The sequence below is a fragment of the Pseudopipra pipra genome, chromosome 3 (assembly GCF_036250125.1).
Source record: "Pseudopipra pipra isolate bDixPip1 chromosome 3, bDixPip1.hap1, whole genome shotgun sequence".
NCBI classification, from domain to species: Eukaryota; Metazoa; Chordata; class Aves; order Passeriformes; family Pipridae; genus Pseudopipra; species Pseudopipra pipra.
In genome coordinates this window covers 11,716,878-11,786,518 of record NC_087551.1, presented here as the reverse complement: position 1 = coordinate 11,786,518, position 69,641 = coordinate 11,716,878, and the positions used below count along the sequence as shown (strand labels likewise).

The 69,641-nt window shown below is 45.0% G+C and overlaps 3 protein-coding genes across 4 annotated transcripts in view; 1 reads left to right on the top strand and 2 right to left on the bottom strand.

Moving 5' to 3' along the window:
• Window positions 1-34,737, top strand: part of ABHD12 (abhydrolase domain containing 12, lysophospholipase) — a 37,933-nt gene extending 3,196 nt beyond the window's left edge. Inside the window, exons 2-13 of the mRNA XM_064647806.1 lie at window positions 16,022-16,146; window positions 19,304-19,409; window positions 21,569-21,688; window positions 24,321-24,351; window positions 26,964-27,009; window positions 28,249-28,378; window positions 29,912-29,949; window positions 30,134-30,213; window positions 31,027-31,109; window positions 31,813-31,891; window positions 32,165-32,292; window positions 32,771-34,737. Of these exons, the coding sequence (XP_064503876.1) occupies window positions 16,022-16,146; window positions 19,304-19,409; window positions 21,569-21,688; window positions 24,321-24,351; window positions 26,964-27,009; window positions 28,249-28,378; window positions 29,912-29,949; window positions 30,134-30,213; window positions 31,027-31,109; window positions 31,813-31,891; window positions 32,165-32,292; window positions 32,771-32,810 (1,006 nt within the window). The 3' untranslated portion in view covers window positions 32,811-34,737. The remainder of the gene's footprint in view (window positions 1-16,021; window positions 16,147-19,303; window positions 19,410-21,568; window positions 21,689-24,320; window positions 24,352-26,963; window positions 27,010-28,248; window positions 28,379-29,911; window positions 29,950-30,133; window positions 30,214-31,026; window positions 31,110-31,812; window positions 31,892-32,164; window positions 32,293-32,770) is intronic.
• Window positions 34,738-35,359: 622 nt separating this feature from the next.
• PYGB (glycogen phosphorylase B) lies at window positions 35,360-53,221 on the bottom strand. Its single transcript, XM_064647805.1, has 20 exons — window positions 52,916-53,221; window positions 50,640-50,741; window positions 49,023-49,101; window positions 48,095-48,198; window positions 46,680-46,811; window positions 44,161-44,272; window positions 43,038-43,120; window positions 41,989-42,132; window positions 41,564-41,656; window positions 41,307-41,453; window positions 41,021-41,184; window positions 40,585-40,699; window positions 39,774-39,875; window positions 39,492-39,639; window positions 38,856-38,914; window positions 37,992-38,133; window positions 37,455-37,662; window positions 36,900-37,034; window positions 36,665-36,731; window positions 35,360-36,422 (listed from the first exon to the last, which is right to left on the bottom strand). Exons 1-20 carry the CDS (start codon window positions 53,156-53,158, stop codon window positions 36,270-36,272), a joined length of 2,532 nt encoding a protein of 843 aa, XP_064503875.1. The 5' UTR covers window positions 53,159-53,221; the 3' UTR covers window positions 35,360-36,269.
• Window positions 53,222-53,499: 278 nt separating this feature from the next.
• ENTPD6 (ectonucleoside triphosphate diphosphohydrolase 6) lies at window positions 53,500-68,170 on the bottom strand. 2 transcript variants are annotated; one of them, XM_064647807.1, is made up of 14 exons: window positions 68,085-68,170; window positions 66,419-66,736; window positions 64,983-65,059; window positions 64,420-64,563; window positions 63,237-63,312; window positions 61,956-61,991; window positions 60,701-60,789; window positions 59,264-59,343; window positions 58,244-58,308; window positions 57,823-57,921; window positions 57,189-57,329; window positions 56,246-56,302; window positions 55,134-55,246; window positions 53,500-54,887 (listed from the first exon to the last, which is right to left on the bottom strand). In XM_064647807.1, the coding sequence occupies exons 2-14, from the start codon at window positions 66,675-66,677 to the stop codon at window positions 54,798-54,800; spliced, it is 1,326 nt and encodes a 441-aa protein (XP_064503877.1). In that variant the 5' UTR covers window positions 66,678-66,736; window positions 68,085-68,170; the 3' UTR covers window positions 53,500-54,797. The 2 variants fall into 2 exon arrangements, with proteins under 2 accessions (XP_064503877.1, XP_064503878.1); XM_064647808.1 differs by lacking the exons at window positions 53,500-54,887; window positions 55,134-55,246 and adding an exon at window positions 55,257-55,369.
• Between the last annotated feature and the right edge of the window lie 1,471 nt (window positions 68,171-69,641).

The window sequence follows — 69,641 nt, the reverse complement described above, 5'->3', positions numbered from 1 at the left end:
CATGTGGCAGATCCCCTGAGTTGGGAGCACGGGGGGCTGCAGGGGCAGCTGTGTCTGTAACTGCAGCAGTGACCACGGCTGTGGAGCAGCAGCAGAGCTAGGGTCTGCGCTTTCCCAGTATGGCTCTTCCTGTTCACATCCAGCTTCTCAACAAAGGCTGAATAGCACCATAACTGTAAACGTAAGTGATGTTTACAGAATACACTATTGGTTTACCAGCAGCAGCAGCTTATTCTTGCAAAAGTATTTTTGAATTTTACCAGCGCTGTGTTTGCCCCTCAGTTTCAGTTCGGTCATACCATCACAATGTGCTCATTCATCCAGGAGCTGAAACTCATTCTGAAGAGGTGGCTGTGCGTTGTGACTGGCAACGACTCTGTAACAGAAAGTGTGTGCGCGTGCGCTTCTAAGTGTAACAGAGATGGATATCTGATAAATAACATTTATGTGGCTTTGGCTGGTGCACACTGTAGTCAATGTGGCTTTTCTTAAGTGGTTTACAAAAAGAAAGGAAAAAATATAGGTATTTCCATTTTTCTTCCATAGATAGCAGTAAAATCTAATATGATGGTTACCTAAGCACTTTACTAGTAGCTCCTTTAAAAGTCTGTGAATGATTTTTTTTTTAAAGGAGCTGTTTTATCTGAAATTATTAAATGCAATAATGCAGCACTATAGAAGCACCAGGCAGTGCCTGCTGTTCCTGCTATGTGTGTTTTATGTGGATGGCATTCCTCTAATATCTTTGTTATGAGGCATTTTCCAGGTGGCAGTGTTTAGGTGTTAGATGGTTATTAAGGTGTTTTGGGTACTTGCTGCGACTCATTTTTGTGGTTAGTGGCTGTGATGATCTGGGGAAATGTGTTTGAGCAGCTGTAGATATAGAAAACCTTTATATGGGAACACAGAGAATAATGGAAATAAGTGAGCTTAGTATTGGCATTGATACCAAAGCAAATTCTTCTATCTCATTTCTGCTGAACCCTGATCCTGGTGATAAATGGTCACATGCATGTTACCCTTCATTTCTGTGACCTAGGCCTTATGTGATCCTCATTAATCCCAGTCAATAGTCAAACTATAGATCTGAAGTATGAATTTTGCCATTCCCTATTCTCCTACAAATGCTTGCTACAGATGTTAAAACTTGTTTCTGTCTCTCTCTATGCTGTGAAGAAGTGGAGCGCTGCAAATCTCATGTGTGTAAGCTATGTTACTTGATACTTCTGTCTTCTGCCTTGCTAGAGAAGCCTGCTGTCCCTCAGGCTCTCTTCAGTTATCCCTGCTACCTTTGCTTCTAGAGGCCTCATGTTGCTGGCACAGGCCCCTGCAAGATGTGTTTTTGGGACCCTTCTGCTGGCTGTCCAGCCTGTGTATCCCACAAGCTAAATACTTTTTGACTGACAGTACAATTTGGTGTAGTTTCAGTTACACCATAGTCACCCTTGTTCTTGTTTGTTGTGTGCAGCTTTCTCAGTGCTTTCTCTTGAAAGGCAGAAGGTTGCTTTTACAGTACTGTTTCCTGGGTATTTTATGAAAATACAGGAGGTGCTGAAGACAAGAAGCTGCAGCATCATACTTGTGTTTTTCCCTCTGATGCAGCTGAATTTTACTGGAACAGTGAGTTGTGCCCAGGCATGTCAAATGCAATGTGTGGTGACCCTTGGTGCCATCCTGCCCCAGAAGCCAAAGTGCTCCATGTTTTCCCATGTCTCTTTGGCTTTAACCAGCAGTGTCTTTCCTCTGACAGAGAACTCAACCATCTCTGTTATGTGTCCCTGTGTCCCCCTGCCACCCCTGCCTTATATCTCTAGGCCTAACTTCCTTTTTCCTGATATTACTTTGTTTAGAAGCATTTGCATAGTCTTTTATGATTATTCCAGTCTGGTCATTGTAGCAGAGGTGACAAATATTTGAATTGATCTCCCGCAAATTTTCATCAATATGTTTCTTAAGATTTTTCTTTTTCTTAAGTGAGTTTTGTGCTATTGTCTCTTTTGATTGCCGTCTTCTGGTTGAACCAGTTACTTGTTAGTGCTCTCCAAGGAGGAAGGTGCTGCTTTTATAGAGACATTTAATCAGTCATGCAGCTTTTTCACCAATTCCACATTCCTACTGGGTAACTTCAGCTAATTCAGTCATTCTGGATAGTTGTTCTTGAGCAGAGTTCACAAAGGAGCTGTGAAAGTCACTTGCCTGTGCTTTCTTTCATAGTAACTACAGGTTGAATCACATCTCCTGTGGGTATTATATGTAAAAGCAGCTTGCTCTGTGTGGGGATTTTTTTTTTAGTGTGTAGGGTGGTGGGATTTTATTTTGGTTTGGTTTGGTTTTTGTTTTGTTTTTTTTCTTACAGTTCTCTTGAAGAAGATGCACAGTAATATTTTGCTCAGATATGTCAAAGTGGGTTGTGTAATTACTTCCACATGTATCTGTCTGCCTTTTTTTTTCTTTCTTCTTTATTCAAATAGTATCTCAGTAGCTGTGCATCCTGGTTTGTCTTGTGTGTTGTCAGCCATTTTGGCAGCTTATGGCTGAGCGTCTCTGAATTGCTCCCAGGTTATCAGTTTGGGGCATTAGATGTTCATTCTCTGCATCATCTTCCCGGTTTATTCAGCCTTTGCAGACATTATAATTCTCTAATTCTCTTTCCTTGTGCTCATCTTCTCCCCACTCTTTCTTAAAGACATATAATTCATTCAGCAAAAATAGTAATACTACCTGCAATGTGGGGAGTTTTAAGTTTTTCTTTATTTTGGATTATTTTTTTAGGACTTATGGATTTGTGAAGTCACTGTGTTGACATGTAGCAGTTCTGTGCCTCAGTGTCTTACTGTTAAAGCCTATCTTTTTTTCACCATTTTCATCACTGACTTTGGGGGTGAGGGTTTGGGTTAAACAGGCATGGTTTACTCTCTTAAGCATCTCTTGAAACTCCTAGCACCTGTTTGTATGATCTAAAATTTCTTTCCTTGGATCCAGTGTTCCCATGAGCCTCTCTAGATTTTCTGTAATAGAGCACAGCATTTTTCTGCTGCATCTGATCTATATTATGTCTTCTAGTTTCTGACCAGTTTTCTCATGGAGAACTCTGCTCAAGCAGGCTTGTTGAGGCTGAAGACAGTTTGCCCTCTAGTTTTGAGTTGATCTCCTTGAACTCCTAATTTCATTGCGGTGCTGTATTTCTGACATCATGCTTGCCCCTGGGTTCAGTTTCTCTGCTTTGATGGCTTATGTCTGAATTAATAATAACTCTGGTGTTACTGACTGCTACTACTTTGTAATTCTGTAAAGTCCTTTTCTATTTAGGAGCTGTATGAATTGCAGACCTTTGCTTGTTTGAGTATATTAACTCCTGAGACCAATGGGACTTCCTAGTCACATCTGGAGTGAAGATGTCTGTGGAGACGAGGGTCTTCTCAGTGTTGCCACATTCTTTTCTGTCCTTTCTGCTTAAATGGCCACCTCCTTTTACACTATAAATGACATGCAGTTGCTGAGCCAGGAATCTAGTTCTCTGCAAATGCAGTCACATGTCATCGCAGTGAGAGTGTGGGTTTTCTCTAGGATGCAATGTATATTCGTTTCTTTCTGGTGAAAACAACATTGTGGTGTTTTCATTAAAACTAATGAGTGGCATCATTTCCTCTCCAGAATCCACTTTTGCAGTATGTGCAAGAGGCCTGGAATACCCAAGCAGGACTTCCCTTGTAGATGAAGAGTACTGCCTGCTGAGTCTGGATTCCTTTGAAAGGAACCTGCTTAGGAGGCTACAGCTAAGTTACTTAATCTTCCCAGGCCAGAAGGGCAGGTCAGATTATTTTGGTAATCATGCCAGGATGTGAAATTAGCAAATAGGCTTCTACAGCAATTCCTCTACAAAACCTTCATTTTGGAAACTCACTGTGTCATGTTGTTGGTGTTACAGTAGTGGCCAGCTTCTGACATGAGGAGTGAGTTGACTGCAAGCAAGGGAAGATTCACTAAGGCTGTAATGTGAGACCAGTATGTTAATGTAGCTGTGACTGAATCAGTACCAGAAGAAGATTAAAAGAAAGTACTTCTGCTGTATTAAAAGGGTAACAGGAAACCTAGGGGACTTTAAAGGCATTAGCCTGAGGTGGAGTCTGTGCAGTTTAAATTGTACGAATTAATTTGAAATTCAGTGGAAGAAGATTTAGCAGCTAAATTTATACACTAATGAAAGTAGATCTGTCCTGTGGAAGGACAATGTAAAATGTGACAGGTTTGTCAAGATTACAGCCTGACTGATGAAAGTATCAGTGGTAAAATTGTTTCACCAAAGCACTTGACTTTATCCCGTAGTTTATTATGGTGAAAGGGCTTGTGTTGCTCATGGAGAGCATGTTATCTCTATTGAAAATTGGCTCGATGGAGAGAGAAACAACTGGGGAGTTATTGTGGGATTGATGCTTAGGTTCAAGGATGTATAATTTCGTATATCAACCATCCCAAGGATGAGACAGTTACTGTTGGTAAAACTGAGAGGAGGAGGGGGTCAGTGAGGGCTGATGAATAGGGCAGCCAGCAGTCTGAGGCAGCTAGTCAAATAGTGAAAAGGTCACCAGGACCCAGGTTAAATGTAGCTGGACATAAGGCAGGATGGTGGAGGAGAGGATAGGGGTTGTAACTGTGGGACAGGAATGGTGGCAAAGGTTTAAGCTGTTCTAGGTAAGTCACCTCTGCAAGCTGTCATGTGTCAGTGAGTATCCCCTACCCAAGGTAAGGCTGCCATCTAGGCTGTGCACTTTTGTTTTGCTGGTATGCATCTCTTTCTCTCAAAGCAGTTAAGTGTTGGTGAAACAGTGCAACACTTAGCTTCAGAAATCAGCCTTGTTCTTATTGAAGGCAATTTAGACGTGCAAGCAAAATCTCCTAGTTTTAGACTCTATTAAGTGCCTTGATCATTCACTGAGCTAACAGGAATCATGACTGTTTGTTTTCCAAATCAAAGTGTTTATTTAACCCAGATTTATTTCAACATTGTAACTCTTACTGAGTAGTAGATCTATAGAACAGATTGTTAGACTAGAAAATTGACTTCTGAAACACAAACACTTGAAAATATTTGAGATAAGTCCCACGACTGCCCTCTCCTTGTTCAAAAGAATCTATCAAAACACAGAAAGAGAATTTTAGGTATCAGAGGAGGAAAAGCCCAGCATCAAAGTTCCTTCTGAATCTAGCAAATAGCTAAAGCAAAACCTTCTAGTGGATGGCATGTTGAATGGAGTAGTGTAAGTAGTTCAGTCCTTCTGGGTTTTATTTAAAACATAAGAAGAAAAATCTTCCCTGCCAGTTGACAGGCCAGTTTAAATTTTTTTTTTTTTAATAACTCCCATGTCTGGATGCTGAATGGCCTTAAGCAGAGATAACAGAATACAGAATTGTTCTTTTAACATCTCTTAAGTCTGGAGTTTTTGCCTTATATCATGGCTGGGAAGAGATAGTGGTGTTCGGTTACCTCCCTCTTGTGTTTTAGTATGGGTGATGTGTGAACAGTGAGAACTGCTGTTCTTTCTCAGTCTCTGAAAAGAAGAACTGATGTGTAGGCCAAAATGTGGGCCCTGCCCTTCTCTTGTAGTATGCTTCTGGTACATCAGGCATAGAAAGGTAGCTAAGATTTTAAATATTCTTTCCTGTAGCACCTGTGCTGTTCTTCTGAACACGAATAGTTATATTGAAATCAAATTTGCACCCACTTAAAATGGTTGTTAATTCCTCTTGCAAAAGAGATTAGTGATGAATAATAAGGGAAATGAGGTTTTGTGGAGCCTCATCTCCCTTGCTACTAAAGGTGTGCAGAACACACTTCACTTCAGGTGAAGTCCTTTCAGCATAACTGAAAAAATACCCTCTTGGAAGGGTACTCTTCAGTGGGATTGTGCAAGCTCAGAGAAAAGAAAATGCATTTACCTTGTCTAGAGCCTGGTTTCCCTTCCCCTGACAGTAAAGCTTCCCCTGGGGTGACTTTTCTGAGACAGAGGAGCCTACACAAATGGGGATGATGTAACTGGAGCTTTGGAATCAGGGCCTCCAGGTTGCAGCATCCTTGCTCCTGGAGCAAAGTATGTTTAAGGTGCTTAAGAATTGAGTAGATTTTAAGACTTCCTTGACATCCTCAGGAAGGGAAGCCTGGCACTGTTTTCTCTCTTAAAGCAGTCCTATCTCACTTTTTGTAGAGTTTTGGTTTGTTTCAGAGCAGCTTGAGGAAGCAAGAATAAAGCTGACAATGCCAGTTTTATATTGCTGAATATGAAAACTCTGAATTGGACACAATCATTGGAAATAGCCCATTCTCTTGTTCTTGCAAATCCAGCAGAAATGCAGTGACTAACCTTTTCTTTCAGTGTCCCATAGCTTTGTGCTGTCCCTTGTAAAGCATTGTTTTCCTCTTTTGACTGACTAGGGACCACATTTCATGTCAAACTTTGTGACAGGCTGATGTACAGTCCTGGAAAATGTTTCGTTTCCCTGCAGTTAAGTAAAAACTCTAACACCTGCTTTTTGCCTTTTTGGAGTATGTGTTTTATGGCTTGACTCTTCAAGGTTTGTAGTATTAGCAAAGGCTTTGGTTTTAATTGTCATTAATTTTTTAAGCCTTTGTTATTTTGGAGTTCTTTCCTGAACAAAGTGATAGCTAAAGCTGGAATCCCAGAATAAATCACAGATGAATGCAGAAACAGATTCATCTGCCTGACTGTATGCAAAATAACCCCATGCTCAAGGTATGTCAGAGGCTGACAGTGGTTATTGTATCCGTTCGTACATCTGTTCTTTAACCACGACTGTTGCTTTATGGCCATACTCTGTTTGTTAAGGCTCCCTTTTTAAACGGGTCACAATTACAGGGGGCACTGTGACTGCCAACTGAACATAACTGTGCTGAGCTAACAGTCAGCATATATAATGTTTTGGCATTGTTTAATGTTCTTGTTTGCTTGTATGCTTCTAACAGAGAACTGTTGGTCTATTGTAATCAAAATGTATTGCTAACGATGTGTTCTGAATCTAAAAGGTGGCAGTATCGCTGCTAACACAAGAGCATTCTTTTTCTTCAGGCTTCCGAGAAGGAATGGCTTCTGATCTCTGCCAGCAAAAGTAGAGCTTTCTCAGCTGGAAAGTATAAGATGGCCATTTTCATATATTTAAAAGGAAAAAGGTCTACAATACACAAACGAGTCAGATGGTTTAGATGAAAGCCAGAGCCAGAGAGCCTGCTAGTATTGACAATTCTGAAGCTGTGTGGCTGGTGGCTGTCTCACAAAAACTGTTGGTGTGAAAAGATTTCGTGTTCACAGAGTTGTGCAGCTTGGAAATACGGACCTGTTCATACACGTGTATCCACAAGAACAAAGGCTGACTCTGGATTCTTCTTGTTGCTGCAAGGTTAACACATGCATGCAAATCTGTCAGATTTTCAGCATGTTAAGAAGTTGTAAGTGGTGGTAAGGGAACTGGCTCTGCCATACTGTGTGATGCCTCAATTATGGTATGCATTCAGCAGGCAAGTAGCTTTACTTCAAATGTGAGTTAGGAACTGTGGTGGAGTATTACATGTCTGGACTAGTTCTGCTCTTGAACCTTTGCTTGTGCACCTTCATACTGTTCCTCATGAAGGCAAGTGTGGTAGAAAGAAATGAGCTGTATCACTTCAATAAAAATCAGACTTGTCTGGTCTCAAGCTTTTGTTTTGCACTTCCGGTGCTGTTTCAGTCTTTTGGTGTTTATGTTCTGGTTTTTCCTCTTTCGTTTGCAGACAGCTTCGCATTCCCTGGCTCATGGAGTAGTGAGAGGGCTGTGCCTTTAATATAAACCAGCTGTCAGCTGTGAAATGAGTGGAAAACTTAAAATTTGGTAAACACTGTGGAGGGAGTGTACTTGCACCACAGTAGTATCTAATGCCAAGCTCGACTAAAATCTAGTGTGGGTGACTTCAGATTTGATTAGTGTCAGCAGTATTGCTGGAGAAAGTATGTTCTTAGAATTTAAACATGCAGTTCATACTGGAAGGGTTCTGGCACAAACTAGGCAGCTGTTGCAGAAGATATGTTCAAGAAAAGTCAACAACCTTAAAACCCTAATCCCCAAGCCTGCCCTTCTGTCTCAAAAGTCAATTGTTCAGTTGCCTAGGGTTTAATTATTCATTGTTTGCTACATACCTAAAATAACGGTAGCATCTGCTCCCTTCTTTTTAAAATGTAGCTTTCAGGTTAATCTTGTTAATCTTGTCACACACGATTCACACTAATGCTAATACCATTTTATCCAAGTGTTGAGAAGTAACAGTAGTTGCTGCTTAGACCTTGCTGCAAGTGTACATTTTAAATAAATCGATGCTGTGTTGCCAAATGTTCAGCCCATTCTTGTCTCCTGGTCTGTGACACGTATGTAGATTTCACGCAATTGGAATGTAAGTTATCAAGACTAATGTTCCAAGCTCCTGTCCTTCAAAGGAATTGCCAATGCTTACAGTTATTTAATCAGACAGATGACTTTATTACTGCCCTTTGGGGTAGTCAGCTTAGTTGATGGTTCTGTAGAGGAGAGCCCAAGCATTAGGAAGGTATGGGGTGCTTGATGGGGAAAAAGTTAGATGTCCCTGTCCTGTGGGGAGTGTAAATGCTTGTGTGAGCCTTTCCCTACCTTGTTTCACTTGCTCTGCTTTTTGCAGTGTTTCATTGACAAAGGCCCATACATTACCTGCAGGCTGCTCCATTATTTCTGCTCATTAATGCTGTACACTGACTTGCCTTTCCCTCACTTTATGGGCTTAATTTTTTTTCTTTTCCTGCTGTACTCTTAGTCCTGGCATGACCTTCACTGGCATTTCATTGCTAACGACTGACTGATCTGCAGTGCCTTCCACTTACTCTGAATGCTGATGTCACATTTCCCCCACTTGATGCACCACGGTCTTGATTCTTGCAGGTCCTACCCAAGACCTTTCCCTCTTCTGCAATCTGAAATGTGGTTATGAAGGTCTCAAAGCTGGAGCTTGATGGCCTCTCCTAAAAAACTCGATTAGCTGAGATGCCTTCCTTTACTTTACTCTCTCTCTTGGAGACAGACCTGAGTTCTTGCAAATGACTGGCTAGATGGCTTCCTTCTTGCTGTCTATTGTTTTAAGTTAATGGTTAATCCCTTGATATTAATCAGAAGGAGGCAGAGAAGCAGTCTGTGAGAGTCTGGGCTGTAAGAGAGCAACTAGGTAATGAAGTGGTAGACTGTGGGGGAATTTGGGAGCTTAAAGTTTCAAACCTCATCTGTATTCAGACAGTTGGAACAATACTGCCTGAAGCTCTTACCCCAGCCAAAAGGAGATGCTTTGTAGGCAACAGTGTGTTTTGGGGCTAAAATGAAGCCTCAGGAAGGATCTTGGGAATAGAGAGTTTGCAAAAAGGGAGGGAAAGGACATTGCTGAAGAGGAATATGTCTAAGGCAGTGGTTGTACAGTCTCTGTAAGCCAATGCCACGGCCAAAAGAAAAGGTCCTGGAGGCTCCTTCTTTTGACAGGCTTTTCTACCACAACTGCTAAGCCATCCCCACAAACTGATCTATTTGAAACCTGATTTTACATGTATTTGCATGTATCTGTTACGATGCAGATACAGGATCGGGTGTTTTCTAGGATGAACTTCCTTTTGTGGCCACATTAACCAGTTGCCAGCTTCAGGCTGCATAGACGTGGCATGTGGCAGTAACAATTTATTCTACTGCTGGGTGTCTGAAAAAATGGTGAAGTCCTTTATCCTTCTAAAAGTATGTTCTGCATGGCCCTGTGATATGTAGTATCTTCATTTGTTAGTCTGGAATATTCGGTATGGAATATCCCTTTGGTCAGTTGGAGTCAGCTGTTCCAGCTGTGTCCCCTCCCAGCTTCTTGTGCACCCTTGGCCTCCTCTGTGGTGGGGTAGAAAAGGCCTTGAGGCAGTGCAAGCTCAGCAATTACTGAAACATCCTTGTCAACACTCTTTCCAGCACAAATCCAGAATATAGCCCCATACTAGCTATTATGGAAAAAATGAACTCTACCCCAGACCAGCCCAGCACAATACTATACTGCAGTTTAGTTTTTGAGAGAGAGACTAGAATATTTTTTCAGAAAGAGCAAAGGTTCAATATTTTAAAGACCTTTTTGTAAGAGATGGCAAAGGAATCTGGGTAGAGCTAATTTTCTTATTTTCCAGATCTTTCCAAGAGTGAAAGTTTTTAGGAACTGGGTGAAACAAAAAGTCTCTGAGGATGCAGATTACCATGCAGCTTTTGTACATGATGTTTTAGTTGTTTTATGAAACAAATTTAGGAAAATAAAAAGAGCAATGCCTTCACATTTGTGTCTTGTTTCCAGGATTGTGGTTTATGACTTTTTTTCTTTAGATGTTTGCTTAATCCCTAGAATAGCAAGATGAGTTTGGGGGCTTTGATTTTTCTCTTTGTGTTGTTTTGCAGTGAACTCATCCTATTAAAGGAATCTTAGTGCCAAAGGGAGGGATCAACTGCTCAGATGCTAAGAGTTCTGGCAGATACTACTGTTCCCACTGGCTTTCATGGATCAAGATCTGTTTTCAGGATTGGATGAATTTTCTGTAATTCAACCTTCCTTCTCTATATAGTACCTCCAGTGAAGCAGAATTACGGCTTGGCTGCAGATTTTTTCATTGAGGTGAATTCTGTATAGAAGTGCCTGAAATAGCCCGAAATGAATCAAGTGATTGCTGGTTTGCCCGTGCAGCTTTGTTCACTGTGCATAAAAACCAAGAGGGGGGGCAAACCCTTGGACATTATCATCTTCTCAATTTGCATTTAACTGCACATAAAACAGGTTTTACAGCAAACCAGAAGAGTAAAGAACTCATATTAATCTTGTAGTGGAAAATTACATTGTTGGGTGGCACTGCACAAACTGTCCAAAAGCTGCTGGTAACAATTCTGAATGGAGAGGAGACACACTACCTATGAACTCCTGTTCAGGAGCTGAGAGTGCCTCTGTACATTCACACAGTTGGAAGGCTGATGGGTTTTTTCCCTTTGTCCAGGGAACAAATGAAATAAAATAAAAGATTAATTGGATTGGGTGGCTCAGGTAGCCTGTGTGGAGAAAAAAGAAAGATTGGGTGATCCTTTCACCCTTCAGGACCTGCAAGAAGGAGGAGCTCTGTGCAACACCACTGTCCAAGCTTTCTGTAGGAAGGGAAGATGAGTGCTCTTCAGGATCCTACCTGGGCTAGAAACCATCTCTTTTTTAAAAACAAAGCTAGTAAAGAAGGCTGAAGGGCTTGCCAGGGACTTGATGTGTGGACTGTCCTGCCCTTTGCATGGCTGCTGTGTTGTTTCTGCATGCCCCTGTGTGCCTTGAGGCTCAGTTGCAGTTTCCAGGTTGTAGAATAGGTTGTTTTGGGTACAACTCTGTTTACCGCCCAAAAATTGTCCCAGCCCTTTAAATTTCCTTTGACTCTCATTTTTTTTGAATCTTTTGTTTGTGTGTTTATCTACCTCCTGATTGTTACGCCCTTGATCTTTGTCTGAGGGGACAAATGTATTTATTTAGTTTTTTAAAATGTATTCTGTTAGAAAAGTGGTGGGATATGTTCTTGTTATGCCATTATTCACGCTCTTTTACTTTTTCCTCTACTGCTTTTAAAGTGACTTTTGTCACCTGATAATCATGAGGTACCTTGCTTGACCAAGAATGAAAATGGTCTTGGCTTTTCACATCCCATGCTCTGAATTCCTGTCAGGAGAGCATTGCCAGTTTGCAGTTTGAACAGCTGATGGGGCCACCAGAGCAAGCCAGAGTGACAGCATTTGCTGAACAAACATAGTTTCGTATGCTGCTGTCTGTGTGCATTTTAGTTTTACAGTTGCCCCAGGTAGATCATGTGAGCTATATGTGCATTTGTCTATAGATCCTTTTGGGACTGCAAGTGCAATGTATCTGTGTTTCTCAAATATTGTTCTTGATCGACTGCAGCTCTTGTTTCTCTTGTTTCACCCTTGGCCTGCCCTTTCACCCTTGTAGCACAGCCGATAAGGAGATCCTAATGGAAACTCTTCTGGTGTACTTCTGATGCAGAAATGATTTATATATTCTGCAGGGGAAATTATTTTAATCTGAACCTGGATGCAGAATGTGCCACAGGAGTGTGGTGGTTGGACACTTTTCATGAAACCTCCCGAGTTTGCTGGAGAGGAGGGGGGAACAGCAGCACCGTGATTTGAAAGATACCTATAGTAAATTTGCTTGACTCCGTTGCTTTTTGGAGATGGACTGTGATTATAGATCACAGATAGAAATCCCTGTTGTGTGATGGTGCAGTATTTGAATGTTAGCTTGTGAGTTGTTTTCCATGGTGAGGCAAAGGATGTTTGTACCTGCAGTTCCCTTAGTGCTGATAGACCAAAGACAGCGCACTCAGGAGAAGTGCTCATGAAAGGACTTCCAGCTCCTCATTGCCAGCCAGATACTCATACTGGGCCCAAATGCAAAATAGGCTTGCTCTGAGAGAATGTAGAACCTTCATCCAGGTGTAAGTTACCAGAAAAATTTTCTGTTTCTGATGTCACACTTACAGCAAAGACTTCCTTCTGTCAATTTAAGTATGTCTGGAGAGAGAATGTATTTTTCATGTCCACTTCAGAAACCTGTGTGAAGCAAAAACTACTTCAGATTTTGGCTGTATTTGGGCAGAACCCAGAAGCTGGGCAAAAGCCTTTGGTAAATGAAAGGAGGAAAATGTGATGTCAGGGAATTTTGTTTTATTTTGGGGTGACTTGGGGTTGGGTGTTCTGTGTTGTGTGAGGTTATTTGTTTGGTTTGGTTTTATTTAGACATTACTTTTATATCAATTTCTGATATTATAAATTAGCTTCAGTTTGCAGCTGCTTATTTTCTAACTTACTTGTATATCCTAACTAAGACCAGCTGAGTTTTCTGGTGAAAAGTGTGTTGCTTCTGCTTTTGCCTGAGCACACCAAAAGCTGCTTTTGCAGGGCATTTATTTCCTCAAATAGCTTTCCTACCAAGCAAAAGGAATTTAATTTAGCTAAATTACTCACTGAAGACTTACCTGATAATTTTATAATGTCTGTACTTCAGCACGTTGTCTTGGATTTATCAAGAGAAAAGAAGTTGTCTGATGGATAGAAGCTTTGCCCTGGTTACATTTTAAGTAGAAATCTCCCTGGAGATGAGGTGTAAATATCACGTTACCGATTAGCATTTGGCATGGAGCATGAGAGCAAAGAAAGATGTCTACGTTCAGTCTCCGAAAAAGAGAAACTGGAGTCATTCCTGGACTCTGACAGCATTACTTGCATAATGTCATCTTCAGTGTTTTCTGTTCCTGGTTCCGACTTGTGGCTGGGTCATGTGAAGTGCTTTGCAACCCAGATATCTGAAGAGCCTCTGTTTTGTTGTGCTCTGGTTGTGCCTGGAGGAGTTTAGATCTGGCTCTGGTATCTTTCTAAGCAAGTGGAGTTTTTATTCTGTAGAACTGAAATCCTGGCATATGCAAAAGTCCCCTGGGAGAGCTCTGTTTGGCTGCAGCAGGATCTAGGCCCCAGGCAGGAAAACTTCTGGAAAGCCCCATCCTGCCTGGCTGCTTACCTGTATTATGGTTCTTAGTGGGAAGGTGGTGATGGCAGCCACCTCAAGTGTGAGTTGAGGGGAAATGGCAAGATCGTGCTAATTCTGAGCAACTAGCCAAATGAGACAAAAAGTTTTAACAAAAAGACACACTCTTCTCATTGAAGATAGCTAAGTTATACACCAATTGCTCAGCAGCTAAATGTCAGCTACCCTTCGGTGATATCTCCACCCTCTGTCTTCCACAAACCTGTTCCAGCTATGGAAATAAGTGGTAGGTGCTAATGTTGGGGTGGTTGTGGAAAGCTGACTTTAATCTGAGAATAGAGAGCTGTGATCAGCTGTGGTTAGCCCAAACAAAATGCTGTGTGTTTTTTTCCCCCAAAGTTTTGGGGTTTGCATTTGTGTTTAGCTGACCTTACCTCATTTCATGGTGGATTGCTCTGCAGACCCTGGCTCTAGACCACGTCTGCTGGGCCCCTCTCAAACACTACAGCCGTAGACAGACTGGGTTGCTTATTACTCACTGCTCTGTACTTGGGACTCTGCCACTGCCTCCTCTATTTGCTGCTCTCCATGAAGCAGAGGTAGGTCAGTCTGAGGGTTTGGTACTCACTAACTTTCTTCGAAAGCCCCTGTTTTGTACTGTTTCTTCTGCAAGTCCTTTGCTGTTTCTGTTTTTATTACTACTTCAGGAAACTGGGCTTGAGGTATGGAAATGTCATTGGAAGTCTTGATGGCATTCTTTACCTCTTCGTTGTCAAATTTGCTGTGGCAGTTATTAAAATCTGTTGAACTTCTCAATGTGCACTTGTTGCAGCCACAGCTGGTTGACAGCATCTTAGTAATAAATTTTTTTTCCCCTCTTGGAGAATCACAGTTGCTTTAGCTTGTCAAGAAAAGGGTCTCAGTTTTGATAGTAGATGTTTCTGAAGTCCAGAATGTGGTTCCTGAGTGAGAAGAGGCAGACAGAATACTTGTAGGCAGATAGTAATGTGATGGAGGCAGGTTTTGGATGAATGAGAGGACAGCCTATTCCCTGTGAGTACCCTAGCAATCATGCCAAAAACTTAGCTGGGTGGGAGAGATTGGAATGTGTTCTTTTTTGCTGTGCTGGAAACCTGTTCCTGAGAGTCTTGGCTTTAGCGTAGGACTACAAAAGCTATAGAGATTTTGAAAATGTTGGTGCATGATTAAACTATTTCCATCCCAGTTCTTTCTGTAGGCTCACATTTCTTGTAAAAATGTATAAAAGGTCTTTAGGCTCTCTATTTGACGGTTTTAACCAGCTGACAGCATACAAACCCTCTTAGCTCTAGTGTGGAGCAAATTCAGCTGCCAGCAGTTCCTGATACTGAGAACTGGTTGCTCACTGCATGGAACATCATTCTTGCTCAAGACTGTCTGCTGAAAAGCAAAAGAAATTGTGTTGCCTGAAGGCTTTACATCAATTTTAGTTCTTCATCGCAAGGGTAGTTGAGAACCTCAATGTTTCTGCACGTGAAGTGCTAGTCCACTAGATCATTACAATTATACCTTTGTGTATACGTATGTGCATTTATAGACATATGAGTATGTATTTGATAGTTATTCTGAGGCAATAAAGTGTATTCTAAGATATATTGCTTTACTAGCTACTGTGTGATACTTGATTTTTTTTTTTCTTTTTTTAATGTTTGTTTGTGGTTTTTTTGTGGGTTTTTTGTTGGTTTTTTTTTTTTTCAGGGGGAAGGATATTTTGGTTTGTTTGGTTGGTTTTGGTAGCTTATTTTTCCCAACTCAAGAGAAAATAAAGTTTTGGGCAATTGTTCTGAACTTATTCTGGACTCGTAGAGAATAATGCTGTGGATTATGAAATTTATTATGTTCTATAGCTTAGAAAGGTTTGCTTTTCAGGGCTTTGAGAGGTACAAACCCTTTTAGCTAGACAAGGCAGAATGTCTGCTCCAGTCCATAGATGAAATCATGTGTAGTTTTATCAGTCTTACTGCACGTAGTTCCTCAAAATATGTGATAATCGAACTGAACAAAATCTTGCCGATAGTGATTTAAATGGGAAGCACATTGGAAACAGTCATGTGATATGCATTCTGGAGATCCTGAAATCTGTTAAAAGAGCAGAAAAAGAAAACGAAACCTCTTGTTACAGAGTCCTTTAAAATATAACCAGTACAGGGTTTCTGTTCCCTTTTTCTAAGCTGCATATCGTCAGCTGGTAGTTTGGTTACTTCTGCTTGTCTCAAACAACTGAGGCTACATAAACTATTTAAAATTAGGTTTTGTTTAAAGAGTAAATGACCAGATTTTCAAATACACCAAGCACACAGATAATTGTCAAAATTACTCCATAAAATTCCTACTATATTCAGGCCTGTCTTCCTCTCTTTTTTTTTTTTTTTCTCTTTTATACAGGCGATACGGATTATGGTTTCGATTGCGGAAGTTAATAATCTGGTTGCTGGGAATGTACATAGCCATCCCATTTCTAGTAAAACTTTGCCCTGCTATTCAGGCAAAGCTGGTCTTCCTAAACTTTGGTAAGTGACACAGTCTGCTGAGGTGGGTAAGGGGAGAAGGGGAGGAGTGTCTGTCTTCCATTTGTCTGCCTTCACTTTCACCCTGTATATGTACAGCTTGGGAAGGACATGAACTTTCACAAGTTGTAAGTTTTCCAGGCTGCGGTTTGGAAAGCATGCTCAGTGGCCCTGGTGGTTGTTGTAGCATGTCTTTGTATAAATATAGTGACCAAACTGAAGCCAACTTTCCAGCCAAAAGGGTATCCTTCAGGAAAACTGTGCAATATGTCAGATGCATGTTTCTGAAGGGTTCAACAAAGTTGCATGAATAGATAGCAAGCAAATGAAATGAAATCCAGTGAATTGTTTTCCAGGCAGTGAGTCTTCACCTGGAAGCATTTTAAGAGAATATTCTGATTGAAACAGAAGAGGTCTGTTGATGCAGTCAGATTGCATGTTTTCCTTATGTCTGTTTACCACTAATTTAACCAAATTCAAAGGCTATAGTGGGTCTGGCGAGCTGGCTCAGTTCCCAGGTCACGGAGACAGGCCTAAGCATCTACAGGGTGGACAATGATGGAACATTGCTGTATGAGAGATACTACTTTGCAACCTAAATCTGTCTTTAAACCTGAGTTATGTTGTAACGGAATTTTGAAAAATATCTTCCTTTGACTGTGGTAGCTAGAAGGAGACTAACTATAGATACATTGGTTTTGTATAATTTGTGTCATTTTGAGTGCATGCTTTGTATATTATAACACCTCGGATCATGGTTGCTGTGAAGTGTGCACACGTGTGGGCCAGCTCCTGTGCCTTGATGGTCAGAACTGACAGCTAGGTAACCTGAATAATGCAGGTTTCAGTGATGATTTTAATTTGCTCTTGCAGGGCTTTGTTAGATCTCCCTGAAGTTCCTGCCTCTATTCATTCCCAAGTGACTGAAACAATTGTCCTATAACTTTCTAGCAGTGGTATTAGTGCAAGTACTAGTGCAGTGTTGGTCCTGTTCCTTTTATTTGTGACAATAGTCCCATGAAAAACTATTTGCCTTAATACAAAGTGCATTCTAACACATGCATTAGAAATACCTTGACATATTGAGTAATTCTTCTGCATTGGAGAATGATGTTTCTCCTTCAGAGGAGTGGTGTAGGGTTTGGCCTGTCATATTTTAATCTTTTGAGTGTAAATTACTACTCTTCAACCATCTTTTTTCTCCTCCTGTGTAGTTCGGGATTTGCTTCCAAAACAGTATCACAGAGCTTCAGCAAAAAGTGCTTCCATTTGTTGAGGTACTAAAGATGAATTGGTAGCTGTGCTCCCACTGTTACCAACAAACCAATGTCTGGATTTGTTCCACTGCAGAGGAACACAGTTTGTCAGGTAGCTAGTGTGTAAGCAGGTAGCTGGTTATGCCCTGGGTGGGGGGAAATGTCAGGAGCCCCCAGCAAGTGGCCATGACCTGGTGTTGACCCTTTGCCTGACAAAGGGCACAGAGACCTATGGTGCCTGCCAGGGGGTGGCTGGTCACTGAGAGACTCTGCAGGAGCCAATGAATGAGAAGACCCCAGACTAAATATCACCACTGGAGCAAGTGTACAGACTGTGAAGGTACAGTATCCTGGGGATTCATTTTTTGGGTGTCCCTCCCTGGGTACACCAGCTCAAGGTGTTATGGTGTCACCACAGTTAAATTACTTTGAGGAACCAGACATGTGGGACTCTGCTACAAGAAACCTGGGGCTGAAGTGGTGAGGGGGACTCATCTGGCAGTGAGGTGAGAGTCAAACAGGGCGCCTGTGGGTTCACTGGAGCTGCCCACTGTGGGCTTTAGTCCCAATGGTGAAAGTCTGGAGTGGTGGAAGTGTGATTGCCAGAGTGGTCCTGAATGGTCAGACAGGAAAGTTTCCTCAACACTAGGTTATGAGATACATGGGCATGTGGGTAGAGATCTCAAGCTGTCTCCTAGAGGTCTTCAGAAAAATGAGATTTCTACAAGCATAAATACAGACTAGGTCAGATTTAGTGTATCAGTATGATTTATAAATCATGTGATTTTTATCATTTGATATGTTGTGACTGATGCCAAATACCTCTGCGACTAAAAACATCCTTGATGTGCTAAATCTCCATGGGATGTCTGACTCTGATGATGATCTGTTTGTCTGTGTATAGAATAGATGCCAGTGATAAGTGCCATACATAAAAATTGCCTGTCCCTCTATATTTTTCTCTTGCTTTGAGATAGATACTTCCCTGGCCCCTATGACTAACACTGGTATGTTCCTATTCGTGTCTTCGTCATACAAAATCTAGCAAGAAAGTCATAAGAGATTTTGCAAATGGGAAAATCCAGGCAACAGAGAAGTTGAATAGTTTTCCCAGAGCACTGCTAGAAGTGACTTGTGTGCCTGTCCAGACTTCAACTGCAGAACTTGCCGTCCTCCTGGAGCATCCACTGCCCTTGTGAGAGTGTTGTTGAGTTCTGTGGTGACAGCACAGTCGCCCAACAGGTCTCTGGTGGCATGCATGGTTTGTCTGGGACTCTTCCACATGCTTTTGCGTATGAGCAAACAGACTTGCATAGGTATAGATTTGCAGTCTGAGGGTCCAGATTTGTCATCAGCTGTCTTCTGCTTCGGTTTTCATGTTTATGTAAAGTTTAATGCTTTTTTAGACAGTGAAGTGAGATTTGACTGTCACAATTGTCAGTGCTGCTTTTTATGTCAAAAGCACAAAAGCTTTGGTATGTTCATTGTTATGCCACTAAGTTTCAAGGAGACAGACTTCCTGGTACTGCTGTAGTGTAGCTCAATTTTATGGGAAAAAACTGAATCATAAGTTTGCCAAATCAGCTAACCCATCCCATTGATGCAGACTGGACAGATATGATTAAATACATATCAGAGGAAGCTTTGTCTGTCTCTCCCACCTTCTCTTAATTTTAGCCTGCTCCTTGGTTTTTTGATGGTTGCTTGTGTCTTCTTAACTTACTTTCTTTGCTATTTATGTTTTAATCACAGTTGTAGCCAGTGCATCCTTTTACACAAAAAGAATAAGATCTTCCCAGCACCATGGACCAGTTTGTAAAACTCTCCAGTGCCTTGGTTAAGCAGTAAGAAAATAAAGGTAAAAATTAAAATTAAAAGGTTTCATATCCTTTTTATCGTTTCAGTGAGGGTCCCATATTTCATTGACTTGAAAAGACCACAGGATCAAGGTTTAAACCATACCTGTAATTATTACCTGCAGCCAGAGGAGGATGTAACCATCGGAGTGTGGTAAGGAAGCCTATTCTGTGAAGTATATGCCATGCATCTTTATCCTTCTTTTTGTTCTCAGTCTTGCCTATCCAGTCTTTTTGCTATGCATGCTCTCATTTGTGGATGTTTGTATTTTCATCTGCCAAGTGACCAAGTTCAGGTTGAAAGGTATGCAAATATCTAGAGCTCATCTGAACTTGGATCAGTAATGCATGAATTACGGTCGGACAACTTGTGCATTCAGAGAAACTTCATAATTTGGAATCATAAAGGTTACAGGTCTGCATTACTACAAAGATTGTACCTCCATATCAGGCAAGACACAAGGAGTTAGACGTTTTGTCATTCAACTGCTGTTCATATTTTGTTTTGCAAAATAGATGTGAGGGAAGATAGGAAAAGAGGATCAAAGTGTTCAGAGTAGGAGGAAGAATATTCTGTGTATAAAACATATGTAAGATTTGGAGAGTGGGTGAGAGCAGAACACACAGTTTACTCTCTTAACAAAACAAGTGACAGTGTTGGAGTTCACCTGTCATTCCTTTCTCACAAAGATGATTTTCTGGTCCCAGGCAAGGACAATTCATTTTAGCTCTTTGTTACCCAAGATCAGGTATGGAGGGAAGGCAGTGTTCCTTAATACAGCCAATGATGTTTGATCTGTAAGCTGTAGGATTTGGAGTTTTTAGTTGTGTGTGTACCTTTGATATGTCCTCTAATGAAGTAAAGATTTTCTCTTCACAGGGTGTATGACCTTTTGAATGGGATAGTGATATCCTACTACATCAAGACAGTTCCTTTCCTATAAGTAAATTTTGATGAAAGACATAGTTAAAACTTGAATACTTCGGTCTTTCCAGGGTAGTGGATAAATAGTGGTTTCATTCTTCACTTGGATGATTAAAATCCCACCTCTTAAGATGTTAAATAAGTTTGTATTGCAGTTTTGAGATTAGTATTTTATTTCCCTTACAAGCATACTATGTATCTTTATTGAAACAAAACTTCCAACTTGTGGTGGCAATTCAGAGTTTATGTCATTTCTCTTGATTTTTTGAGAGGTTTTCAGAAAAGTTTTGAACCTTGCTTTTTAATGCCAGTGTAGGTCTTGTGTTTGGTATACTTCTGAAACAAAGTCCTTAGCCTGCTTTGTTCATAGGCTTGCAAGAGTCTTGGGGTAGAACAGTTGGAGAATTTGTGAGTCCCACAGTTATTGAGGCTTCTTACCTCCTTGAGAACTCAGTATCCGCTGACTGCATGCATGCAAGTAGATTTTTTACATTGTTTTCCCCCTGTGTTAGTTTGTCTCTGAGCTTTTTATCTGGGAGGATAGTGTGATAGGTGGGAGTTTGTCTGTCTGTCAAGGAGAAAGGCATGTGAATACTTAAGTTACTTCTGGTAGCTGTAAGCTAGCCCCCTTCTCAACAACTGAGATGGTTTGGGGCATGTACTTGCTTTTAGTATTTGTATTCTAGAGTAATTATCTAACCTTCTGTTCAGTCTGTCATTCCTCTTTCGTTCCACCAGTGCTGAATTCTTTCTAGCAGGTTGCCCAGCTACATTACCTACAGAAGAACAGCTGTGAGTTAAAAATTCCTGGCTCTTCTAGATTGTAGCTTTTTCAGCTAAAATGTTATACCTTCAAGAACCTTGTGTCTGAAAACAAAGCACATGATCTTCTCATCATACCCTGAGCTCTTCCTTTTCCTCAGATTGGCTGTAGAGTCAGATATGCTTCTTACTCACCGAACATTCTTTCCAAACCCAGCTGACTTTGATTATTCTGAACATCTGCTGACCTAGCAGTGAATCTTGTTTATGGTGTATAAGTATGTTAATTGAAGTAATTAAGTGCCATAAAAGCTGAGGAATTGAGATTTCTCCAGAGCAGCAGGAAGTTTGGTAATTGTGCTTTGGGGTTGCCTGTGAAGTTTGATGCCTTGCACAGACCTCAGTTTTGAAGGCAGTGGTGATGGAGATGAAAATATAGAAATAAACTATAGCCACTGCCTTTTAAATTTGGCCGTTTGTCAGCTAATCATGACAATTTTATGAAAAGTGTGTGTGAGGTGTGTAATCCTGAGTTAATGAGTTGATCAGAAAAACTCAAAATTCAAGTGGCAGACACTTGAATGTTGAGTAGCAGCAGACAATGTAAATTTTCCTTCTGTATACAGGCACACAGTCCCTGCAGCCTTATGGAAGAATGCTCGAGGGAAGGACCAGTTGTGGTTTGAAGAGGCTTTGGGCTCCAGCCATCCTGTAATCCTCTACTTGCACGGCAATGCGGGAACAAGGTGAGGCACAAAACAGTTTTGTGATGTGTTTTCCCGGTTTGCCACACCTTCAGCACATTAAGAAAGATGGAGAAAATCTTCTTAGGGCCTATAGTGATAGGACAAGGGATAGCGGGTTTAAACTAAAAGAGGGTTGATTTTGATTAGATATAAGGAACAATGTTTACAATGAGAGTGGTGAAATGCTGGAACAGGTTGCCCAGAAACGTGGAAGATGTCCCATCCCCGGAAGCATTTAAGGTCAGGCTGGATGGAGTTCTGAGCAAACTGATCTAGTTGAAGAAACCCCCTGCTTGTTGTAGGAGGTTTGGGTTACATGGCTTTTAAAGGTCCCTTCCAACCCAAACTATTTTATGATTAAAACCAAAATAAAATCTAAAATCAGTTTGGTGTCTCTCCTTTTAAAAGAAGGTACTTATGGGGAGGGATCATTTCATAGAACATTTATTGAATATTGATTTATTGCAGTTATCAGAGATATTTGATATTGTAATTTACCTTGTATCCTCTGCTAGAAACCAGGAGGCTGTGACCCTCTCTAAATCAGGTAGTGAGAAGTACTTTTCAGTATGGTAGTTTCTGAATTGAGACATGGGATAGTATTAGTGCTTCTGTATATGTTACTTGCAAACATTAAATAAACATTCCACTTCCTTTCGTGAGTTTATTTTAGTAGTGAACACATTAAGAGGAAGGAAAATCAGAAGGAAAGAGGATGGTCGTGTGCTGATCTTGTTTCATTATTGCATATGTAGAGGACATTTGTCTGGAACAGGAGCATCTCTAAAATTTGTAATTTTGTAGTTGACTGTGTATCAGCTAAGGTAGTAGGATAGTTTTCTATACTTTGTTGTTGGATGCTAGAAACCATAAGTGCAGTGTGAAGCTTCTTGGATATTTCTCAGCACGGTGTTCTTACTGCCACATCTCCATGTGTTACAGAACTTTTGTTCGTTTATTAGAACATGGTCTTTTTCCTTACAAATATGCATTTTACAAAAGAGTATCAACCACCTTCTGAGTTTTGAGTGCCAGTGCCTGTTCTTTTGAAGCTGATGTCTGCCCACAGATACTCTGCAAGAGCAGAAACGTTGCAGAAAAACAAGTTCCATGATGTAAAGGAACTCTGTTTTAGCCATGCATTACAAGGTTTAATCAAATTGTAGCATTATTTTTCAAATACTGCTGAACTTGTTTTTTTGCCTTTATTGGGTGTAACAAATTACACTAATGGAAGCTATTCTGCAGCTTAATGGTGGCAGTTTGGGACCAGTATCTCTCTTGTGTGTGTATTGATTAGATTTACTTCTTGGCTCCCCCAAGTGCTACTGAGATAAAGTACTGAGCTATGAATCAGTAACATTTCACATTTCGCTTTACTCTGTGTACTGGAGAAGCTGGAGGTGCATTGGCGCTGCTATTTCAGATTTAATATCTGTTGCTGTGTGTTTCTATGCTGCACATTCTGTTGCTTTACTGGGCTGCTTTACTGGTGCAGGCTGCATTAACCATAAGTAAAAGGCACTACCTTGGCTTTCTAGTTTGCCTGAGTGATCTGGGGCTGTGGCAAAAATGTTTTGTTTACTTGGTCCCCTTAGAAAAAATTCCTCTGTTACATTTTGAGGAAAGCATGAAAAGTCACCAATGTGTGCATGTCAAAGGTGACTTTTCAAGCAAGTGGATCATCTTCTTCAGGCTTGTATTATTCAAAATTACTTACAAGCAACCCCTTGCATTTTGCCCTGAGTGTTTTTGACTGCCTTAGGTATTTTATAGTACAGTTGGAGCTGACAGCTTTTTGGCTGGCAAGTGCATGTTTTCTTAGAGGGAGGTCTGGAGATTTGGCTTTTTGATTTAGAGGCTGCACTGACCAAAACAGTCATAGTGTGAATGTTTTAGAACTTTCATATAAATGCAAGAGTAAATTTACTCTTATATCAATACTAGACTAAAGTTTGAATGTGGAATAGCCATTTCATTTTGTGCATATATTTTAATGTAATGGCACATTCACATTCCTTTCCATTTTATTGTCTAGGTTTGAATTTGTATATATAAACCCCCGAAACTTTAAGCAGATTCTTCTCCTGAACTTATTTACAGTATTCAACTCTGTTTTTCTCTGCTCAGTCTTTTGCACATGTCCCTTCTTTCCCTGTGTTTGGAGCCAGGTGAGAAAATCCAAGGACCAGCTGATTGGGTTAATGTCATGAAGTCTGCTGCCAGCATCACACCTGGGAGAGCAGGGGCTACTGGCTGTGGCAACACTGGTGGCAAGAGCTCAGGGTCTGCAAAGCCAACAGGGACAGGCTCTTTTGGATATATTTTAGTCTTTGGAAAAGGTGGATAGGAGACTGGGTGGAAAAGTTCATCTTTTCCTGCTGTGAGGCAAGGTTTACAGGGAGAAGTTGACTTCAAAATCATGTCCTGCATAGCTCAGCAAAGCCTTGCTGTCTCCTTGAAGCCTGTGACGAAGCAGTTATGGCGTTTCTTGTTTTTGGCATGTTTGTCTTAAATTGCCTGAGGCAAATGGGAAAATATGTTTCTGGAAACTTAAATGCTCACATGTGGTTGTTTTTTTTGTTTTGTTTTCATTTTTTTTTTCCTCCTCTTCATGAATCACTCTTGCCAGAGGAGGGGATCACCGTGTGGAGCTTTACAAGGTAAGTGGCTGTGTGTGCTGTCCGAACAGTTGCATTAACACATCAGATGTGCACATAATTGAGAAGATTGCTCATAACAGCCCACTACCAACAGGAACAGACCTTGGGGCTCTTAGTCTCCTTTAAATAGGAAGCCTGTATGGGAAAAGGTAAGCTGTGAGCACACTTCCGCATATTCAAAGATACTTGAAAAGTCTTCTATTTGCTGATGTTAACTGCCAGATCCAACTGAGGTAATCAGGTTCTTTGACAGGAATACTTTCACAACATAGTTTATTGGAAAAATCAAAAGTTTTATTTAATTGCAGCCACAATTTGACTGATTAACGTAGTGTACTAATTTAAGATACCATTTAAGAGTATTCAGTTTGGTTTTTCTCCTTCCTCATGGCACAGTGTATTTGTATGAGTGGTGCCATCTCCAGTGCAGAAGGTTTTGTACAAAACCTAATGAATTTCCCAGATGTAGCACTATGGTCTGTTATGCAAGAACAAGAGCCTCAGTTGCTTTGAGTGTTTTGTCTAGTGACTTTTGGGGTAATGTATTTTATTAAACTCTCTTTTGGCTGAAATTCTCAAACACAATTTCTTGACCTCGTATTGTGTTTCTAAAAGAGCTGTAATTCTTTTTGCTGGCTCATTTCGGAGGGGTCTGAGTCTATGTTTTTCCTGGGGATTTAGCTATCATTTCCTTCTCTTTATAATTTGTGTCAGTGTTGGCACTCATAAAGTTTTATTGCAATGCAATACAAGATCCCCTGCTGCAAAGTCTTTTTTAAATTCAGATTGGTTAGAAAATACTGTTTGGCAACCCCAAGGAGGCAGGTTATATTTCCTTTAAGAAAAAAGGATGAGCTGATTTGCAGAAAATTGTTTGACGAGACTGCCATGTATAGTGATCTATTTGGTCATTTTTCTGGGAGCCAGCCTATGCTGCAATGCATTTTATGCTGGCCAAGACAGGCAGAGGAATTGTTTCTGATTTTGAGGGACAAGAGTAGCAGTGCTTCATAATACTCAGTGTGTTTCTGTGTGTACACATATGGACAACACAGTTTACTGAAACACAAAGTTTCTGTTCCCGAGTGTGGTATTCTTTGCTTCTGAGAACATCCAGGCAAGTTGCTTAGTTTGTCTTTTTCAGTCAGTTACTCATACGTGAACACGCACATGGGCTTACCGGAACCACTCCAGAAACTCCAAATTTGTGGTTTTTTCAACAGAATGAAACAGGCTGGGATGCTGTCATTTTTGCTGGTGCTTCTAATATTTTTACTACTCCTTTAGAAGTAATGCTCAGCTCACAGGTGTCATTTCATTTGCACACTGCGATAGTCCCAGTACAACTAGGAGTGTTATTTAGAAAACTGCAACAAACACTAGCCCAGCTGCAATGCTGCAGGTCCAACTCGTTGCGCAATGAACCCTGAAGGTAGTGAATGTTGCATGCCAAGCAGATGTAGTCTAACAACCAGGTTTGTTTTACTTTTGCTAAGCATTCTATAATTACATGGGAGAGCCGTAACTTCAATGCAAATAGTAACAGTTCTCACGCAGGTAGTGTTACAAACAAAATCAGGGTAATGTTTTTATGTACCACTCCAGAAACTCCAAATTCGTCCTTATTCCAGCAGAATGAAACAGGCTTGGACGCTGTCGTTTTTGCTGGTGCTTCTAATAATGACGAGAGAGAAACATCCAGTGCATGTCCAAAATATATGAAAATTAGCCCTGGATGGATACATCAGGGAAGAGGGAGAAACCATCACCATCATAGTCCTCTCAGCAAGGGAGCTGAGCTGCCAACTTATCTGAACACGCCTCTTCTCTACATTATTTTATTTTCCTCTTTTTTTCCCCTGTGGTAATGAGATCTGAATTTGTAACAGTAATTGTTCAGGCTGTTAAGATTTCAGTTACATTAGAAATAAAATGTTGTTTTTATATTTACACATAAATAGCATAATACTAAGATAGCTTTTTTTAATCACGTATCATACATAGACCACAAGAGCAACAGCATTTTAATCCTTTTGTGACTTTTTGTTGATTTTTTTTTTTTTATCTGCCACAGAGCTCTTAGGTTCATATCAAGCAATGGTAGCTTGGAATGCTAGCATTGTTTTTTCCAAGGCACTTTTTCAAAGTAAGTTGATCTAACATTGAGTATTTTTACTTGCTTTTAACAGATTTTGTTAGGATTGCCTATTCACAATAGAGCAATTGCACGTTTTGGATCTATACATTTAAGCATTCTGAAATAGGCTTCTATGTGTTATGCTTACATTTATGCCAATTTGAGTAATATAATTGAAGTAGTTGTACTGTTTCACTGGAAAACATGAAAGTCTTTGTAGGGGAAACAGTAGGATATCTGCAGATCTTAAGGGCAAAGCTGTTAAAGGGAGAATCAACATCTTAGGAAGCATGATATGAGGTCCAGGAAACAAATGGAGTAAAACCAGTGGGCTGAGATGATTAGTGTTTGGAAAGCTTTGTGCCTGCTGCACTGAAAAGCTGTAAGTTGACATGTCAATAATGTTGGCCTGACGCAAGAGCATGGCTGGTGTGAAAGTCTGTGATGGGTTTTTGCGTGTTTCTCTGCCCTCCAGGTTCTCAGCTCCCTCGGGTACCATGTGGTGACGTTTGACTACCGAGGTATGTGGACTTCTTTTATTATGAAACACCTTTAGATGTTTCTGTACAATCAACAGAGTTCAGTCTTTTTTTTTTTTTGATCTCATGGAAACTGTTCTTTTATAAAACTTGCTGCCAGCTAATTAGATGTGGTTATTGCTCCTTTTTTTCCCCTCTTTGGGTATCCAAAGAATTTCCAGAAATTTCATTCCAGTGCCTTTGTGTAGCACTGCTTTCCAATGTCCAGCTTGGTGCACTCTGGCTCCTGTCTGTCCTCATGCACAGGGCTTGTTGATTAGAGAGCTAAGGAGCAGAGGGTGAGGCACCCTCCAGGTACACATGTGGAATATAATATGCTTGCCTAGGTGTATTCCATCGGATATGATCTGGTTGACTTTCATGAGGTCACACAGGGAACTGAACTTGCTATTACTGTGAGTGAGATAAGACAGAGTAAATGGTTTGCTAACAATTGATAACATACTCAGCAGAAGCCATGACTGTTTTGCAACTCTGCCACCAGCAGTCAGGCATCTGCTGCTCTTTTTCTACCTTTTTAGTGTTTAAGCCGTGGCTGCAGTGTAATGCCACTGGAGATACAGGAAAGAAATTAATCCACTGCATTTTTATCAAAAAGACATCTGGGAGAGGTTTATTTGTAGGAGCTTGCCCTGTTTTTCAGTCCTGCTGGCAGCTGCTTCTCTGGCTGCTTATTAGGTATCAGAAGGGATGTGGGATGCTGGCTGCTTAGCATACAATGTGTAGATGTGCTGCAATAGTGATAGAGCCAAAACACTCTGGAGGGTGGAAAATTGCTTGAAGGCACTGACCGAACAGCATAGACAAACTGATGTCGCAACAGCTTTGTGAGACGTGCTTAGGCTTTGGCCCTAGGCATCCAATTCCTATGCTGTTAGAGACTCCGCTTACAAATTGGTTACATGCATGCAAAAGCAGGGAAGGTTAGTAAGCCAGACTGTTGCAGATGGGTACGTGCAACAACACCATTGTAGCGATGTTTGAGATTCAGTCCTTGATTTTGTTGTTGACTAAATCCACAAAAACTCCTTGTGAGCCAGCAGTTACCTTGATTAAATGACTACAGATCAGTTAAGGCTTTCAGCCACAAACTGTAGAGGTGCACAGTGAAATGAACAGAAATTGCCTATGCCCCAGGTCCCTTTGCAGTTGCAGATGGGCTGCATGGGAAGAGCTTTGCTGACCAGTTTGTGATTCTTAGCAGGACTATTTGCATTTCAGGCTGGGGTGATTCAATAGGCAGCCCATCAGAGAGGGGAATGACCTATGATGCCCTTCATGTCTTTGACTGGATAAAAGCACGAAGTGGAGACAACCCTGTCTATATATGGGGACACTCCCTGGGAACAGGGTAAGTGTCTAATCTCAGTGGAATTGAGCAGTTTCTGAAAAACATTAAACACTGACCTTGGATGAAGGTGCTGTTTGCTGTAATCCCCAGGATGGCTTGGCTTGGCATCTGTGGCATAATTTCTGCAGGGTAGCTTCCCCTTTGCACTCTACAGAGTGAGAAGGGCTACAGTGGATGACTGTGCAGCAATTGATCTTGAACCTTCATTGCCCAGAGGGTCACACTGGAAAAGACACTTAGAATAACAGAATGCAGAAAGAGAGAAAGTGGGACTGCACTGATCTCTTCCTGTGGTGAACCTGTGCCTGCATGTCCTTCAGAGCAGAACATCAGACTTCTCTGGAACTCTGAAAGAGTGTCTCAGACCAGCCACATACGCATGTGACTTGTCCTTATAAAAGGTTTTACTCCTCTCCTGGTAAACATGCTGTGTGTAATCAGTACTTGTGCAGATGCCTGCGTGACTACACTGCTGGCCACCCATGACATTTATGTGGTCATGCCTCACACAGGGAAGTTCAAAGTGTCAAGTACCTTTGCCATCATGTTTTTAACTTCCCTTTTGTGCTTCCCCCCTTTCCATTACTGTCTGGAGGTGAGTTGTGTTCAGCCAGCAGCACACGCTCTTACCTCTTTGATTTGCGGGGGAGCAGAAAGCAAACACAAGAGTTACCTTTGAGTTGAGCTCTGTGCAGATAACTGTGAGCCCACAACAGCTTGCCTCGCAATGCAGCAAATGCATTGCAGGGACAGGGAGGTAATTCAGGATAGTGTGTCTTCATTGCTGTGGCACTAAATATCCTACTTTGTTTGAGTGAAGGCAAAGGCTTTTCCTTGGGCTCCTCCTCTAAATTTTTTTGCCCAGTCCAGGATCCCTTTCTGGGTCAGAGCATGCTTGTGGCATTTCCCAGTACACTGCAATCAGAGTGTTCTGGGACTGTGGTCCCCAGCTGAGTTCCCTGGTGACTACAGCCAGTCTGGAGTTTAAGGTTTGTGAAATGTGCTGTGCTTGGAGGAGTCAGCAACTTTAGAAATATCTCTGTCCCATTAGGATGATGCATAGGGGAGACCTTGCTGTTTTCTGACCTAGCTATGGAAACTCCTTGCAGTGTAGCCCTGGGCCCCTGCACTCCAGCTGCCTGAAACACAACACCCCTCTGCTTATACCCCTGCATTCCCCTCTTTCTTGCTCAGCCCTTGTGGTCTGTGAGTAAGAGGCTGTGTCACACAGCCGTGGATATGCTGGAAGCCTGAGAGCCACCTGAAAGGAGGTCCATCCAAGTGTGGCTGCATGATGTGCTGCTTCCTTGGACTTGTTTGCTTACTGAAATGCAGGCACCTGATGTCATTTGAGACAGTTGGGTATGGGAGGCTGGTGTGAACCCAAGTCATTGTGGGCTGGCTGACCAGATCTTGGATAGTGTGAAGGGTCAATGTTACGTCAGTTGACTTTTACGTTTAGCACTGACTATCTACAGAGCCTGATGCTTTGCAGAGGGCCTGTGCCAATTAAATGCTCGTTCTTCTTTCCAGGGTCGCAACAAATCTAGTGAGGCGCCTTTGTGAGAGAGGTAAGTGTGGTGCCTGGATGCTTTTCCCACCCAGCACAGGCCTTGCTGGCATCCCAGATATGTTTGGGGTTGTGACAAAGCTGTTCTTGGTGCATTGTGGTGGCAGCTGCTCTCATAAGGCAGACCCTGACCTTGTTGGCTATCTGCACCCCTACATTTCAGCACATTGCCTTCGGCTTTTCAGAAACGCCCCCGGATGCCCTGATACTGGAATCTCCATTCACCAACATACGGGAGGAGGCACGAAGTCACCCCTTTTCTGTGGCAAGTACACAGTGACTCTTGCACTAGTGGCATGTAATTAATTGTATGCTTAGAAATTAACCATCAGAAGTGCTGTAGCTGAGCTAACTGCATGGCTTGTGGGGCAGAAGTGATATCAATAAACATCAGGGGTAAAGAGCTACACTTAATACAACTCCTGGGAACACTAGTACAATAAGCAGTACCAGAGCCGTGTATGGAGCCTGCTGAAAGAAAACAGAAACTGGGATCAGAAAGGGCAGTAAATTTAGGGAGGGTTAAGATAGACTCTGCTCTCAGCAGTGAACAGCCCGTTCTTTCTGTGTTGTAGCTTCTCTGTTGCAGGAGGCTATTCTGTGGGTGTGAGCAAAGCAGTGACAGAGGTGGGCTTCTCTTGGTCTCTACCCCATCCATGTGGATCCTTTGCACTTATGTGGTTTCCCTGTTGAGTTCACCCTAATGTGGCCACCTCTTCCATCCAGCATGGGAGCAAATTGAGCAGACACCCACTCCAGGTGTGGGATGCAGCCAGGCTGGCTGAGGTGCCCTGGGCTAAAGCTCTTCCAGAAGACTGTTTCCAGCAGTCCTGCATGATTCCTAGAGACCTTGACCATGCAAGCACCTGAAGTGCCTGCTCCTGAGCAGGCTGGTAAGATGAGCCTGAAACAGTGGAGGAAAAATAATGCTGGTGGAAACATGGGCCATCTCACTGCAGAGAGCGCAGTCAGCAGGCAGGGGATGTTACCAGGATGGCAATGGCCTGCCCTGTTACTGCTGTTCATATAACTAACTGTCCTGCTGGGGCCTGCCACTAATGCACATTTTTCCTCTCAGATATACAGATACTTCCCTGGGTTTGACTGGTTCTTCCTTGACCCCATCACGACAAGTGGAATTAAATTTGCAAACGATGAGAAGTGAGTTCCTTCTTTGTTGGGGTTTCAGCTGTGGCTGCAGTGAGCTATGGCAAGCATCAAGTAGGATAGACAGCTGACTGCCTTTTTTTTTTTTTTTAATGTGTTGCAGCATTACACTTGCTGAAGTGATTTCAGTTACTCTCACAGCCCTGAGAGCAACACAACTTTGCACTGTGAAGTTCTTTCTTTTTTAATTGTTCTTAATAAGGACAGATGCAACAGAGAGCACAGAGACTACTCGGGGATATGCAGACTTGGTTCCTGTGATTTATGCTTTTCAAGTGCATGTTACACATTAAACAGTAGCATTGGAATCTGAAAGGTTTGGGAAGATTTCTTTGCTGTGCATTTGCATAAGCCACCTTGCCTGTAATCACATTATCTCTTTTCACTGAGTCTTTGATTGAAGAGTCTGAGGATTTGTGAGTTTCCAGTAGTGAAATGAAAGAAGACCTTGGTGGGGATTATGCTTTACAGTGTCTTGAGCCACTTTTCTCTGGTATAAGCAGCAAATAGTTTTTATGAGGATGCCTTTCATTAGTAAATTTTCTGCAGATCAAATGAATGGTGCCCAGATAAGTGTTTTGAATTGCACTTAACCCACAGGACGTGTTTGTCATTACGGTTTTCTTAAAAATGCACGTGTTAGTGTTAGAGAACGATGGGATTGCTCTAAGCCTTTGTGACATTGTCTGTTTTACAGTGTGAAATACATTTCCTGTTCGCTGCTCATCCTTCACGCTGAGGATGATCCAGTGGTACCATTTCATCTGGGAAAAAAGGTACACATGTGGCTCTGCAAACTGATCTGGTGGGAGGAACGGGTATGGATAGAACGACATCCCAACCAGGCAAAAAGTCAGCAATAGAAAGGTGTATGTAGAAACACATAGCCCAAAGGGACTGCAGATTCTGTGCTGTTGGAGGTGGCAAATCAGTAGTGAAATGAAGCTAGAGCTATCAAAGCTGCTCAAGCCAGGGCCCATAACCCAACCCTGAGAGGGATGCAGGTTTGGAGTAACACACAACCCTCACCTGCCTCCCCTTACATTCAGCTTTACAACATTGCTGCAACATCACGGAGTTTCCGAGACTACAAGGTGCAGTTTGTTCCGTTCCACACAGACCTTGGCTACCGGCACAAGTACATCTACAGGAGTCCAGAGCTACCTCGAATACTGCGGTAACAGCCTGGCTGACCGGGGTCACCCCTGCCTTAGGGGGGGCTGGGGCTTGGGGCTTATGGTGACGTGCACCCATGTGTAAGAGAGATGTGTATTGGGCAGCTAGAGGCCCTTTGGCCTCCAGAGTGGGTGAGATACTTGGGCTGGCTTAGCACAGAGTCAGAGCTCTCCACCTCCTTGCAAGGCAGGTTTTGGGAAGGGGAGCCACAGAAATCTGAGAACACTTCCCTGTGGCATGTCTTTGCTGTAAGCTGGATACACTGGAGGAGCTCTTTGCAGAGCAGTTGCTTCAGCTTGGCTCTTTTAGTGGGAACTACTGATGGGTGTGAGAGCAAAGTTCAGTGCTGTCCCCTGTGCAGCTCAAGCTGCAAATGCTTGAGCCATAGTATTTGCCAGGGGAATGAGAAGACCTGCAGGGTGTAACATGCACCAGTATAGGAGAGCTGAGTGTCACTGCTGTGTCATTTTCTTTCCTAGGGAATTCCTGGGAAAATCTGAACATGAGCATCATCATTGAAGAATGGCTGCTTGTCAGCACAGAGATTTTCCTTTCTTTCTTCCTTTCTCCTTTTCTTCCCTGCTCCCTGTGGGTCAGTCTGCCATTCTTCCATCCCTGGCATTAGAGAAGGTCAGGGATTTCCACTCCGGTCCTGATGTGTACCCTTGGCAACTCCAGCACCTGTGATAGCAGAGGAAGATGTTGGCTTCTTTTTTTGACATGGATGGAGGGGCGATAACAACCCATGAGCCAGTACCAAATCATGAAAAACGTCAGCGCAGCAAAGTCTGGCCATTCCAACGTGGTACCACTGAGGACAGATGTTCCTAGGACACTGTGTCATGACCAAGGATATTTGTTTCACTTTTAAACATTGCTGCTGGTTTTGGATCATGTAGAGATTCATTTGTAGGTGAATGGCTTTTGCCACATCTCCATACCACAGTTGTCCTGCTTGGGTTTGAGGTGCTCTCTTTCTAGAAAATGTTTTGCCTTTCCTTTTTGGTAAGTGGCTGTAATTACAAATATGTGGAAGATTCAGGTAGTGAGAGGTATTTTTATTTAGCTCTTCAGTCACAATGTGCTGCAAGTGTTGGGGTAATTGAACACATTTGGAAATAAAATGAAAGGCTTTTTTTTTTTTGTTCTTCCATTTGAAACATCTATTTAATGGGAAAGGTTAGTGCCCTTTTATCTTTCCTATACCCTTTTCCTTCTGAACATCATTTTTGCTCCCATCTTGCAATGCTCTGTGGACCTCCTCCCCTTCTTCACATGCACTTCCTGTTAGGATTGAAATGACATATGTATATAAATTGCAAACTTGGGTGTTTAAGCCAGAAAGCATGAGATTACTTTTTTGTTTGATCTCCCCTTCCGTGAACAGTGTGTGCCCAGGCTGTGGGAATGGATGTCTTCCATTTTCCCTGTACCCACCCAGACAGCCACGTGCTTCCTTTTCTGGTGGGAAGGGCAAGGGTTTTTGTTTTTTTTTTTTTTCCATCAACTACTTTTTAACTCCTTAGGTCAAGTTTTCTGGTCCCTGGTAGCAATGCTGTTCCACTGTAGTTAAAAGCAGGCAGTGGTATGTAGTTCTTAATGCAAAAATAAATCTGGGGTGTTGCTCCCCATCTCTCCCTTCCCCTCCCTTCTGTGCACTCCCAGTAGCACATCTCAGCCCCTCTGACAGCCATGGCCAAAGCACATTATCCAGGAGACAGAAGTGGAAGTGAGCCTTTCTCATAGGGAGAGGTTCTGGGGATGTCCTTGCCCTGCTTGAGGCTAGAACAGGGGCTGGTTTATGCCACTGAAGAGCTCTGAGATGGGAGAGGGTCATACACTGACTCACTAGGATCTGGCCCTGCCACCCATCAGTCTATACAGACAGTACCAGGTGCTGTAGGTTTAGTCATTAGTGCTCAGAGTGAATTGTGCTGCCTCAAGGGTCTGTTCAGGGGTGTACAGCATAGTATAAACTGCTCAGCATGCATCCCAGTTATACTTGCAGGCTCATACTAGTTGCAAAAGAGACACTAGCTTGTTCTTGTACCAAGATTATTCTGCCATTAACGTGGTTGTCCCAGAGGTTTCTGACCCGTGATACTCATAAGCTAGCTGTGCCACTTAAATACAAGTGCATCAAACATAATTTATTGCACTGACAGAAGAGAAACAATTACCTGGCTCTGGAGAGTAACATACACATTCCAGTTAATGCTGCTGCTGGCAGCTGGCTTGGGGCAAAGTGCAGCCTGAGCTGGGGCCTGGCTGGCTGCCTTCCCCCTGTGGGACAGAGCTGGGAGTCCAGCATGAGAGCTGCTGGTGCGGGTGATTCCAACACCGCCATTCCTGTTAGTAGGCCAGTGATATGCTTGGAAATTTAAACTGAAATGTTTATCTAAAAGTGGTGTAGTTTTAATAAAGGCATTGACTGCTGATCACTTCAGCTTTACCAGTTTTATCTGGCAGTTTTTGGGACTTCTTCCCCGGTTGAACAGGTCAGTGTTGTCAGGGGCATGGCAAGGCTGCTGTAGGGTTATGTGTGGGAGGTGAGCTTGCAGCTGGGACTGGGCAAATCTTTGTGGCTGCTGCCAGCTCTGGGGGGAATGGCTCTCCTGGAGCCCAGAGGGTCTGTGCTTGTAGTCTGTCTGCAGCTGAGGCTCTGCTTCTCCACAGGAAATGGGGGAAATGGGAGCTGTCTGTGAGATTTCTAGTACAGGAGCCCTGTGTGCCATTTGCAGGGTAAACCCAACACAGCGACCCCCATCCCAGTGCGTATAGTCAGCATGCCTGGGGTACCAGTAAATAGCTTTGGCTGGAGTTAGCCTAGTGCAGCCACTGGTATCAACTTCCTCCTGCACACCCTGAGCACTGCCAAGACTGACCACAGGCATGTTGCCCCCATGATGGTGCCAGCACCCCACCATGCGGTCAGCTGCACAGGACCACATCCCATGAAGCCACAGCTGGGGAAGAACAGCATCAATTCAGGAATCATGGCCTGAACTTGTTGGAACCTGAACCCAGAGGTGTGGAGTAGTCACAAGTCAGTCCAAAGTCAAACCAGCAGGTGTTCAGGTTGTTTTAATGATCTGGTGTCACACAGGGGAGTACTGGTGCACTATGCTGCACTATGGGTGTTAAACTCTGACCCCAGCACTGGGAGGGACATGTGGAACAGCATGACCCTGCTGTGGAGGAATGCCAGAGATGTGATCCATGTTCACCCCCTGGGTAGCACCCAGCCCACAGCTGTACCTGGAGAGCCAAGAACCAGAAAGATCAGCCACCCACCTGGCAGTGGTGGCTCTGGTAGCCCTCTCTATGCAGATATAGAGCCTAAAAATCCTTGGAGTGGCTTGGTTACTGGGCCTTTAGTTAGCAAAGAGGTGTGGCAGGAAACTACGGTAAGCTCTGTGGCAAGGAAGTTGCTGATCCCAGGCTCTCCTTCTTGTGGCAGTCTGTGACATTGGTGACTGCCCTGGGCCCAACTGCTTTAACAGCCACCCACCTTCTGTAGGTGTTACTGGGGAAGGGGTTGGCCTGGGAGGCAGAGTGGCTTCTCCTTCCCCTAGTTTTGGGCCTGGCAGACCCCCAGAGGAGGATGCAAGACAGGCTCTGTTTTGGCTAATCCTGCTTGTGGGGCAGGGTCAAGGAGGCCAGGCCCTTCCAGGCAGGGGCTGAGGGGAGGGTTTAGTTGGAAAGCCCTTGTTAAGCATGGAGCACAGCTTGGAAGACTTATCCATGGTCATCTCACTAAAAGCACTATGCAGCACATGCAGGTTGGATACATGGGTGCAAACACAAGGTCCTTTCTCATGTCCCCCAGCTGTTGTTCCTCAGTCAGGGCTCCTCCTCACAGCATCCATCTGCCCCCTGAGGGAAAGGCCTTGGTTCTGCAGAGCTGAGCCCATCTGACTGGTGGTGAGGCCTCCTGGGCTGGGAGCCTATTCCTCCTTCCTTCCCTCTGTGTGTGCATCAATCTCGGGGGAGGTTGGGTGGGGGGATTTTTGTGGCAGATGGCTCCACACCCCAGATTTCCTGGGCGTACTCCGTGATGGTCCTGTCACTGGAGAACTTGCCCGAGCACGCAATGTTCCTGATGACTTTCCTAGTCCACTCGCGGGGATCCTGAAGAGAGGCAATGTCAGCAGTCAGTCCCTTACCCGTCTCTGTCCCGGCTCGCAGCGTTGCAGGGCACTGGCTGTGCAGACCTGACTGATTTCAATGCCATGGTGTGGGGCTGCCAAAGCAGCAAAACCTGCCTTGCCCTGCCCCATGCCCACACACTGTGGTGTCTGTGAGAAGGGCTCCCACTCTACTGCCTTGGCCAAAGACCCCATCCCTCCCACTCAGTAGCGGGCATGTCTTACCATGAATAGCTGGTCCACTTGACCTTGGCATTTAATGTAGGCCTCATAATCTGCAAACACCTTAAACCTGAAACCCAAAGCAGAGTAGGGCTGGGCTTTGCCTTCTGGGAAGGACAGACATCTTCCTGTGGGCAGGCAGGGCTCAGCCCCTGTGCAGGAGAACCCAGGCCAGTGGGGAAGGAGGCTAAAGCAGGCTGAGCACAGCCCACTAAAGGGAATGCTTCCCAGCACTCACCTGTCATGGTACATGAGCATGTTCACGACATCCCTGAAGCAACCAGGGTCTCGAGGGGAGAAGAAACCGCTGCTGATCTGGTCGATGGCCTGTCGCAGCTCTGGGAGGCGCTCATAGTACTCCCGGGCGTTGTACCTGTGCCCAGCAGAGACGGGCTGTAGGAACTGATGCTCTTCCTGGGGCCCAGCACCCGGAGAGCAGGACCTGACTTCTCCAGGGGCATGGAGGGCAGGTAAGGATGTTGTATGGCTCCTGAGTGAGGGGACTTGTTCCTGGGTGTGTCCATCAGAGCACCCTGCTAGTGGCTCCTAGACCAGTAGCAGTGCCTGAAACACTTTTTGCCCAGACTTAATGTCCCATTCACAGCCACTGTGCTCTGGACAAGCTGCATCCCTGATGGACCATCCACGGCCCAGCCCCAGACAGAGGCTGCCTCCAGCCCCCTGTTTTTTCTTGCTCCAGAGCTGCCCAGGGAGGAAGGTGTCCCTCCCAGAGAACATGGCTCTCCCTGCCAGAGCTGGGACCTGTATCTGAAAAGCCCTGGCATGTACCAACCCTTTACGATCCAGGGCCTCCACATCCTCCACCCGCATGCCAAATATGAAGAGGTTTTCTTCGCCTGCCTCCTCAGCCATCTCCACGTTGGCCCCATCCATGGTCCCAATGGTGAGGGCCCCGTTCACCATGAACTTCATGTTGCCAGTACCTGAGGCCTCTGTGCCGGCTGTGGAGATCTGCTGGGAGAGATCCGCTGCTGGGATCACTGCCGGGTGCGAGAGAGGTAGGAGTTAATCCTTGGTACACTGCAGCTCCCTACAACCAGGACAAGCCTGGACATCTGCTAGTGGCCCTTCTGACCTCAACCTCAGCCCAAACAGCATGACTTTGGGGCCAGGCTCAGCTTTGCCATGACCCCATGCAGTTGCTGTCACTCATGCAGAAAGCTGGCTTCCTGACCGTTGTGGAACCCTCAGGCCCTTCCTAGGGGACAGCCAGCTGTCCTGCCATAACAGCCTCTTAGGCCAGCCAGTTCCTGGGCTTAGCTGCGACATGCCCAACTCCTGACATATGCTTACACAAGACCAGACATACCCTTCTCGGCCAAGGATACCCGGTAATTCTCCAGGAAGATGACCTTGAGCTTGTCCCCCACATAGGGATCGTTGTTGATGACATCACCAACGGATGTGATGAGTTTGATGATCATCTTGGCCATGTGGTAGCCAGGAGCCGCCTGAAGAAGAGCAGCCCAGAAATGGTGAAGGCTTATAAAGGAGAGCATGAGAGATACCAGCGTGGGTCCTCACTGCAGGGAGAGTCTGGGCCTGACCTCTTCTGTTCACAGAGAATCATAGAATGGTTTGGGCTGGAAGGGACTTTTAAAGGCCATCTAGTCCAACCCCCCTGCAATAAGCAGGGACATCTTCAACTAGACAAGGTTGCTGAGAGCCTCCTCCAACCTTGAATGTTTCCAGGGACAGAGCATCTGCCACCTCTGGGCAACCTGCTCTAGTGCTTCACCACATTCATTGTAAAAAATTTACGCCTTAGATCTAATGTAAACTGATCCTTCTTCAGTTTAAAACTACTATCCCTCACTGCAACAGGCTCTGCTAAAAAGTTTGTCTCCATCTTTGTTAAAAAGCCCCCTTCGAGTACTGAAAGACTGCAATAATGTCTCCCCAGAGCCTTCTCTTCCCCAGACTGAACAATCCTAATTCTCCCAGCCATGATTTAGCAAAAACACCCTCACGGGAGGAGAAGTCCTGAGCCACAGGGAAACAGTGATGGGACCTTGCTCAATCCAGTTAGTTCGTCGCGGCGTTTCCTGAAGAGCCCAACAGCAGACACACACTGGATAACCTACAGTGGGCCCCGCCAAGCCACAGAAAGGGGACAGTACCTTCCCCACACCCTCACTGAGCCATGCATGCACCGAGTCTGGAACGCATTTACCTTTCCTCCAATCATAATAGTCCTGGGCACACAGGATTTGGATGGATTACTTCTGATGCCTGAAAGAGCAGGGACCTTTCTTCAAAATTTTTCAAATTTGAAAGGTCAATTTTGATCTTAAAAAAAAATAAAAAAAATCTTCACAACTGCATGCATCAGAGGTGGGCCGGGATCTCAGCCCATGTCACAAGGACCCATCAAACCTGCAGGACTCTGAAGCCAACCAGACATCTGCTGGAGCTGTAGTGGGTGAAAATTGGCTGCAGAATCCTTGAAGAACTACTCAAGCTAGCACAATGTAGAGCTCAAATGACTTGCCTCCCTTAGGGAATGGGCAGAGGCCCAAAATATACACTGGGAAGTGGGACTTTAACTTGCATCAGGTCAGTCTCAACACCTGCAGAACAGGTGTGGGGGTTACCTGGGCACCAGCTGGGCTGGAGATGTGGGCTGTGAGCTTTTCCTCAGAGCTCTGTATGACCCTTTGTATTCCCTCCTGGAGAGAAGCCCTTCATGACAGGAGGGCAGAGGTAGGTGCAGGAGTCCCTGGCCATCAGCTGCCATAGTTTTACATGGGGAGCCTGGCAGTGAGAGGTTGGGGAACGCTCCTTATGTACCAGCCCAGGCAGGACTTACGGTTGTAGAGGGTGATGGCATGCAGGCAGTTCAGTAGTTGCCTCTTGTACTCATGGATTCGCTTGACTTGAACATCAAACATGGATGAAGGGTTGATCTTCACTTTGTACTGCTCCTCCAAGTAGGCTGCAAACTTCAGCTTGTTCTCCTGGTAAAAAAATATGAGAAATAGGCATGGGTTCTCAGGGCTTGCATCAGAAGTGAGTATTTGCTGCTGGGATGTTCCTGGTAGCATGGTGCCTTTAGCCTTCTTCCGCCCATCCCACCTCCAGTGCACATTACCTGTTTGACTTTTGCCACATCTCTGATAAAAGTCTCATTATTGATGAAATCCAGTAGCTTCTTCAGCTGGCTCAGATCTGTGATAAAGCCTTCCCCAATTTTCTAAAAGAACAAACCGAGAGAGGGATGTCCTACCTATGAGGCACTTCACCCTGTCCACAACTGCACTTCCCCAACAGAGATGACACAGTCTCACTGGGAACTGGAAGATGCAGTGTGGCCAGGAAAAGGGGCAAAGTTTTATGATGAGGTTACTTCTCTGTGTCCTCAGGGAGCCCAATGGAAATGGGGCACTTGGAAAAACTCAAACAAGCCTCCTTCTCTTAAAGAGCTTTAGTGGGAGGAGGGAGGATGCATGCACAAGTGCCAGGGCCTCCTGGAAGCTGGAGAAACAGATGGGCAGGACATGAAGATAAATTTAATTACAGGATGATATTCAGCCATGGCATGTCGCAGGGTGAAGCAAAAAGCTGTGCTAAAGGGCCTGGAAACAGAGGGAACAGAACTGGGGCTGGGGCTCCAAGGGAGCTCCTTTGTGCCTATGAAGCTGCATGCTTTTGCTGACACCCTGACGGTGCATAGTCACTGCAAGGGCAGGGACCAGATCCAAATTTCTGCTTTTTTTCGCCAACTCTTCATCATCAATTTTAAAGCCCGGCCAACCTTACACCTACACGTACCGCAGGTGTGCACCTCCCAGGCTGTCCCCATGCACACCTGCCAGGTGTCAGCCTTGGGTCTGATCAGACCACAAGAAGAGGTGATCAAACGGATCAGGCTCAGCCTCTCACTTCACATACTCACGACTCACCTCAGCAATAATGTCAGCCAGTCCTGGGTTGCACAGCAGGAGCCAGCGCCTCGGTGTGATCCCATTGGTCTTGTTCTGAAACTTCTCTGGCTCCAGCTCATAGAAATCCTTGAATCTAGAACATCAAGGAGCTCTGAACCACCCACCACCACTCAAAGCTTCAGCTGGGCTCCCACTGTGCGTGCTCCTGACTCAGGGCAGACTCTGTTGATCTCCGTGTTACAGGTGTGAACTCTGCTGCCTCTCACCCCCTTCCTCAGCTGTACTGCCAAGAGTTTCACCAGCTCTAAAGGGAGAGAGTCTCCCCAGCCTGCCATATCCAGCAAGGCAGCCAAAACAGACCTGAACACCTAATTGCCCCAGCAAGCCCTCCACAGCTTGCAGGCAAAACCCAGTGAGTGGAGAGGGTGCATGCCTTGAGCGTCCCCCAACTCACACTGAGTTCTTCACGATGTCCGAGTGGATGCGGGCCACGCCGTTGACTGCATGGGAGCCAATCACGCAGAGGTGTGCCATGTTAATCCGTTTGCAGTCTCCTTCCTCGATCACCGACATCCTCCGGAGACGGTCAATGTCCCCTGGGTAAAGAGCTGCCACACGCTGCAGGCAGGGAAAGGGACGTTAGTGACGCAGCCATAGGACCTAGGAGCATTCCCATCCTAAGGATGGTCAGATCAAGACCCCCTGAGTTCCCAGAGCCTGTGACCAGCCCCGTCCCTTACATCGAGATGCATTTGGTTGAGGGCATAAATGATCTCCAGGTGACGCGGCAGCAACTTTTCAAACATGGAGACCGGCCAGCGCTCCAGGGCTTCAGGCAGCACGGTGTGGTTGGTGTAGGCACAGGTCCGTTTTGTGATCTCCCAGGCCTGTGTTACAAACAGCAGGTTAACATACACGTGTCCAGGCCAGGAGGGGAAAGGAAATCCCCTCCTCTTTCCCCTGAAAGGTTCTCCACAGACCTCCCAGTTCTGCTTACCTTGTCCCAGTCCACTTTCTCCACATCCACCAGAATCCGCATGAGCTCTGGTATGGACAAGGCAGGGTGGGTGTCATTTAGCTGAATAGCCACCTGCAACACAGACTTGCTGGTCTCAGTTCTGGCAGTGATAGGACCGTGACAGTGCATAGGTTTGGTGTGAGGGTCAGCCCCAAGTCTCTTCTTGTGACACACACCCCCCAGAAACAGCCAGAGCTCTCAGTAATGGAGCTATTCAAACTTTTCAAGTTTTGCTCCAAATTGCAAATTTCCCCTGGGAAAATAGGCCCAGAGTTCATCTGTTTTACAACCCAATTGCCAGGGTGTTTGTTTACATGTTTGTATACACTTGGTCCTGAGTGTCCTGCTTTCCCTCATGATAGGTCTGGCTGGAATGTCCCCCAACCCTCTGACCACAGACTCACCTTGTCTGGGAAGGTTTCAAAGCATGTTCTCACAGGGTCTCGACACCCAAATTTGGAGGACTTAAAGCGGCGGATGATGTCCTGGAGGGTGGCAGCCACCACAAAGTACTCCTGCTTCAGCCGCAGCTCCTTGCCTTCAAAGAACTGCAAAGGGGGGAAACCACAGCCATTAGTGCTGCAGCTGCCACACCCATACCCACTTGGCAGCCAAACCCCTGGAGATGCTCCTAGCCACTCTGATGGGCTTCCCAACAGGCCTCACAAGTTCAGCACCTCATCAGGGCAAATGTGGATGTTTCTCATATGTCTCTGATGGGGAGAGCAGCTGCAGGGACTGACAAGGGGCTTGGCATTTCAAACAGCTGCCCCCAGAGAGAGCATCAGAGCCTGCCACATCCATGCTACTCCTACAGAGCCAGCGCAGCTCCCTCCCTTGCTGCAAGATCCTTTGCGGGGTTTTTGGATAAGGATTTTGGGCTCCCTGCAATAGCCAGGAACTAGGAGTGTGTCTCTGGACACAGCAGCTGCCTCTCACATACACTATGCTGGTCTATTTTAAAGCACCAGCATGAATGAAAGAGTGCAGGGTAAAATGCAGGGGATGATGAGCTTTTCCAGCACAGATGCTAACCCATGACTAGATCGTGAGGGTTCTTCCCTTTTGGACCCAGTGTCCAGTGAGTGTTTGGCCTGGGACAGCCCCTACAGAGAGAAATCCCTTGAACTGAGAATGGAACGAGTCCCCCCCTATACAAATTGGCATAGGCCTTCAAGTTGAAGGAGTAATATGTCTTCCCCTTGCAGCAGGGAACAGAGCAGCTACACAGTCTGGGCCAGACTCTTAGCTGCTATCAGTTAGCAGAGACCCTCTGGAGCCTGCAGAGCATTGTGTGTTCATTGGGAATTACAGGGACAACCTATTGTATTAAACCAAAACAATAAGCATCAGGTGGCCATGACCTTCCAGTGCTTGCAAACAAGGAGATGCAAGGAACCTGCAGGAAAGATGATTCTGAGCAACAGGGAAGAGAGGCAAGAGAGTCACTCACATTATCATTTGGGTACAGGACTCTGGATATGTTTTCTGCCAGGTTTCTGTCCAATACCGCCTCGATGTAGTCACCCATATTGACTGCAGCAAGAGAGAAATACACACAGCACTCCAGCAGCCGCAGAGATTCAGGCAGGTAGGTCCCTGACACTGCACTTTTCCCTCTTCACTCATAGAGAGATTTTGTAACATGACTATTCAGGCTGGAATTAATGGAATATAACAGGAATGTATGTGTGTGAAGGGTGCCAGAGTGACAGGAGGAGATGGGACAAGAGAAAGGCACATCTCCATGTGCTTCTCAAGACACACGTATCAGGAAGGACAGACAGAAACTGAAGACAGATAGCAGCCAGAGAAGGCAAAAGAAGGAATTGAGTGATCAGCCATCTTGCTTAAGAACTAAGGAGAAATGTGGGTGGGCAAAGAAGCATAAACACCACAGTCACAGTCAGCTCCTAAAGGGTACAACAGGCTCATCAAAACCCAGCTCACAACTGCTGATCAAGAACTGAGGAGGCTCAGGAGCTGTTACCCCATGTCCCCCACACAAGTTCTCCTGGCAAGGCTGCTTGGACACACAAATCTCTGCACTTGCCAGCATGGAAGAATAAATCGAATCAGTCTAATCTAAAACCTTCCCCTTCTGTAACAGACTAGCACTGACATTTGGTGTGTTAGCTGCCCTATATCTGCTCTTCAGCACTGCAATTAAAGCCTGCAAAATGCACCTAAAGCAAACCAACAGTTAGGTGGGCTGTGCTGCTCTTTTCCATCGGCACTGCACAGAAAATGACCCTACATAGAAAGTTTGCAGCTCATTTGGTGATGTAGGGAATCCAGTAGCAGGTGGACTGGGGGAAGGCATAGGGCAGGTTGTGAGAGCATGGTAAGTGTGATGGAAATGAAAGGAGAAAGGATGGGTGTCCTGGTACGTGAGGGCTCTGGAAGTAGTTGGGGATAGTGTGATCCATGGATGTGCACACAGTGCTGTTTTGGAGGCAGCTAGGAGATACGGATAAAGCAGGCCAGATGGGTAGTGCTGTGCCAGGTGCCATGCACACAGGAACAACTGTGTCCCAGCCTGGCCAGAAGAGAGGCTGTGGAGGGACAGCACTTACACTCCTGGAGGTTGAAGTCATTGGGCGCCTTCGCAGACCAAAGCCTCATGGTGTTCACAGTGTTGTTCTTGTATCCTGGTACTGGTGTGTCGTAAGGCATAGCAAGGACAACCTGCAAAAGACAGTATCCCCCTCTGGTTAGCAGCACAATGGCCTCAGAGAAGGCAGGAAAGTGGCTGAAACCCCTGCAGGAAGAATCCAGAGGACACAGACAACTGGCTGTGGTAAGAACCTCACTTCACTAAAACACTCCTGCTGAGCTTCACAGATTTTCATGGTATCATGGGCACCTACTGGAGTTACAAGCCCATCAATGAAATGCAAAAGACAGTTTTAAGCAGCCTGCTGACCTTCCTATACCATCTGGAGTACCTATTAGTTATTGATCAGAGCAAGCATCCTCAGCTGCCCACTGTGATTCTGTCTGTGCTGGGGTAGAGCCAGGGCAGCTAGGACCTTTGTGTTTCCACGTGGGATAAACTCCACAGCCTGAATCCTGCCCATTAGCTTTCTGCAACCTGCCAGCTAACCCTTCCACTGCAGCACCATCCCCAGAGTGATTCAGGGTTTGTTGAACCTGCCTGGATAAATTCACTGAGATCTCCAGCACCTGAACTGAAAGTGAGTGAAACTATTTTTGCAGTTTACAGATAATGCTTAAGCCTCAAGATCCTGTACACATGGCTACAGGGAGTAACACTGGGGCTTCCAGCTCAGATTACACTAGCTAAGCAAGGCATGGGTGTGTTTACAAGCACACTGATGTGCCAACACCTGTGTGCCTCCAGACCTATTGCCAACAAAGCGAGGCACCCTGAACTCAGCCTGGAACAAAGAGGCCAAGGGCTTATGTCAGCAGAGCTGAATGGTACTTGCAGAGCAAGACCCTGATCCTGCAGCACGAAGCCCGGGCCTCCTCTCTGACACTAGCAAAGAGAGCCAGCACCCTCCTAAACAAGTCAATCTAATGGAACACCAGGCAGAGACTGTCCCCAAGATGTGAGAAGCAGCAGAGAACTGGAGAAGCTGCGTTCAGAGAGCAGGGAAAACTCAGTATTTTGGTCCTGAACAGCCTCTTTGTGCTGGCATCAGCAATACGTCTCCTCTGGGATCAGCAAGAGCTCAAGCTGCTATTACCAGCTCTGAACACAGAAGCAGGCAGAGAGCCTGCCCAGAGACTGGGGCACACATCACATGAACTCAGCAATGCTATATTTGGAGACTGCGTCTTCGGGTTTTTTGAGCCTTTCCAACTTGTTCCCTTAACAGCACTATCTGAAAATTCACTTCCTTGTAGGAAGCAATGTTTGGGATCCCTGAGACCCTGGACAACCATTAGGACCAGAAGAGAGAGATGTTGTAATGCAATGGCACTCGGTCCCCAACTGGATGCCTGCTGCACTCGGGGACCAGAGAGCTCTGGCACAGTGCCTCCAAGATATTCACAGGGCTGTGGTGTTGAACCCCTGCACTGTTTGTGCTGGGGGTGGCCTAAGTCACTGCACAGCCTTGGACAACCAGACCCCTGGAAAAAGACCTGGTTTATTTCTCCTCTGAGCAGGCCCAGGTGACTCTGAAGTTGAGCTTCAGCTCTTGGCACTGAAGAGAATGGCTGGGCTCTGTGACTGAGCTCCTCGGATGAACCGAGCTGGCTCATCAGGCTGAGAGACTGCTGGAACATCACAGGAACAAGGCTAGGTCATATCCCTGAATCCCAGAGAAATTAATCATCCTTCCTTCCTCCATCCTGGGCACTGCTTACAAAGGAGAGGATGAAGCATCTTTGATCCTCCTAATAGACCTGTGCCTCTTCACAGCTTGCCTTCCTCAGCTGCGAGAAGGGAATGCATTTGTGATGCAGCAGCCTGTGCCCTAAGCAAGCACGTGCTCCTGAAGTACAACACTACTTCCTCAACTGTGGGAGGCTGAAGGAGCATTTGTGCTCCACAATGCCACAAAACAAGGCCTCCGGGCAGACTGGAGACTAGAAACCACACCTCCAGCCTCCCCTGACAGCACTCTGCCAGTTGGACTTGTCTGGGGAAGAGGAACTTGCTCTGATCACAGGAGTTAAACACCCACGGTACTGCCCACCCACAGCAGCAGCACTAGAACCACCTGCAAAACCACTGAGTGTGAGTGAGCAGTGGCCAGGAGCAGTGCAGAAGGAATCTAGCAGAGCTGCCAGGGTTCTCCAATTTGTCCTCCAACATAAATCCATTCAAGACTGTGGGGTTTCACCCTGGAGATCAGCAGGGAAGGAGGCCCCAACTGATCTGAAGTTGTTATCATCCCTCTTTTTTCTCAATTCCTACTGCAACAAATCAACAAAAATTTTTTTCAAATCATTTAGGATACAGTGTCACTTTCATAATTGCAAGGGTAGCAGAGAGAGTTTTGCCAATCTGGGAGAGAAGCAAAGCCTGAACCCCTCAGGCAGCCCAGGCTCAGACGCTCCCCCTCCTCACTACCCTGCCTGGTCTCCTCCAGCCCAGCACTGACACAGATGATGGTGGTACCTGGGTGTCGATCCACTTCACACCCTCAGGAGTGTGATCCACACGGCCGTAGAAGTGCACAGGGAGCATGTACTCTGGGCGAGCTTTCTCCCAGGGATTGCCATAGCGTAGCCAGTCATCCGCCTCCTCCACCTGCAAGAGGCAAAAGAAGTTCAACAGATGGCTTGTGTCTACAAGTGAAGGCTAAATAAGGCTCTCCGAAGGCAGACCAGTTTAAAAACAAAACTCTAGCAAGCTGGCTTTAAAAATGGATATGCAGAGGCCTCTAGAGGACAGCTGGGCTTTCCAAAACTTAGATGTCTGCATCCCAACTAAACCCAGTTTAGGTATAAATAAATCAGACTCTATGGGCTTTGCAGCACTGTTCAGGTTTAAGCCATCCAAACTGCACAGATCACTGCACTCAGTCTGTCTCCATGCCTCTACATCCAGTTTGATTGTTACACGTGGGATGTGGTACCCATTGGTGCTGTTCCTGGCCACAAGTCACCCTCTGTAATCTAGGTCTGTAACAGGGAGGGTTTTTCCTCTCAGCTCCTAGCAGTGGCAATGTAGTCAAAGTGAACCCATTAGAGTCACCAAGCTTGATGTTATCCAGGAGCCAGAGGGGCTGAGGCACTTGGAGAGATGCTTTGTGCCTCCAGACATTTCTCTGCTGGGAAGGGGAGGAGAGAGGGAAGGGCAGCTCTGAGCCACAACCCAGCATGCCACCACCCCCATTCTTTTTTAAGTAACATGAAGTCAAATACAGCGGAAGCTTTTTTCCCTGCTTTTACCATTTATAGGGCCTAGCATTGCAGGTTTTTTGTGGAGAAGGAGGAAGAAACAATCTTCAAACCTCTCACTATTTTAGGGGGAGAAAGGTACTTTATGCTCAGAAGCAAGGCATGTCTCCTCACGGAAACAACTTCCAGATATACACTAAGGAAAACTGCCAGCTGGGGCATTTTAGCTATTTTCACTAGAAAATATTATGATCAGTAATGCTACAGGAAAGTCCCCGTTTAAGACCCTGCTGCCAGTGACCCAGGGAACCCACAGGAGCAGCAGCACCCCAGGCACTTGCCCGTGTTCCATTATGTTCAAATCCATCCTTCACCAGACACCTGCATGAGGTATTTAGGCACATCTCCATCCTTAGTCTGACTCCTTGCCCACTCACTGCCAGGCTGGATGGGACTCTGGGGTTGTTGCAGCTGTGTCATGGAGCCCCAGGCAGGGAGACCTCTGGTCTCAGCCATGCCCTGTGGCTCAAGTTCCACATGATCTTCCCAGTGATGGACTCATATGCCCAGTTTAGGAGCAGCTCAAGGCACTGCAGTGCATTTTGTGTGGCCAGGCCTTGTCCACAGGAAGAGGTGGCCACTGCAGTGTAAAACAGAGGGAGAAGAGCTGACCTGAGCTTCCCAACGTACCTGCCAACCGTCGACAATCTTCTGGTTGAAGATACCGAACTCGTAGCGGATGCCATAACCGTATGCTGCCAGGCCCAGCGTGGCCATGGAGTCCAGGAAACAGGCTGGAAGAGCAGAGCAGGGTCATGCTGCAAGGAACCTCAATCCTCTCTTGCTGCATTTGCTACAGTGTGCTGTGCATGGAGGTGAGGGGCTGCCACAACCAGTGCTGCTGGAAATGTTTATTAGTCAGAGAAAATCTATGTGCAGAAGGGACAGAAGGAGAATGACTGCAGCAGGACCCTATGTATATCCTGCCAAGCCATCATGAACCCCCCCAAACTGCTGGTGGCAAGAAGAGGTCACCAAAACACTAAATCCAGCCTTGTTGCAGTGAGAGCTCTTCTAAACTTGCCTGAGGTGCTAATGCCTTGCTGTAAGCCTGCCTGCCCAGTAAAGCAGGGCTTCTGACCCCAACTCACTGCACCACCAGCAACATAACTATCATTGTTTCTAAAGGAAACCTTTTCAGCCCTCAGTCCCGGCAGCTCTGGTAAAGATCAGCCCCAGCATTTACTCCACACTGGGGAGCTCTCATCTTCAGCTGTCCCATGGGACAGGCAGACTAAAATAGCAGCCAACAATCTGTCTCTGTGATAGCTGCTGAGTGCCTCTGAGAAGTGAGAGATTTCTCATGGAGGTGAGGAGAAAGGCTCCAACAGCCTCTTTCAGCCGCAGCCCTGCCTTCTGCGCTGCAGAACACACACCTACATCTCCTTGATGCTCTCACTGTGGAGGGGGCTTGTTTCTGGCCAGCCAGGAGCAGGCATGAAGGTACCATACTGCTGAAGGCCTGCAGGGCAGAAGGCAGTGGCGAGGGTGTGACAGCTTCCACCCTTGGTCCCCGTGCACTCTGCAAAAGAAGGGGGCTTCCCTCTCCCTGTATTACCTGCCAGGCGGCCCAGGCCTCCGTTTCCCAGCCCAGCATCTTCTTCAATTTCTTCCAGCTCTTCCAAGTCCAAACCCAGCTATTGGAAAGAGCCACAGCAGAACATGTCACCACTCAAAACCCATGTCCTGAGCTGCTCTCCGAGGAGGCCAAACACAGATCCCAAACCCAACCACACTGTGGGAAATTAAACCTACAGGGTCTTTGCTCTGTCCCCACCACTCCCCACAAAGCATCTCAACAGCTCCTGGTCCTCGGGCAGCCCAGTTAATTGGGAAGCAATTTAGCACATCATCAAACACCCCTTTCCTATGAACTAGGTTTCCTTACAGACTTCAAACAAAACACTCATCCCCTGGCAGCCCCCCATGCCAGGAGGCCCTTCAACCAAACTCGCCATTGGAGACAGGATGGTGAATGGTCAAGCTGGTGTGCAAGGGACCCCCAAGTCCAGCAGGGCAGGTCATCCCTCTGCTTGCATCCATCAAGTCCTTGAGAAAGGGCACAACCAGGCTGCCGGTAAGTACTCTCCGTGCTTCCCATATCCTGTCCAGCCTGCAGTCGAGCTCCTTGGCCGCAGTCCATTGCTGGAAGTGGTTGCCTGCATCCACTGTTTGTTCTCTGGCCTGGGGGCCACTGCCGGATGAAGGCTAAGCATGCCAGCAGCAAGGACTCTCCAGGAGTCAAGAGATGCTGCCTCCTGGAGGGCAGCAGTATCTCACCTTGGTGCCAGGGGGGACAGCAGGCTGTTAAGCCAACACTGTGGCTGCTCCCCAAACTGTTTTCCCAGACTTCAGTGGTCTGCAACCACAAGATGGGAAAGCCTCATGCACAGGGTGATGGGGACACCAAAAATGAGGCAAATTCTCTCACTGACAGAGTCATGCTGGATAGGACACCTCCCAACACACCTGGGGCCGGGGGGAAGAAGCAGGGAGAAATAAAGCCTTTGGGTGAGAAAGCCAAAAACCTCACATTCTGCCAAAAAACGTCACTGAGCTGCTGAGAGATGGCTGCAAATAACAATATAAGTAACCATGGCCTCACATTTGTGACTGTCTTGGTGATACCAATCTGTGTCTTTTTCCAATTAGAAATCATCTGATTACATTTTACTTCAAGTAAACAATTTCCCTCCTTTCTCCCTTCTCAATGATTAACTTCTCTCTGGCAACTCTGCTGCTGTGCCTTGTGAAATGAAATGTAATTTGGTGTTTTGGTGCTCCAGTTTCCTCTTCTGGCCCAGTTTCTCCTATCAGTCTGCATCGCCTGTGGTAAGTAATCATCTCTCCTGCTAACGGAAAGCTCTTTGCAGCCTGTGACTCCCTAATCATTTGGGATACTGGGTGTTGTTTTCTGTATACACTTCTGGATTTTCCCATTCACTACAGGAAAACAGTGGTTTGAAAAAACCGTACTCTAACTCCAAGGCAACCAAGGGTCCCCACACTGTCTTCTGCAGGGAATGAAAAACACTAAGAGAGAGCCAAGCCTCGTTTTGTACAGTCAAAAGAACACAACCTTAGGGTAAAGCCCTGAGAAATAGAGATACCCATGCCTCTGCACGGAAAAGGTTAGCCAGTACCTCAGGGGGACCCTGGTACCCCAAGACTTTACCTGGTAAATGGCTTCGTCACAAGCATTCTGCAGGCCCAAATTCACCATGGTGTTCTGCAGAGTGCGACCCATGTAGAACTCCAGGGACAGGTAGTAAATGCGCTGGGGAGGCAAAGCAAGTCGCTTACACACAGCACAGCACTTTGCTTTCACCAAAGTTGCTTAAAATGAAGAGCAGACCCAAGCATTTTCCAGAGTAGGGATGTCTTCCCAGACTGGCTCTTGGCGCCTGCTCCTGAACACCACGCACCACAGTTGTTTGTCAGAAGAATCTTGCACGGGATGCTGGCCAAGCCTCCGCCACGCATCTCCCTGCCAACAGCCTTCTATAGAAAAATCTCGCTGCCTGTTAAGTGTTTCCCTAATTAACTCAGGGCAAGAATTATCTAGGATCCTGAATAGTATATTTATACACTGTCAGGCTCAGCTGAGGTGATGTTTACGCTGGGCTTTTAAAGTTTTCCCAGGCTAGGCTGAAGCTGATCCAGAGCCTCCCGAAAGCCAGAGTGAGACCCCTGCCCCGCACAGGCTGGCTGGGCCCAGGACCAGCACCTTCCTGCTGGCAATTTTCCAGCACTCCCATCACATGGGTCTTCCTGTTCTCCCCACGCTGAGTTTCATACGTTTCATCCTGTTGAACAAATAAACTGTCCCAAGGGTGGCTGGGTTCCTGGCACAACTGTGCACGACAGGCTGCTCCGTTCTGACCCTCCAAGTTTGAGAGGAGCCACGTCTGTGCCACGAATGCTAACGAAAGCCTGTGTGTGGGATAAGAAACAGGCTGTGCAAACTTTTGCCCTCACTCAGATTTATTGCTGTGGATATTTTTATAAACAAACAGGAATTTTTAACAGAGCAATAACCTGACTTTAAATTGTGCTTTCCCTTGAATCTCTTTCTACTGTAGCTTGGATCTTTCCCTGCTAAGCAGCAGGATTACCCACTCTGCCACCTCTGCTGGGAGTCTGAAAGGGTCTGTCTATTCCCTAGGGCTCATCAGAAAAACCAAAAACATTGCACAATTGCACAAATGCTCTGCCCCTTTCAGTCTGCCACAGAAACACATTCCTAGTGAAAATCTAAGTGTGGGGGACAGTAAGAAAACTCGCTCCAAGCTCCTCTGAGCCTTTGTGGGATCTGTACAATTCCTTCTGTTGTTGCAGCAATACACATCAGGGCACACTTGTGTAAGGATAAAAGCCCCACGCACCAGTGTAACTTCCAGTGTATGTGCAGCCATTTCATTGTGAAAGTGCACTTTGCTTCTTGTGTCAAGGCAATATTCAAAATATTGGGAAATGAGCTGACTCAGGGAGGCAGCTGCCTGCACAAGGGGAAGGTATGTACCTTTCCTAGTACCTGCTCTCTGTGGCTCTCCATTCAAATGCTGGATCGGGTCTCAATTTAAATGTCCTGCAGCCCCCAGCTTCTCCAGCATTGCTGTCCTGACTTGACAAGTGGGAATAAACCCCAGGGTCTGGTTACCTGGGAGAGCTTGTGTGGTTTTCACAAGGCAAGAAACTCCTCTCCGGTCTCAAAGCTGAGCTGCCTGCATATTTTGCAGGAGTGAAGTCAGGACATGGCTGTGCTGAGGCACGTGCTGAGATATGGAGGTGACGATGCCCACAGGGGACACCACAGGGGACACCACCGCGGCAGTGCCAGTGCAGGACATGGCCGCGGTGAAGTGTGCACAAGATTTAGCGCCAGCAAGGCCCATGGAAGGGCATGCTCAGAGTGGGATCACAGGGGACATGGCTGCAACAAGGTGTAGAGGGTCACAGTTATGGGGGGGTTTTGAGGGGGGACAATGCTGCAGCAAGGTTCATTGAGACAAGACTACAAAAGTGTTTGTGGGGACACAGTTATGGCAAACTGCACAAGGGACACAGCCATGGTGATGTCCATGGCAAGATCTGTGTGAGGGACATGGCTGAGCCAAGGCTCATGGGGACACAGCCACTGTGAAGTGCATTCAAAGGACATGGCCATGCTGCCATGGGGACACGGCCATGGCAATGCCCAGGGGGACACAGCCACAGCAGAGTGTGAGGGATGCAAGCGTGACAATGCCCACAGGGAAGAAGTCATGGCAGGATGCAAGGAGCCATGGCCGTGGTGATGCACAAGGGGCCACAGCCAGGCACACGCAAGAGACAAGGCTGAGGGAATGCCCGTGGGTCATGCCTGCAGTTACACCCGTCAGGGGGACACGGAGACACCTGCGAAGAAGGCACAGCCGCCGCGCCCCAGTCCCTTGTCCCCCCGGGGCTCACCTTGGGGTCCCGCTCGTAGTAGTGCTGCTGGGTGCGGATCCAGCGCCCCACCAGGTGGTCGCGCACCGTGTGGGCCAGCGCGAAGTAGTAGTCGCGGGGGGTGGCGACGTTGCGGTCCTTGACGAGGGTGAAGTGGAGGTGGCGGTTGAAGCTCTTGCGCACCTCCGCCACGTCCCCCAGCCCCGCGATGCCCCGCACGCTGATCTGCTTCCGACGGTCCCCGTCGCTCAGCGGCGCCGCCATCCCGCCGCCGCCGCCCCGCCGGCTCCGCCGCTGCCGCAGCCGGGGCTGGGGCAGGTCCGGGGCAGCCGCGCCTGCGCTTCCACCGCCCGCGACGAGGCGGGGCCGCTGCCGGGGCGGGCTGCGACCCGGGGGCGGGCTGATGGGACGGGGATGGCGAGTTGGGACTGGGGTGGCGTAGGGGGCTGGGATGGTGCGTGGGGACAGGGATGGCATGGACGGACAGGGATGGCGGCAGGACTGTGATGGCCCGAGGGGTCAGGGGTGGCATCAGGGCATTAATTTCTCAACCCACCCGCTGTGCGGCCTCTGGCGCTAAAAGCCACTCCACCACCAACAACACGTTTTCATTTTAAATTGGGAGTTTATTGTCAGAACGGCGGGGTTCAAGTGTCCCCGTATGCTCAGCTGCAGAGCCCGCAGCCATGCACGCAGCGTGCCTCCATGCCACCACGTATTGCTGCCGTGAGCCCAGGAGTCAAGGCGAGCACTGCTGGCTCTTGGGGAAGCTGAGCTCTTTTGCACCACCAAAAGACCACTCGAGTCTTCTCTATACATCCATACAAACACATCACAATTCCACAGTTAGGTTACAAACAGCGCAGCATGTCCCCTCCAGCTCCTGCTGCCCCTGCCCACGCACTGGGAGTGCTGCACTGCAGCTGCCCTGCCATGGCTCAGTGCAACCACAATACATTCTTTTATCACAGAAGAAGCCGCAGCTTCACAGAAGAAGCGGCACCACACAAATGCATTCACCCCAGGCCCCGCATCAACCTTACCAAGGCAGAAAGGTCTGCAACATCCAACAAGCCATGCTCAGGGTTTATTTTTGTGACTGTCTTGTTCATCAATGTTACTCCGACTGACTCTAGAACTGTCAAATCCATCGTTATCCCTGTACCCAGTTCCCAGGCCTTGCTCATCTAGATCCAGCAAATCTGATGTTGTCTTCCACAATCCACCTCCCAAAGGCAGGGAATCAACATTAGGCTTTAACGCTACAGGGCATACAGGCTCATGCCTCCAAGTCCGTATCCAGTTTCTAGAGTGCTCCCAAGCTTTCCTCCTTCAGCAAGTGGAAAACAGAGCTGCAACGTCCACGCTGCATTTCAAAGCTGCTGCCTGTCAGCATCTGTGTAAATGCACCATTTTTGCACACACGCAAGTTCACCTTCAAACACGAGTAGTAACATAAAAATCATCACTGAAAACTGCTGACAAACATGAAAAAACACCCTGAAATCAGGACAGCAAAGAGTTCCTTGTGGAGTGACTGTTTCCTACAGCAACTTCAGCATACTGCAAGCTCATAGTACAGGCATATTCCAAAAAGGTGTGTTTTTCTCATAGAGATCATAGGTGTCCTGCAGAGTCCTGGTTTTCCTTCCATAATGATCAAGTTTTACATCAAGCTGATGCCAGACGCTGTCAAATCAAGGCTTATTTTTTTACACACCACACTCTGCACTGTAAAAAAGAGCTAGCGATGGAGAGGACTTGGCAGGTGGTGGGAGGAAAGAAACCTGTTTCATGGTGACCTTCCAAAAGACTCCAGAAGCCAAAAGCATGTCCTTCAACAGGTTCTCCCATGTTGGGCTTCCAAAAAATGGAGATTCCCAAAAGTCACCTTCTAGGAGCTTTAGTACTGCAGTCTATTGAGCGAGTCGATGTAATGGAAAGTGGCTCCCAAAGCCCAGCTTGTTTCAACATTGTTAATTTTCCGGGCAAGCTGGAAAAAAAAAAAAAAGGCAAAAAAGTTAAAACACAATTCTTTGGGAAAATCTGAAGCATGCAAGGTGAACACAGTTATGGCAACCAGATGGTGATACCATCGTGGGCAGAGTGCCGCTCCATCCACAATCACACAGCATGTGTTGTAGCAGGAAGGCAAATCAAGAACTGAACTACCAGCATGACGACTCCTGCCTTGGCACCCTCCTGCCCACTTTCCCCAGAAATCCATTTTGTGCATCACCTTAAAGGCTTGGCTCTTCGGGAAGCCCAGCTCTTGCAGGAGGAAGGTGATGTACGTGAGGTCCATGCAGAGAAAAGGGCTGCTTCCAGGGCTGATTTCCATGGTCTTACAAACTAAGGAGAAAAAAAACGGTGTCTGAATGCACACTGTGGGCTCAGGTGTAGCAACAGCCCAGCTTTGAAAAATCTCGAATCCATAAAGCACCTCTTGTCAGTTGAGCTGTGCAGTGATGGAACCTGTCATAATGAGGTTGAAATGACACACACACATTAGGAGAAGCACATAAGCTTTGGAAGGAAGATCCAGACATTCTGTCTCTCCCCTAAGAGTGAGAGAGAATTTCTTGTATCTCTCCAGGAAAAGAGCCTCCAACTTCTTCTAATTCAAGGCTTCAAATATATAACCAACTTCAGTTGTGTTATCATTCTTGAGCACCAGCACTCGATGAATGTTGACAAAACCAAATTAAAAAAACCCAAAACAAAATGAAAGAAATGACAAAATCAAAATAAAACCTTTCTCAGGAGTAATTACACAAAAGGTAGTCCAAAAATCAGAACAGCAATTGTTCAGTCATACATAAAGTTTACCAAAAAACCCCATGACAGTTTGATCAAAGCCTGAGTTTGTGGTATTAAGAAAAGAATGTTTACATTAGTAAATCTGTGTAGGCAGTTCTCTCCGCAGCTGATGAAGTGAAAAGCTATGAACCGGTTTTCCCTCTTTTCTGATTAACGATCAAGCAAATGAACAAAAAGAAAAATTAAACCAGATTAGAACAGGTTATGCTAACAGGATAATAAAGCCACAATTATCTCGAAAGCATGATTTCAGAACAGTTGTTAATTGTCAAGTAATTATTTACTAGTAATTCTTGAAAGAGTTTTGAAATATATGTATTATAAGATGTGTTTTATGTCAGCTGCAAAAGCAAAAGTTAATATAAAAATAGTTGAGATTTTCAGAAAAAAGCGGAAGTGTTGGTGAGATGCTATGCAGAGGTACTTAATACTTCCTTAAAAACATCAGGCTTCTTAGCATGTCACACATTTGCCACCTGAGAATGAATTTACACACAATAACTAGTAAGTGTTTGATTATATTTTACTCACCATATTTAGCTGCAATTTCGAAGTCACTGACAGTTAAGCTTCCTCCTTTTTCTTTATCTAAAAGAAAAAAAAAACAGTCTTTTACGGTCTTCGTATAAAGGCAACTGTAGATTCAAGTCATGAAAGTTGTTTCAAAATCAAATCTTGAGCCACTGAAATCAATGTCAAAATTCAGACTTGTTTTAAAGGTAAAAGAACCCTTAAAAGATTCTGACTATAGACTGAAAAGTCTTTGTTTATGAAAAATCTTAAGCCTTGTTTCCTATAGAAACAGCTTACAGACTCTCTCACCTGATCCCCATGTCTTTGCTGCTCTGCCAGTTGTGCCTGAACACAGTTAACACCTGTGACCAGATCTGACAGAGCACTGGTGCTCTGCAACACATTAAATCTGAAATTATTTGTAAAAAGAAACTGGCCAAGGAGGGGGGGGGTAGGTTTGTCCAAACTAACTTGAGATGTCATAATCTCCTTTCTACCACTGAACATGACAGCCTTCTGTACACCAGCATACCATGGAAAAGAGATGTGACACATTTTGAATACAAGTGGAAGTATCTGAAAATCTTCATTCCATCTAAAAAGGTCAGTGGAGCAAAACACACAGCCCAAATAATTTTTACTGCTTTACTGACTGAGAAATTTGTTTACCATTATGAAGGTTTTTCTATTTTGGATTGTAATCAGACAACAAAACCTCTTCTGAAACAGAAACAGTTTGTTTAAAAACTATTACCAAATGTTGCAGATCCTATTTTACAGCCCCAGTCCCTTCTCTATAGAAATTAATATCCAGTCAAGATCAATGCTTCAATGCTGTACAGCAGTGTAACAACAGACTATATTCCATGACAGCTTAGCAAAGCATCATGATGTCTGCAAGTGTTACCATTTATTTAATAACTTGTCATTTAAAATGAAACAAAACCAGGAGCAGACATACCTATGAGACCAGCCTCTGCTGCACGGTCATAGTAGTAGGAGAAAGTGTAAAAATCCAAGTCCTTCACTTCCTCAGCTTTATGCACTTTTTTGTAGAGCATCTTTGCCACTTTATTAGAACAAGACTCATAAAGAGGCTCACCTAAAAGGCGGCAAAAACCCCCCCAGCATATTATATATATATACATATATTATATATATATATACAGAGAATTATATATACATACAATTTACTTAATATCTGCCAAGAAACAGGCTCCTTTTTGCAAAATAGCACTCCATAAGATCTTCACAGAGAGCTGCTTCTTCTTCCAGAAGCAAACACCTACCATCCTCAGGTTGGGACTAAGTATGTGATAGATCAGAGATGGACAACATCATTTGAGACAGAAGAATTTTGAAAAGACCTGTTTGAGGATTGTTCAAGTCCATCTGCATCACTACTAGCAGCTTTACTGACTGGACAGACACCTCATGGCACAACAGGAAAGAGCTGCATGATCTCTTTAACAGCATGGCAAGAGGAGCCAGACAGAAGAGTAAACAGAGTCTGGTATCTTTGCAAGAGGCTGAGAGTTTGATTTCCTCTGCTAATTGCAGCTGGCCTAGATAGGAAGAGTGATAAATCACTATACCTGCCTTCTGTCCTTTAATTTTGTACATTATCTCAGCATGTTGCCATTCAGATTTGAAGCCAGGTGGCAAACAAGGGCTAATCAACTCCTCCCCTTCTGCTGCAGAAGTAAAACAAAGCCACATTAAACAAAAACATGAAGAGTTAAATTCAGAACCCTCACCCCCAGCAAGGCACCTCCAGGGTCCAGACACAGCTCAGATGTCCCATGCCCGCCTTCCACCCAGGGCTGGCAAGAATCCAAGTCTCCTGGGATCTAGCAATGTCACCTCCTGCATTTGTCTCAAATGCACCCAGCCATAGTGACAGGAGTCCACATGCCATTCGGGAACCTTGAGCCCAGTGGGAAGGGGTCATACAACTCCTCCCCCTACCACCACCCTGTGCTCAGAGACAAGACTTGAGGACTGCCCATAACTTACAGGGTTTTCCCTCAACTCCGCCCAAAATGGCAAGCCTTGCTGACATCAGCCCAAGTCCCAGGTAACTGCAAAGGGATAAAAGCCTCTGTGAACAACAAACATCATTCCTCTGATATTCCACTGAAAACCTGGCTGGGACATGCCAGTCTCCTCTACACAGTCATAGCCAAGTGGCTCAAGTGAGCTCATGCACATAAGAGGAACAGTGTGACAACCTGCTCTCAGATTACTCTCACCCAGAATGATAATTGCTCTCTGAAAAACTCAGGCAATAGCTGACAGCTGTAATCTGGCTCTTGAAGAACTGGCAATGGTATTCCAAAGGCAGTCCAGCCACTAGCATACAGAACTGACTCTTTTTGAGCCCAAACATACCCCACAGCAAACACAGGTGGGAAGAAGCTGCTTGTCTCTGCCCAAAATACTGGGAGCAAGGGAAGACCACAAGGAGAAAGGAATGACACAGACAAAGTGCTATGAACTGACTCCAACCCTCATGCTCCATTCTCCATTTCCATTTATATCCACACCAAAATGCTGTATAAAAGAATTGCTGCTCAGTGGTGAAACAGTGGTGAAGTGGTGCTCTTGTTGGGAGTGAAGCTGAGCCTGGGAAGGAGGGAGAGGTGGAGGGAAGGTGTTTTTGATTTTATTCTTATTTCTCATTATCTTACTGTTTAATTGTCAATAAATTAAATTAATAAATAAATTAATAAATTAATTGTCATTAAATTGCCCATAACAGCAATTGGTAAGTGACCTCCCTGTACTTATCTTGACCCATGAGTTTTTTGTCATATTTTCTTCCCTCTGTCCTATTAATGGAATGGGAGTGATAGAGTGGCTTGGTGGGCACATGGTGGGCAGCCAAGGTTAATCTACCACAATCACATGGCTCAAGTGTCTCCACTTCTTCCTGGTACTCATTGGCAAGGACTCCAGTTCAGAAAAACACTTAGATCTCACTGGCGTCATAGAAAGCTTTGATTTTTACAGTGTGCTCTCCTTCCCACAACTAACCTGTAGGAATACAGCTTGTAGGTGTGATTAAACATCTGAAATGAAGTTGTGTGGCCAGCTGGTGATGTCTGGAGAGTTTCCTGAAGGGAGAAAAAGATGTCACTGACAGGTTTCTGCCAGCCAGCAGCAAACATCAACAAAGTAATCTTCCAAAAGTTAGGAAAAACGTGAAACAATCCTAGCAGGATTTAGAGAGAAATTATGAATTTGCAAGTATTTCAAATTGACTGCTGATATGCAAGACAACCACAAAACCTGGAGCTAGTAGTGTCTTCACATGACAGGGTCTACAGTGGTTACATTTCTATTTGTATCCACACCAAAATGCTGTATAAAAGAATTACTTTCATTAAAAGGAATCCTTATTCTAGCTCTTAACTACTTTTGTCAAGAGGTTACATCAACTGCCTCTTCACATGATCCCTACTACAGAAAACTGTGAGCAAACTAATACAAAAGACAGGCACACATTAACTTCCTACTTGAGTGGAATTAATCTGTGAACTTGCACAAGCCAGAGGAAAAGCACATCACTGTGCTTGCCAAGGAACAGAGTGAGGACCAGTCTGTAGTCTGAAAAAATGAAAGGATAATTACCTAACACACTTTGCAACATGTTCCCCAAGTGCACCAGCACTAGCACGTTTGTGGGGAGCAAAGCTCAGGCCACAATGCTGTTCATGCTGCTCATATCTTAACACAATCTCTATGTCCAGAATTTCCACATCCCAGACCCTTCACATCCCTTGTCATTCTGCTGCAACAATGCAATGTCTTGATTATTCCAGGCTGGACACAGCATCCCATCCCTCTGCTTTTGTGCAGCTTTACTAGGAACACTATCTCTGCTCAGGCCATGGCCTTACAACTCTACATTCACAGGACTTCCAGCTCACAGAACATCTACAAAAATGCCACACCAGGAAGCTCAAATGACATCAGAGTATATTTTTTACTGCATAACAGCAGTTGCTCCTTAGAAAGCATTCATTTGCAACTGAGTGAACTCAGGAAAATCGAACACCAGGATCAAGGCAGCATCTTACTGTGTTCCTAAAATCCACTGTAGGGCAAATGTTGGACTTGAATTCATTAACAGCATTGCATTTTGAGTTCTTCATTATAAGCTGCACAAACTGAGAGTCAAGGATTAAGACACTCAGGTGAACGTGGTATTTTCAAGATAAAGCAGCCCTGGCAGACTCGCCACATGCACCACCGATCCAGAGCTGGACTATGAGGATGGACAAAGAGTTGTGAATGCCTCTGTGACTGACTATAACAAGGCAGATGTGACCAAGTGATCTGGGTTTTTCTGTCACAAGTGTGGCTTCACGTCACACTGACAAACTCTTGCTCTGTTTCCAAGGGAAAGAAATCTGAGCAGTTACTGATTTCTGCACCAGCATTTCCCAACAGTGCGCATGTTCACATTACCTCAGCACGTGGAAGGAAGGTGATCTGTGTTGATCCACCACCCAAATCCAGCATCCCTACACTTCTCTTCTGGGGATCATCTAGCCTACCTGAAATGTGTGACAGAACACAGAAATCCAAGGTGGGCATTGTGAGAAACTGGGTAGGAACAAAACTAGAAGTACAGTGGTAAAGAGAATAATCTAACTCCATCTGTCAGCTTACAGACAGCACTAAATTATACTGTTACCTACTGGGCACTGATTTTGGCTTTATCAGACCTGAAAATCTTAAAAGTGACAAGAGATTCTCTTATTTCTCTGGTGGCTGTTCATGTCCTAATTACAGCAGCTTTGGTTACTGCATTCCTAAACATTTTTCAGTGGATGCAAGGACCGTTTTACAAACTCTACTCTGGTAACCACTTTGTAACACAGAGGAATGTGGTTTTCTTGGCCACCTCTCCCTGATCCCTTAGCAGCATTTTGCAGTTTCCTATGGCCAAAGGGATGACATACTGAAAAGAGCTGGCCTAATAGACTCAGCTCTCTTGGAATTCTTCCTGCTGCCAGCCAAGACCTCTCCTCTCATTTAATTCTAGTTCTTCTCAGTTAGATCCCTCAAATGCACCTTCTTGACAAGGACAGTTTGTGCCAAGTACCTCAGTATGCCTCATGATAGCTGATGTTTGAAGATCACTAATCTTTCTGATATTTCCTGTGGGCATAAAAGGCTTCAGAGCACATTGCTCCACACGCTGTGTGTGCTGAACAGAGCACTTGGATGGCAGACTGCATTACATATTGTCAGAGAGGTCTTTAGCTTAGTTTTTCTCTACTCTTCAGCTATCCTTTTCTCACCCAGCAGTGTAAACACTTGTGGCATTTCTATGTTATAAATCTGTAAGGAAGTAGCATAGCATTTTCTTTTACTCTGTGCAGCTGCCAAGCACATCTAGAACATTCACATTAAAAATTTAGCCAGAGTCACAGCAGACTCAGAAAGGAATAAAATGCCCTGGTACCCTACAGGGAATTGAGAGAAAAGTTGCATTAAACATCTAGGGAAAAAGATTAAACTCCTCACTCTGTCAAGTAAAAGGCCAAAATCCTAATGACTTAAATAGGCCAGGCCAAAAATAACTGCTGACTTATTATCAGATTCTTCTTTCTCCCATTCCATCCCAATGAATGAGCAAATCCCACGCAGGGGCAGAGAACAGCATGACTTTCACAGCGTCCATCGTATCTTTATGCACATGCTCATGTACACATACCTGTTAAAAAGTTTATTGTGATCCAGGCTGAAATACCTAATGAGGAAAAGATTCAGAAGACGCACTGTTAAATCATATCATTTCATTTTAACTCACAGCAGTAACAAGTAAATTACATTTCCAGAACTGTCAATGGCTGTCCAAAACCAAGGTAAGATGCCTTGAACAAAGAGAATTACCCTCTCTATCAGAGCTTATGTGATATTTGGGAGAGAAGCCCCATGTATGAAATGCCTGTAGAACTCTGTATTTCACAGGCCAAAAAGTTAGGCAATAAGTTACAAAGGCTTCACTCCTTAGTTAAAAGACAAGATGACCGAGACTCACATTGTTTGTCTTCTAGGAAAACATCCACTTGTAGAATTTTGTTTGATATCAGGCTCTCGACTTTCCTTTTAAATACTAAGAATTTTTATCTTTCAGTGTTCTAATTTTTCCTGTTTTCCTCTAAGCAATTTTGTGAGCTATGCTGTTTCTGTCCTCTTTTTGTTTTATAAACCGTTCCTTCATAAATTAGGTGAATTAGTGGGCCTTATGTTAACAAATTCAAATATTTATTCATGTGGTTAAAACTCAAAGCATTCTAGGGAGCATGGTCCATTTCAACCCTTGGCTGAACCAAGGCTGTCACTGTTATTAATGATTTTAAAACAAAACAAAACAAAAAGAAGAATTACAATGTCTTTCTTCCATTAAGTAGCAAAAAAAGAAACTCATAAACAGCTTCACCTATTTTAAAGTTTGGTTTCTAAGCAGAATTTAAACACATTTCAACACTCACTTACTTAGAATTTAGATGTTCTGTCCTCAGCATTTTTTGATGAATATTGACTTCAGCATATGTTTTCTTCTCTATATACTTTTATCAGATTGAACTCAACAGTTCCACTCATTAGATCAGTTATAATTAACATTATGACCAAATACTTCCAGAAAGCTCTAATAAGCACTGTCAAGACCACAGTGTGCAAACCTAGTTGTTGAAGACCATCTCAACAAGCAGATATACAGAAACTTTTCTAGAAGTGCTGACTGCACAGTGGCTTCCTGGTGATCCTACAGGAACTGCCCAACACTCAGAGCTTTCAAGATCAGGACAGAGTTCAGGACTTCAAATTGGAAAACGTTGCACAAGATCTCTTTGGCAGGCGCTGCCTGTGGTAGCATAAAAACTCTGTCAAACCCCCTGCTTGTGGGTTCCCATTACAGTGAGTAGAGGACTTGTCACAGTGCAGCAGGAATCTCCACGACTGCAGGAGGAGTCTCCACAAGACAGCCTACCTTCATCGGTTCCGTTCATTATTGACACGCAGTCGTCCCTCACAAAGAAGGGAGAGGCCTGAAAAATCTCCTTCACCTGTAGTTCAAATAAAAGCTACATTCAGAGAAATATTTTTTGAGCTGGAAACCAAGTTTTTTAAAATTCCAGTTTTACACTACTGCTCCTCTTCTTGGGCTAAATCCTCCTGACTGCTGCTCATGACTTTGTTTGAAGTTCAAGAGGCCAACAAGCATCATCTTTACATGCGGGCTCTGCAGTTGGGTGCAGAGACAGGAAATGGATGTGTGGGTTTTCAAGGATGAAGGCTGCTCAAAAGTGCCATTAGCAAGGAATACAGTGGGTAGGAAAGGGACTCCAGTTTACTTTGCTGCAACTGGTGACCCACAGGGTACTATAAATGCATGTGAAAGGCAGGAGATGGACAGCCTAGCTTTCAGGGATGTCCCAGGGAACTGCATTTCCAACAAGAGCATATTGGATGATAATGATCCTCTATACCCTATCCTACATGAGGCAGCAGAGCTCTAGCTTTGCAGGGTCCTCTAAAGTTTCAGCTGAAATTCAGTGTGGAAAAGTATTGGCCAGGCTGCAGGCAGCAGAGACTTTGATTTCAACTACCCCCCATTTCTTCCTTCCAATTATTGCTTAGAAAAAGAGTACACTCAGTGCACACTTAATAAACTTTTCCTGCAGCTCAAAGGTCTAGAACACGTTTGGTTTATTTTTGTAATATTTTAAAATATTAAATGTATTTTACATGCCTAAAAATACAATTTACATTGTTTTCAATCAATATAAAGGAGCCACCTTGCAGCAGCAGGTTGACAATGTGGCCAATCAAACAGTAGAGAGCTTTTCTCAAAATAGAACCATCCCAGTCAAACCCACCGCTAAACATGACCAGTAAGAACAGGCCTGTAGTTACTGTCAGCAGGATGTCACTGCATTTGTTATGTTATCTGTCATCTCCTGGTTTACTTGGAGCTGCCATCATTCCTCTGTGCTTGCAACTCACACAACTTCTCCCCCAAGTGCATTTTAGATCAGGTGGCTCTGCACTGTTTTCAGGGTTAAACAATGGGAATTGACTCATGTACACAAAAAAATACACACATTACACAGAACCGATCAGGGTTTGCTATAAGATTTCTGGCAAGCAAACGGAAAAACAAGAAATAGTACCTTATCCAGCAACTTTTGAGCTTTCTCTCCTGGCAGCAACCGTAGGCCAGCTGTGGCTTTCAGGACCAGAGGAGTAAACTTCCACAGCTCCATAGGAACTTCCTTCTTTGCCACCTCCAGGAGCTCTTCTATGCCCTGGGCACTCTGTGAGCAAAAAAAGAACAAGAAAAGGCATCTTAAAAACTCTTTTGAAAGGGCGAAAGGGTGATCAGAGACTCAATTCACTGTAAATGTGAAACAGAGACAAATTAAAAGCACAAGGGGCCAGGAGAAGGTGTAGGACTCACTATCTCCTACAGCGTTAAGTCTTAGTGGATATAACAGATATTATCAAGCTACAGGTCAAACCTGAAAGAGTCCCTTTTTCAAACAGTGACATAGAACTCTATCACTGAATGTTTTGGCTACAGAGGGCTCAAAAGGCAGTATGACCAATTCCTGGAAAACAAAGGCTTTTGGAGCCAGTAAAACGCTACAAGCTGGGTGTAAGTCTGGCTCAGGGAGTGCCTAAATTCCTGCGAGCTTGAAGGTAAGGGAGACAGAAGAGAAATCACTTAAATTACCTTTTCGACATCATCAGCATATGCAGATAGACCTGGTTTCAGTGCTTTAAACGTCTCATGGGTTAATTTGGGAGTTTCTGTTCAAAAGCAGTATTCCAAAATAAGTAACGGTACAAATAATTTCACATACACAAAAAGAAAATCATTTAACAAATTACATTACTACGTGCTAATGGAAGTCAGTTGAAGCCTCTGTCTAATGAACTATCAACAGCACCTGACCTCTAAATACAGCCCTTGCTATGGAATTAGATCCTGGGAAAACCATTTTTAAAGTCATGACTGGTTTTCAGGTGCTGGTGTCCACTATATTCTTTACGCATATCAGACAATGGGTTCAAGTTGTCTTTGAGGCCTTACACCTGCCAAGTGCAGCTTTTCAAACTGCACCTGTAACAAAGGCTCCAAATTTCAGCATGCTCTGTTCTGACTAAACTTGGTTCCAGCAAACACTAGTGGAAGCTTTTCCTTTTTTTTCAATAACAGCAGAGGGAGCCAGACTTAAACATATTGCAAACCTGTAGCCCTACGTGCACCTGAAATCAAGACAACACAAGCCTGACACACTGTCATCCTCCTCCTGTAGCCAACTACACTCTATAAAGTTTGCTGCAATATATTCTGAAATTATGTTTAAAGAAAAGCAGGCAAGGAAGCAGCGAAGATTTGAGAATACACTAAAAGACTGCCTGTGGACTGTTGTTTAACACCTTTGCTGGCTAAGCCTTACAACAGCCCATTATGCAAACCTACCTTGCTCCCCAGAGGTCAATCACACCATACACCACACTGCTAACCCTGAAAACCTTCAGGTCACTTACTAACAGCACTCACACAAATTTTTTGATCTTTAAGACTTTTACAAATAGGAGCTGACAACATGTAAACAAATGAAGCTTAGTACTCCAGAGGAAAACTGGAGATTTTTTTGTACACTTCTGTTTCACATCTGAGTAGTTTTTGTCCAGATGTAATACATAGCAATTTTAATCGAACAATTTACAATTTTTGTTTTATTTTACAGTTTAAATCCAACACTCAAGCCAAGGATGCACTAAACCAGACACTGCAGAGAGAAGCAGCTCACTAGCACGAACTGGAGACAGCCAACAACCTCATGGTGAAAATTTGGGGAAATAAGGAAGTTTGAATTTATAATCTTCTCTTCCACCAGTGTGATGAAAAATTGCCCTTCTTCAAGCCACCACTCTAAAAGTACAGGTGCTATTTAGTTCACATTCTGACATTACAGCATTTTCTTCTTGTTGAACGTTTCGTAATTTCATCCAAGCATATATGCCTGAATCATAATATAGATGACTCTCTAGAAAGAGCTGAAGCATGTTTGTTCCAGTAATCTCTAGAAAAGAGTCATCAATAATCTGCTCCATAACATTATGGAAGACTTAATCTATCAAGCAATGAGTAGGACATACCTCTTGGCTGCTGTGTAAATTTAAATATATGGATGCGAGTTCCCGTGCTTCCTGCGTCAAACATAATTCCATAAAAGACCGAGAGATCTGTGGTCACTGCCTGATGGTTCAGTTTATCTCCCCTGCTTTCAGCAATTCCTTCTGTTGCTCCCATGAGTGGTTTGGAATCCAAGCGCCATTTTATGTATGCAACATAAATAGCTATGCATGCCAAAATCCCAAAAGCGAAGAACCGCTTTGACATCTTCATGGCTTCCATCTATCAGATGTTTTGTGTCTTCCCTTTATCACAGAGAACAGGTGGTTCCCACATCGCTCCTACATCCAACAGAAGAGAAAAAGTCTGTTTTATTTTCTAAACCCGATTAACGGATCTAAGAGTATGATGCCTACAACACTGAACACTCCCAATTGTTCCAAAGGAACACATCCTCCTTCAGCATGTCATTGAGATCTAGAGCTAACTTTGAGGCATGGAGCAGCATAAATCTTCTTTTTCCCCATTGCTACAGAGGCCTTAGAGGCAGAGAAAGAAGAGTTCAGAGAAACTAAATACAGTAACTGAGGTGGGAAGGAACCTCAAGAGGTCTCTCATCCAATCTCCTGCTCACAGCATGGGCAGCTATAGGGCTCCTCCATGTTATCCAACTCATCTTGAAGAAATCTGAGGACAAAGATCCCGCAGATCCACTGGCACTTATCTTTGTGAATTCCTGGATGGTGAAACAGGTCTCAGAAGACTGGACAAGGACAATTTTTTAAAAGGCAAGAGGAAAGAAACCACAGCAAAGCACAATGCAAAAAATCTACAAGCACTCACATGACACCATTCAGATGATTAAAAACCAGTCAGTGATGATTTATGGGGAGCAAAATTACATATTATTTTTCCTTTTTTGTTAAGGAGTAATGAAGAGAGAACAAACCAAACAACGAAGTTGAGTTAAACAAGGTTTTGACACACGTGTAATTTGTTGGTAATACGAATTCAGGAGGCGTACAGAAGGTGTGAAGGGGAGGAATTTAAAATCCAGGTGATTACAAGCACATTGGGTAAGACAAAATTTCATAAAAATGGAGAAAAGCTAAACCACAGGCACAAATACACATGAAGAACAGATCAGTGTGAGGGAAAGGGAACTGTAGGCTGTCATGACACAGAAATCAGGAAGATGGCATTGCAAAAAAAAAAAAATCTTTCTGGCTTCTACCAGCAGGCAGAGCCACATGCAGGTGGCAATCGCTGCACGTCTAGGGGATGATCACTCCAATCCTTCTGGTGCCAGAAAGGCCTCAACTGCAGCTACACGAGAGCTAAATGCCACAGGAAGGAGGAAAGCCGCAGGGGTTTTGTGTCTTTGAGGAGACTCAAGTCCCACGGCAGGAAAGGGGAGACTGGAAGGATGAGGGGGAGGCCTGGAGGCGCAACAGTCTGGAAGCACTACCACCCTACCGCCGTCTGCCTGAAGAGAACTGGGATTGTCCTTTCCCTGCCTTTGTCAGGGGACGCCGAGATTTTCCGCAAGGGAAAATCTTCCCGCCTGCGCCGCCGAGGATCGGGAGGGCACGGGGTGCCCCCCGCTCACACACGTCCCGCCGCCCTCGCTCTCTCTCTCCCTCCCTCCTTCCCTCCCTCCTTCCCTCCCTCCCTCACTCCCTCACGCACCCGCTCACGCCGCCCCCGCCGGCCCCGCCATGGCGCCGCCGCTGCCCGGCCTGCGGGCGGCCCCGCTCCCAGCGCGCAGGCGCGGGGTGGGCCCCGCGCTCCGTGAGGGGAGGCTGGTTTTGCAGCGGGGGAGACCCCCAGGGATGGGTGCTCCCGGAAAATGTGGTTAAAGGAGGAGCAAAAGGCCGCAAAATCAGAGAGGTATGAGGAACAGTGTTGAAAAATGTGGAATATGTCAAAATTACCGTAAGTCAGGGTGTTATTTGATGTTTGATCTTTGTGTATTAGCAAGAAATGAGACTTAATCAGTGGAACAGACAGAAACAAACAAGCTCTAGGGATGATATGCATCCAGACACGAGCTCTAAAGCATGATGTAAATCAAGAAGCTGCTGTATGTCATAGAACAGGTGGTAGTTAGCATCCCTCAGTCAAGGACACCCTGGAGCTAACAAGCTCTAAGGACAAAGTAAATGAAGATGTTGATGTATATATTGTCAACTTGGCAAAAGACTCGAGGTCCATGTATCCTATAGCTGAACTATCTTCATTATAGTACTAAAAATCATGTCTACAGCTGAAAAAGGTCCTCCCCCAGCAAAGACCTTTCCCCTGAGCATGTGTAGAAGTTAGACAGGATTACATAATTTGTATGATAATTACTAATCGATACTAATAGAGGAGCTGTACTTGAGAGGCTACTAACACTAAATTTCTGTGTATAAAGAATGGCGTGGAAAGTCTGGAAGGGTGTCCTTGATTTGTGGAATACCACCGAGCAACCAAACTTGCACAGCTATGAAATAAATAAGCAGTGTCTCTCTTGAGTTTGGTTGAGTTTGGTCTCTCTGATTATTGGTTTGTTGCACAGTGGGTAAGGAATCCAGTTTTTGTGGACAAGAGGAGCAGTGCCCAGGCTGAGGGGAGGTGGGGCAGGGCAGGGCTTGTGTGAGCAGAGGGAGAGGCCCCGTGGTCCAGGGATAATGCCACCAGGAGATGGCTGGCAGGGCTGCCAGGCACCCTCTGGGCCCTGGTGAGAGCCTGCCAGGAGCTCTTGACCTACAAGTTTGGGCCAGCTCTGATGTGGGAAGTGTGGGTAGATGTGAGTAAAGGAGGCTTCATGCCTTTCCCCATACTTCGTGTTCCTTTAACAGTTTTTATGCTTGAGTAGCTTCCTTAATGGCTCTCCTGCCATCTAGATAATTTTATCTTTTCACCAGCTAAAATTATTCCTGCAGCAGCAGCTTTCTGCTCCAGCCCATCTGGAAGAGTGTGTAGAGGCAGTTTGTGAGCGACACCCTACAACTACATGAAAGGAGGTTGTGGTGAGGTGTGGTTTGGTCTCTTATCCCAGGCAACAGGCGATCATCATCATCATCATGGCTAGGCTTCGCAAACAAAGATTTGGGAAGGTGTGGGAAGGGCTCTACCCACGTTTGCTGCAAGCAGGTTGGTGGCTAAAAAGGCCAATACGAGATAGGCATGTCCGGAACAGGTGATAGGACAAGGGGAAATGGCCTCTAGTTGCACCAGGTGAGGTTCAGCTTGGATTAGGAA

Excerpts from the sequence above, each read along its gene's own strand:
- PYGB (XM_064647805.1), bottom strand. The coding sequence starts at position 53,158 with ATGGCGGCGCCGCTGAGCGACGGGGACCGTCGGAAGCAGATCAGCGTG. Across the intron at positions 50,742-52,915 it reads ACTACGAGCGGGACCCCAAG|CGCATTTACTACCTGTCCCT; the intron begins GTGAGCCCCGGG and ends TTGCCTCCCCAG. Across the intron at positions 41,454-41,563 it reads AGAAAGTGGACTGGGACAAG|GCCTGGGAGATCACAAAACG; the intron begins GTAAGCAGAACT and ends TTTGTAACACAG.
- ENTPD6 (XM_064647807.1), bottom strand. The coding sequence starts at position 66,677 with ATGGAAGCCATGAAGATGTCAAAGCGGTTCTTCGCTTTTGGGATTTTG. Across the intron at positions 64,564-64,982 it reads ATGCTGATGATGTCGAAAAG|AGTGCCCAGGGCATAGAAGA; the intron begins GTAATTTAAGTG and ends TTTTGCTCACAG. Across the intron at positions 55,247-56,245 it reads CGAAATTGCAGCTAAATATG|TTTGTAAGACCATGGAAATC; the intron begins GTGAGTAAAATA and ends TTTTCTCCTTAG.